Source organism: Triticum urartu, chromosome 7A, assembly GCF_056163025.1.
Source record: "Triticum urartu cultivar PI428250 chromosome 7A, HENAU_Tu73, whole genome shotgun sequence".
Classification (NCBI taxonomy): domain Eukaryota; kingdom Viridiplantae; phylum Streptophyta; class Magnoliopsida; order Poales; family Poaceae; genus Triticum; species Triticum urartu.
In genome coordinates this window covers 212,963,479-213,034,857 of record NC_141879.1, presented here as the reverse complement: position 1 = coordinate 213,034,857, position 71,379 = coordinate 212,963,479, and the positions used below count along the sequence as shown (strand labels likewise).

General features: G+C 45.5%; 4 protein-coding genes across 6 annotated transcripts; 3 read left to right on the top strand and 1 right to left on the bottom strand.

The window, feature by feature from the left end:
- The first annotated feature begins 37,815 nt into the window (after window positions 1–37,815).
- LOC125521056 (acyl-coenzyme A oxidase 2, peroxisomal) lies at window positions 37,816–42,822 on the top strand. Its single transcript, XM_048686117.2, has 7 exons — window positions 37,816–38,386; window positions 39,740–39,855; window positions 40,020–40,903; window positions 41,189–41,368; window positions 41,446–41,612; window positions 42,075–42,198; window positions 42,307–42,822. Exons 1-7 carry the CDS (start codon window positions 37,923–37,925, stop codon window positions 42,460–42,462), a joined length of 2,091 nt encoding a protein of 696 aa, XP_048542074.2. The 5' UTR covers window positions 37,816–37,922; the 3' UTR covers window positions 42,463–42,822.
- A 132-nt stretch (window positions 42,823–42,954) lies between these two features.
- LOC125521059 (uncharacterized) lies at window positions 42,955–47,476 on the bottom strand. Of its 3 annotated transcripts, none has more exons than XM_048686119.2 (8): window positions 47,013–47,476; window positions 46,816–46,896; window positions 46,677–46,736; window positions 46,122–46,165; window positions 45,922–45,964; window positions 44,733–44,804; window positions 44,559–44,660; window positions 42,955–44,478 (listed from the first exon to the last, which is right to left on the bottom strand). In XM_048686119.2, exons 1-8 carry the CDS (start codon window positions 47,340–47,342, stop codon window positions 44,353–44,355), a joined length of 858 nt encoding a protein of 285 aa, XP_048542076.2. In that variant the 5' UTR covers window positions 47,343–47,476; the 3' UTR covers window positions 42,955–44,352. The 3 variants fall into 3 exon arrangements, with proteins under 3 accessions (XP_048542076.2, XP_087393173.1, XP_087393172.1); XM_087537047.1 differs by having other exon boundaries at window positions 44,559–44,649; XM_087537046.1 differs by having other exon boundaries at window positions 42,955–44,649.
- A 23-nt stretch (window positions 47,477–47,499) lies between these two features.
- Window positions 47,500–50,933, top strand: LOC125521057 (RNA-binding (RRM/RBD/RNP motifs) family protein). Its single transcript, XM_048686118.2, has 3 exons — window positions 47,500–47,958; window positions 49,701–49,902; window positions 50,398–50,933. Exons 1-3 carry the CDS (start codon window positions 47,535–47,537, stop codon window positions 50,558–50,560), a joined length of 789 nt encoding a protein of 262 aa, XP_048542075.1. The 5' UTR covers window positions 47,500–47,534; the 3' UTR covers window positions 50,561–50,933.
- An 11,616-nt stretch (window positions 50,934–62,549) lies between these two features.
- On the top strand, window positions 62,550–63,788 carry LOC147959054 (uncharacterized). The gene is made up of 3 exons (XM_087537110.1): window positions 62,550–62,849; window positions 62,938–63,036; window positions 63,120–63,788. The coding sequence occupies exons 1-3, from the start codon at window positions 62,835–62,837 to the stop codon at window positions 63,333–63,335; spliced, it is 330 nt and encodes a 109-aa protein (XP_087393236.1). The 5' UTR covers window positions 62,550–62,834; the 3' UTR covers window positions 63,336–63,788.
- Window positions 63,789–71,379: the final 7,591 nt, after the last annotated feature.

Below are 71,379 nucleotides of genomic sequence, written 5' to 3'. Positions count from 1 at the left end.
TTCTCATTCTGGCTACTCGTCTTTTCTACTCTCTTTTAGGATGGCAGATGCAAGGAACAAGTTCACACAGCCGGATGAAGATACACCCTTTGGACGTCACCTGAAGGAAGTCACTAAGTACCTGAACATCGGAGTACCAAGCTTCACCGGAACCTACAACGCCACTTGTCACATCCCTGTGTTAGTCAAGCATTAGGATTGGTTGGACATGTGCATCATGTTTAAATTTATTTTAAATTTGAAATGGGGATGACAGAACCCCCAGCAACCCCCCTGGAACAACTAGGGTTTACTAAAAAACTTTTTCAATGAACCTGAAATGCCCTTCTAAAAAGCCCACCCTTTTTGTTTTGGGTTAAAACCTTTGACAAAAATGGTGCACATTTTTCTAGGACATCTTAAGGTCATTGGATTAATTCTTATAGTATTTGCATTTGGGCATTTAAATGCTATAAAATATTTTAAATGCTCAAATAATCATAAACTAAAATGTTTGCTGTTGGATATATTCTAAGCAGTAGCCATGATTAATTTTATGATTTTTGGAAATGCCCGGGCATTTTTAATAAAGCCCTGAAGTTACAGAAATAATAGAATAAATGAAAAACAGAAAAGGAGAGAGAGAGAGAGCAGAGACTTACCTGTCGCCCTGGCCTGGCCCAGCTCGGCCCAGTCCACTGGCTCGCGCCAGTCATCCTCCTCCTCTCGCCAGGAGGACGAGAGGCGCGTGGTCGGCGCCCGCAGCCACACGCCGGCCACCTCCTGCTTCTGCCGACGCCCCGGACGCGTCTACGAGTGCCACGCAGACCCCCTGGACCCCTCGACCGCTCCACTCTCCCCCTTGTCTCGCCTCTCTCGCTCTCTCCCCCGAAGCAGGGCGCAGCCGTCGCCGCCGACAAGCACCACCGCAGCCACCGCCGTCCACTCGTTGCCTCGTCGTGCCAAGAAGTTCCGCCGTCGTCCACTGCTTTGCCTCGACCCATCCCCGAGCGCTCGCTCGCCCCGGAGACGCTGCACCGAGCTCGTCTTCAACCTCGGTCGCCGGAGATCCCCCTCGCCGCCCCGCTCGCTCCAGCTCTTCCCCGAGCTCGCCGTTCGCTCCCCTGCAACCGTAGTGAGCTACTGACCTTCTCCCCCTCTCCGTTCTAGCTCTCATGCACCGTACGCGCCGCCTCGAGTTCGCCCGCACGCGCCACCGCGGAGCTCATCGTCGACGAGGCTCCAGCCATGCCACTTAGTCCACTAACCTCACCACGTTTCCAGGAGTGTAACGCACCTTACCACGCGCCTCGCCGTGCCCCGCAGCCTCGGTTCCGAGCTCACCCGAGCTCCGGCCGCCGCCAAAATCGTCGCTGGCGACGTTTCCGGCCACCCCAGCTCCACCCACTGCCACCACTCGACGCGGCTCACTCCCCGCACCACGTAGATGGTCTCTGCCGTCCTTTTGGTCGCCGGAGTGCAAAACCCGCGCTGCTCCACCGCGTCTGGCCTCGCCGGCGGCTAAACACCGGTGAGTTGACCCTGTTTGACCCCGTGTGGGCCCAGGTTGACCTCCCCTGAGTCTCTGACACGTGGGACCGCCCAGCTAATTAATTTAGATTAGCACTAATCAAAAATTAGTTAGTTAATTAACTACTGACACGCGGGTCCCACTGGTCAGGTTTGACCTAGACCGGCCCATTGACCCCTGGCGTCACTCTGACGCAATGCTGACGCAGTAAATCCTTTTCTGGATTTATTCTTTAGTAGGAAATTCCTGAAATAGCCAAAACTTCTAAAAATCATAGAAAATCAACCATAGCTCCAAATCAAACAATTTATATATGAAAAATGATCGGAAAAATCCAATCTATCCATCTGTAATGGTTTCATGCATGACAAAACAAGATAACTTGCTGTTTAAGCAAAATAAGATAATGCACTAATAAGGCTATGTTAAATGAACTAAAATTTGAATCTTTGATTCAAATGAGTTCATTCCTTTCTGTTTTAGCATTGCATTAGGCAGGACACATCATTTTGCCATGTCATAGCATGCATCATATTGTTGCATATTGTCATGTGTTGATTATGTTTTGTGCGTCCTTCGTGGTAGGTTCTTCCTCCAAGGATATCTCCGAGTATCCAACTGAAGGGCAGTACCCTACTGCCACTCCATCAGGAAAGCAACCCATTGATCATTCCGATACAAACCCATGTTCTCGCTTCTGCTCTTGTTTACTGCATTAAGACAACGCGATTCAAACTGTTGTGTGCTACGGTAGTTGAACCCTTATCCTCTGCATGACCTATCATTGCCACAGTAACTAGATGAAACCCACTAGCATGTGTAGGAGTTGATTGAGCCATGTATGTGTTTCCTACCTTGCTATGCCTGCTATGCTTAGAGTTGTGTCAGGTCTGGTTCATCTGGGTGATGGGCTAGAGTGAAATGATTATGTCGGTAATGTGAGGGATGTGTTGAACATGATTTGGTAAAGGTATCGATGAGAGGCCATGTAGGAGTACATGGTGGGTTGTTTCATTGAGGCCGTCCCTAAGAACTGAGTTCTGTATGTGTGATTTTAAGAATCAGCTACTACCATGCATTGGGATCCTTAATTGACCCTCTCCGCTTCTTAATCACCCTAGTACTCTGTTCAGGAGTTGCAATTAGTTTCTGGTGTTTGTAGGTTATGTGTTGGCGGCCGTGCGTACCGCTGACCCTAGGGGTGGGCTATGTTGCGGTAGATAGACCGTGGCACGGTGTACCGAGTCACCCGTTTGGTGTCTCGGAAACCCTGTTCACATCATTCGGGGCCGTATGTGGAAACCTCGGCCGGACTCCCTGCGGATGGAACCTGGATAGGCGATAAACCTGGACTAGAGGCTTGAGTGTTTAGGTAGGCCATGGCCGACACCCTCGTTGGGCTTCCGCTTGAAGGTTGTCGAGTACATGTCGTGTAAACGGCGGTAAGTGGTGAAAGCATGTATGAAGAAGTACACCCCTGCAGGGTATAAAACTATTCGAATAGCCGCGTCTGCGTAAAGGACTACTTGGTTGCCTATACAGTTCATAGACAAGTTAATGGATACTACTAAAAGACTCAAGATAAGTGTGAGTACCGAGGATGGCCCTCTCGTAGGATGACGAGGGAGGATACCCGGTGAGGTATTGTGTTGGTGAGTAGTGAACTCGTGTGCGAAAAACTATTTTACTAGTGGAGTCTCGTAGGATAGCTTAGCCAAGAGTCAAAGCTGGCTTGCTGCAATAACTCCACCACCTTCTTGAGAATGAGCATGTATAGTAGGTTCTGATGTAAGACTTGTTGAGTACCTTTGTACTCATGTTTGCTTAATTACTGTTTTCAGACAACAACACCGCCCCCTCCAATGGGTTTTATGTAGATCTCAATGTCGATGAGTGACTTGCCACCCAGGTGGTGATCATGGCCATGGAGGGCCCCATGTAGATAGACAGGCTTCGAGAAGCCTTTTTGCTTTCTAGTGTCTGTACTCAGACTATTTGCTTCCGCATGTGCTTGTATGCTTGTATGACTTGAGTGTCGGGTCATGTGACCCCTACCTGTATGAGCATGTTATGTATGGCTCTTTGGAGCCTTTAAATAAAGTACTTGAGTTGTAGAGTTTTGTTGTGATGCCATGTTGTATGTACTCATATCGGGCATATTGTGTGTATGATTGAAATGCTTGGTATGAGTGGGATCCGACAATCTAGTTGTTTATCCTTGGCAGCCTCTCATATGGGGAAATGTAGTCAAGTGCTTCCTGAGCGATAGTAGTCCGCTACAGCCCGGTTCACCAGAGTCCTGCTAGCCCAGCACTACTGCTCTGGACACTTGACTGGCCGGCATGTGTTTCACTTCGTTCCTATGTCTGTCCCTTCGGGGAAATGTCACGCGGTGACTTCCGGAGTCCTGCCTAGCCTGCTACAGCCCGGGTTCCCCAGAGTCCTGTTAGCCCAGTGCTACAGCCCAGATTCACACGCTGATGACCGACATGCTCGATGTGAATCACGTATGCCTGTCTCCATAGGTCTGTGCCGCTTTGGGTTCACGACTAGCCATGTCAGCCCGGGTTCTCTGTCATATGGATGCTAGCGACACTATCATATACGTGAGCCAAAAGGCGCAAACGGTCCCGGGCCATGGTAAGGCGACACCCGTGGGAATACCGTGCGTGAGGCCGCAATGTGATATGAGGTGTTACCGGCTAGACCGATGTGACTTGGAATCAGGGTCCTGACAGCGTTGGCATCAGAGCCGGACTGCCTGTAGGTTCGTTGATCCAAACTGGTCGATGTCGAGTCTAGAAATGCTTTAGCTATATGTAGGGGAATTGATTGTGGGAGGGAACGTAAGGCTCTTTTACTCCTTTACCTTATGCCCTCTGATCTGAGTCATTCTCTTCTCATTCAACATGGGTTAAGGACTAGGCTCTCTTCTTCTATCAGGTTCACGTGTTACTAATCCGTAGTAGCTTATAGGATTGATGTTACAAGCCTCAGCACAGTTTCTACTACTTTTAGTATGTTGCCAGTTGAATCAGAACCTTGATATGATGTTGTTGAGTGGTATTGCAAACTGTTGTGGATGTCTCAAATCCGTTTCTGAGCATTTACAGCTGTTATGCTGTCCAATTTTCCCTAGAAATTCTAATGTCTTTGCATTATGGTTGTGCTTTCAGATGGCCACTCATGCTCAAAACCAAGTGGTTCGCCTGATCCGGTGCCTCGATGTGCCCGGTCATACTGCTATGTTAGTCCGGGTTATGATCGAGATGGATTACCGTTGGTATCCCGAATACACTGTCGAAGAGCAATTCCGAGACTTCAACCAGAGCCAGTACCTCTGTACCGTCAGGATATATCCCTCTTATCCTGGAGCCACTGAGCCCCTTCACTGTTCCTATGGACTCGGGGTTACTGTTGAGATGGTTTTGCAGGATGCTTCCTATTCCATGATGACCATCATGCGAGTCCGGACTGGCCTGCTTCGGAACACCGACTTCCGTTATATGCCAGCTTCACTTCCGGGAGCGCAAGGGTATCTCCAGGCTATCTATGCTGACCCCACACATGAGGAGTCACTACTCCGCACCACTGCCGAGATGCTCGAGGATAAGGACCGCGAAAATCGGGCCTTGCGTATGGAGCTTTTTAACTCTCGTGTTGATCACTGGGCCACTTTGACTCGGTTTGCACCGGCGGTACAGGCAGGATACATGGATCTGAGAGATCTGTACCCTGTACGGTCTGGATTGCCAGATTGTATGGAGTGGCGCGATGTAGGAGGCATCACCCCTCCCCATGGTCCCCGTCTGCCACCACCTGTGGGACGAAGGCCACATCCGAGTCCCTTTGCTCCGTAGGCTCCGCAGGACCGTCTGTTCCCAGATGATCATGTTCCACTTCCAGGTTTTGGTGGCGACTTCTATGAGGATTACTACGGAGCCTCGGAGCAGGGGGAAGCCAGTGCAGCTAGGGGTGAAAATCTACCTCACCCGCCTTCTCTGGCCGAAGTGATGCTGGAGGCGGAAAGAAACAAGCGTGAGACTAACCGCTTGTTGGAGTGGATTGAGCAGAACACTGCACGCCATCAGCGAAATGACTTGGTGTCAATCAATGACTTCATCAAGCTGTACCCACCAAGGTTTAACCATTCCGTCGAGCCCCTCGACGCGGATGACTGGCTTCGCAGCATCACCCACAAGCTACGTTCTGCCAACATAGCCGAAGCTGACAAGGTTACTTATGCTGCCTGTCACCTCGAAGGCCCTGCTAGCCTTTGGTGGGAAAACTTTGAAGCTATGCGCCTGGTCGGCCAAATCACTACTTGGGCTGAATTCAGTGAGGCTTTCTGTGAGCATCACATTCCAGAAGGTCTCATAGATCGCAAGAGGGAAGAGTTCTGCAATTTCACCCAAGGAAGACTGACTGTGGATGCATATAGTCGTGAATTTGGGAATCTGGCATGATATGCTCCTGAAGAAGTATCTACCGACGCCAAGAAGCAGGCAAGGTTCCGCAAGGGACTTAGCCCTGAGCTTCGCCACGATCTTCGTCTGCACGAGTGCACCTCCTTTCAGAAGTTGGTCAATAAAGCCATCAGTGCTGAGATAGGCCAGTCTGACTATGACGCTTCACACAAGCACTCCCGTGATTTTGGCTCTTCATCCGGCTCTGGATCTGAGAAGCGTCGGGTGTGGATTCCAAGCACGGCACTGCCACCCAGGTTCATTCTGAGGCCATCCTTTGAGGCGCCTCGTCCCAACCAGCAGTTTGCACTGCCCAAGCCCTATGATGGCCCCGCTGCTAATGCTGCTCCACGCCCCAATGTTGTGACCTGTTTCAAGTGTGGAGAGCCGGGTCACTATAGTCGAGAGTGTCCCCAGAACAACAACCCCAATCAGTCTGGAAAGTCCGTTGGCCATGGTAAGCCAGCGGGAAAGACATTCTACGCCAAGCCGGTCACCACTCCACGTGGCCATGTCAACTATGTCTCAGCCGAGGAGGCTCATGAGGATCCTAACGTCGTCCTTGGTACACTCCTTGTTAATTGCCATCCGGCGTCTGTTCTTTTCGATACTGGAGCATCTCATTCATTCATATCCGAGAACTATGCTCGATTGCATAACACGACATTCTGTGACATGCCCACTTCCATGGTAATTCAAACTCCGGGTTCCAAATGGCAAACTTCTAGAGTAAGCCATGGGAACGAAATTCTTGTCGATAGACTTGTCTTCCTTGCATCCTTAATAGCTCTCAAGTCCTCGGACATAAACATCATCTTGGGTATGGACTGGATGTCAGCTCATTATGCTAAGATTGATTGTGCCACTAGAACCGTTCAACTTACTCACCCATCGGGCAAGACAGTCAATGTCTTAACTTGAGTGGCCAAGCGCCAGCTTTACTCCCTAAATGCCAACCCCCTTCCAGACCTTGAGGATATTCCGGTAGTTCGGGACTTTCCGGATGTCTTTCCAGAAGAACTGCCAGGTGTTCCACCTGATAGGGATGTCGAGTTTGTGATAGACCTTGTTCCAAGAACCGTTCCAATTTCTAGGAGACCCTATAAGATGGCACCCTTAGAACCAGCCGAGCTTAAGAACCAACTCGATGAGTCCTTGAAAAAGGGTTTCATCTGTCCTAGTTCCTCTCCTTGGGCTTGCCCCGTCCTCTTCGTCAAAAAGAAGGATGGAACAGATCGGATGGTTGTAGATTACCGACCTATCAACTTGGTCACTATCAAGAACAAGTATCCGCTTCCCAGGATCAACGATCTGTATGATCAGCTCGCTGGATCCTCAGTCTTTTCCAAGATGGATTTGAGGTTGGGCTACCATCAAATCAAAATCAGAAACGGGGACATCCCCAAAACGGCCTTTGTTACTCGTTATGGCCAATACGAGTACACCGTTATGTCCTTCAGTTTAACCAATGCCCCAGCCACCTTCTCTCGGTTAATGAACTCAGTCTTCATGGAGTATTTGGATAAATTCGCCGTAGTTTATCTTGATGACATACTCATCTACTCCAAGAATGAAGAGGAACATGCCAAACATCTAAGGCTGGTATTGACGAAACTTCGAGAGCATCGGCTTTATGCCAAATTCTCCAAGTGTGAATTTTGGTTGCCAGAAGTGACCTATCTAGGCCATGTAATCTCTGGTAAGGGTATTGCTGTCAATCCCGAGCAAGTTCAAGCCGTCCTTGATTGGACTCCACCTGAGACGGTCAAGCAAGTTCGGAGCTTCCTTGGCTTAGCGAGCTATTGCCGCTGCTTCGTCGAGAATTTCTCCAAGGTTGCTAAACCTCTAACTGAACTCCTCAAGAAAGATAAAAAGTTCGAGTGGACCCCATAGTGCGAGTTCAGCTTTCAGGAACTGAAAAGACGCCTGACATCTGCTCCCGTACTGGTACCACCAGATTTCTCCAAGGACTTTATTATCTATTCCGACGCCTCCCGACAAGGACTAGGTTGCATACTCATGCAAGATCGTCAGGTAATTGCCTATGCTTCACGGCAATTACACCCACATGAGGAAAACTATCCCACACATGATCTAGAGCTTGCAGCTGTAGTCCATGCACTCAAAAACCTGGCGACATTACCTCCTCGGTAATCGTTGCGAGATCTTCACCGATCACCAAAGTTTGAAATATATCTTCACCCAACCGGATTTGAATCTCAGCCAAAGATGTTGGGTCGAGTTGATCTTGGATTACGACTTAGGAATAACTTACACCCCGAGCAAAGCCAATGTCATGGCTGATGCGTTAAGTCGTAAATCTTATTGTAACAACCTGATGTTACAACAAAGTCAACCACTTCTCCATGAGGAATTTCGTAAGCTTAATCTTCACATTGTTCCTCAAGGATTCCTATCCACCCTGGTGGCGAAGCCTAACCTTATGGATCAGATCATAACCGCCCAGCGGTATGATAAGGGCATATCCCGGATTAAGGAAAACATCGCTAGAGGAGTTGCTAAATGTTTTTCCATGGATGAGCGAGGTGTTGTATTCTTCGAGAACCGCTTGGTGGTTCCCAGGAAACAACAATTACGGCAATTGATCCTTAAGGAAGCTCATGAATCCCCTCTCACCATTCATCCCGGTAGTACTAAAATGTATCAAGACCTACGCCAGAGATTTTGGTGGACTAGGATGAAGAGAGAAATTGCTCAATACATTGCTAGTTGCGACGTCTGTCGTCGTGTTAAAGAGGAGCATCAACGGCCTGCTGGCACCCTTCAACCTTTGGCTATTCCTGAGTGGAAATGGGATAAAATCAGTATGGATTTCATTAATGGGTTTCCCAGGACCAAGAGAGGGAATAATGCCATCTTCGTCGTGATCGACCGTCTTTCCAAAGTAGCCCATTTCCTACCTTTTCGTGAGAGTATCACCGCTAGCCAGCTAGCTGATTTATACATCTCCCGAATAGTGTCTCTTCATGGTGTCCCATTGGAAATTAACTTAGACCGTGGGAGTCTCTTCACCTCTCGATTTTGGGAAAGTTTACAAAATGCTATGGGAACTCGTCTCTCTTTTAGCACCGCCTTCCATCCCCAATCAACTGGTCAAGTAGAGCGAGTCAATCAAATTCTGGAAGATATGCTCCGAGCTTCTGTCATCTCATTCGGAATGGGTTGGGAGAAATGCCTTCCATTCGCGGAGTTTGCTTATAACAATAGTTATCAAGCTAGCTTGGGCAAAGCTCCTTTCGAAGTTCTCTATGGACGGAAATGTCGAACGCCTCTTAACTGGTCAGCAACCGGGGAAAGACAACTCTTTGGCCCGGATATGATTCGGGAAGCAGAAGAGCAGGTTCGCGTTATTCGTGAGAAATTGAAAACAGCCCAATCTCATCAAAAGAGCCAATATGATCGTAAACATAAGCTCATGACTTATGAAGTCGGCGAGAAGGCTTACCTTCGGGTTACTCCGTTAAAGGGAACCCATCGTTTCGGTATCAAAGGCAAATTGGCTCCTCGTTACATTGGACCCTTTCGCATTCTTGCCAAACGAGGAGAAGTTGCCTACCAATTGGAACTACCTTCGCATATTTCCAGAGTTCACGATGTCTTCCACGTTTCTCAACTCAGATGTTGCTTCGCGGATCCTATCCGTGGAGTGGACCATGAAACGCTTGATCTACAAGATAACCTCTCATATCGGGAATATCCCGTTCGTATCCTTGATCAAGCCGAGCGTACCACTCGACGCCATAATATCAAGTTCCTCAAGGTTCAATGGTCACACCATTCCGAGAAAGAAGCCACTTGGGAAAGGGAGGATCGTCTTTGACTCGAGTACCCCACCTTCTTCCCGGAGAATCCTAAATCTCGGGACGAGATTCTTTTGAGTGGGAGTGAGTTGTCACATCCATGTGTTAGTCAAGCATTAGGATTGGTTGGACATGTGCATCATGTTTAAATTTATTTTAAATTTGAAATGGGGATGACAGAACCCCCAGCACCCCCCCTGGAACAACTAGGGTTTACTAAAAACTTTTTCAATGAACCTGAAATGCCCTTCTAAAAAGCCTACCTTTTTGTTTTGGGTTAAAACCTTTGACAAAAATGGTGCACATTTTTCTAGGACATCTTAAGGTCATTGGATTAATTCTTATAGTATTTGCATTTGGGCATTTAAATGCTATAAAATATTTTAAATGCTCAAATAATCATAAACTAAAATGTTTGCTGTTGGATATATTCTAAGCAGTAGCCATGATTAATTTTATGATTTTTGGAAATGCTGTGGCATTTTTAATAAAGCCTTGAAGTTACAGAAATTATAGAATAAATGAAAAACAGAAAAGGAGAGAGAGAGAGAGAGAGAGCAGAGACTTACCTGTTGCCCTGGCCTGGCCCAGCTCGGCCCAGTCCACTGGCTCGCGCCAGTCATCCTCCTCCTCTCGCCAGGAGAACGAGAGGCGCGTGGCCGGCGCCCGCAGCCACACGCCGGCCACCTCCTGCTTCTGCCGACGCCCCGGACGCGTCTACCAGTGCCACGCAGACCCCCTGGACCCCTTGACCGCTCCACTCTCCCCCCTGTCTCGCCTCTCTTGCTCTCTCCCCCGAAGCAGGGCGCAGCCGTCGCCGCCGACAAGCACCACCGCAGCCACCGCCGTCCACTCGTTGCCTCGCCGTGCCAAGAAGTTCCGCTGTCGTCCACTGCTTCGCCTCGACCCATCCCCGAGCGCTCAATCGCCCCAGAGACGCTGCACCGAGCTCGCTTCAACCTCGGTCGCCGGAGATCCCCCTCGCCGCCCCGCTCGCTCCAGCTCTTCCCCGAGCTCGCCGTTCGCTCCCGTGCAACCGCAGTGAGCTACTGACCTTCTCCCCCTCTCCGTTCTAGCTCTCGTGCACTGTACGCGCCACCTCGAGTTCGCCCGCACGCGCCGCTGCGGAGCTCGTTGTCGACGAGGCTCCGGCCATGCCACGGCCATGCCACTTAGTCCACTAACCTCACCACGTTTCCAGGAGCCTAACGCACCTTACCACGTGCCTCACTATGCCCCGCAGCCTCGGTTCTGAGCTCACCCGAGCTCCGACCGCCGCCAAACTCGTCGCCGGCGACGTTTCCGACCACCCCAGCTCCACCCACTGCCACCACTCGACGCGGCTCACTCCCCGCACCACGTAGATGGTCTCCGCCGTCCTTTTGGTCGCCGGAGTACAAAACCCGCGCTGCTCCGCCGCGTCTGGCCTCGCCGGCGGCTAAACACCGGCGAGTTGACCCTATTTGACCCCGTGTGGGCCCAGGTTGACCTCCCCTGAGTCTCTGACACGTGGGACCGCCCAGCTAATTAACTTAGATTAGCACTAATCACAAATTAGTTAGTTAATTAACTACTGACACGCGGGTCCCACTGGTCAGGTTTGACCTGGACCGGCCCGTTGACCCCTGACGTCACTCTGACGCAATGCTGACGCAATAAATCCTTTTCTGGATTTATTCTTTAATAGGAAATTCCAGAAAATAGTCAAAACTTCTAAAAATCATAGAAAATCAACCATAGCTCCAAATCAAACAATTTATATATGAAAAATGATCAGAAAAATTCAGTCTATCCATCTGTAATGGTTTCATGCATGACAAAACAAGATAACCTTGTTGTTTAAGCAAAATAAGATAATGCACTAATAAGGCTATGTTAAATGAACTAACATTTGAATCTTTGATTCAAATGAGTTCATTCCTTTCTGTTTTAGCATTGCATTAGGCAGGACACATCATTTTGCCATGTCATAGCATGCATCATATTGTTGCATATTGTCATGTGTTGATTATGTTCTGTGCGTCCTTCGTGGTAGGTTCTTCCTCCAAGGATATCTCCGAGTATCCAACCGAAGGGCAGTACCCTACTACCACTCCATCAGGAAAGCAACCCATTGATCATTCCGATACAAACCCATGTTCTCGCTTCTGCTCTTGTTTACTGCATTAAGACAACGCGATTCAAACTGCTGTGTGCTACGGTAGTTGAACCCTTATCCTCTGCATGACCTGTCATTGCCACAGTAACTAGATGAAACCCACTAGCATGTGTAGGAGTTGATTGAGCCATGTATGTGTTTCCTACCTTGCTATGCCTGCTATGCTTAGAGTTGTGTCAGGTCTGGTTCATCTGGGTGATGGGCTAGAGTGAAATGATTATGTCGGTAATGTGAGGGATGTGTTGAACATGATTTGGTAATGGTATCGATGAGAGGCCATGTAGGAGTACATGGTGGGTTGTTTCATTGAGGCCGTCCCTAAGAACTGAGTCCTGTATGTGTGATTTTAAGAATCAGCTACTACCATGCATTGGGATCCTTAATTGACCCTATCGGCTTCTTAATCACCCTAGTACTCTGTTCAGGAGTTGCAATTAGTTTCTGGTGTTTGTAGGTTATGTGTTGGCGGCCGTGCGTACCGCTGACCCTAGGGGTGGGCTATGTTGTGGTAGATAGACCGTGGCACGGTGTACCGAGTCACCCGTTTGGTGTCTCGGGAATCCTGTTCACATCGTTCAGGGCCGTATGTGGAAACCTCGGCCGGACTCCGTGCGGATGAAACCTGGATAGGCGATAAACCTGGACTAGAGGCTTGAGTGTTTAGGTAGGCCGTGGCCGACACCCTCGTTGGGCTTCCGCTTGAAGGTTGCCGAGTACATGTCGTGTAAACGGCGGTAAGTGGTGAAAACATGTATGAAGAAGTACACCCCTGCAGGGTATAAAACTATTCGAATAGCCGCGTCTGCGTAAAGGACTACTTGGTTGCCTATACAGTTCATAGACAAGTTAATGGATACTACTAAAATACTCAAGATAAGTGTGAGTACCGAGGATGGCCCTCTCGTAGGATGACGAGGGAGGATCCCCGGTGAGGTATTGTGTTGGTGAGTAGTGAACTCGTGTGCGAAAAACTATTTTACTAGTGGAGTCTCGTAGGATAGCTTAGCCAAGAGTCAAAGCTGGCTTGCTGCAATAACTCCACCACCTTCTTGAGAATGAGCATGTATAGTAGGTTCTGATGTAAGACTTGCTGAGTACCTTTGTACTCATGTTTGCTTAATTACTGTTTTCAGACAACAACACCGCCCCCTCCAATGGGTTTTATGTAGATCTCAATGTCGATGAGTGACTTGCCACCCAGGTGGTGATCATGGCCATGGAGGGCCCCATGTAGATAGACAGGCTTCGAGAAGCCTTTTTGCTTTCTAGTGTCTGTACTCAGACTATTTGCTTCCGCATGTGCTTGTATGCTTGTATGACTTGAGTGTCGGGTCATGTGACCCCTACCTGTATGAGCATGTTATGTATGGCTCTTTGGAGCCTTTAAATAAAGTACTTGAGTTGTAGAGTTTTGTTGTGATGCCATGTTGTATGTACTCATATCGGGCATATTGTGTGTATGATTGAAATGCTTGGTATGAGTGGGATCCGACAATCTAGTTGTTTATCCTTGGCAGCCTCACATATGGGGAAATGTAGTCTAGTGCTTCCTGAGCGATAGTAGTCCGCTACAGCCCGGTTCACCAGAGTCCTGCTAGCCCAGCACTACTGCTCTGGACACTTGACTGGCCGACATGTGTTTCACTTCGTTCCTATGTCTGTCCCTTCGGGGAAATGTCACACGGTGACTTCCGGAGTCCTGCCTAGCCTGCTACAGCCCGGGTTCCCCGGAGTCCTGTTAGCCCAGTGCTACAGCCCGGATTCACACGCTGATGACCGACATGCTCGATGTGATTCACGTATGCCTGTCTCCATAGGTCTGTTCCGCTTTGGGTTCACGACTAGCCATGTCGGCCCGGGTTCTCTGTCATATGGATGCTAGCGAAACTATCATATACGTGAGCCAAAAGGCGCAAACGGTCCCGGGCCATGGTAAGGCGATACCCGTGGGAATACCGTGCGTGAGGCCGCAATGTGATATGAGGTGTTACCGGCTAGATCGATGTGACTTGGAATCGGGGTCCTGACACCACTTTACCTGAAGAGGAGCGCTAGATGATTCAAATTCAAGTTCCAGGAAGGACGTTCATGCCAGTCACCGAGCCCATAGAGTTTTCCTTTGATGCACCGACATGGAGTCTAGGAAGGAGCATGGCAGCTCACATCGCCATGGGACGCATTGGAGAAGTTTACCGCAATGATCTCAAGGATACTATCTACCAGATTTGTGGGCGCCGAGATAAGCACTGGGTGATGATCAGCACCAAGAAGGATAGATCAATTGCAGCTTTTATCCAGGAGTTGAACCAGCAGATTCGACGTCAGGAGAACCAGATTTGCATCGACATGATAGATCTGAAGAAGGCAAGAACAACAATCAAGGAACTGGAGGAAGAACTCAAGGCTATGCATGAAGATTATGAAGAGGAAATCGAAGTACTAGTGGAGAAGAATGACGACCTAATCAAGAAGATCGGAATATTTATGGGAGGCCCTACACCAGTAGAAGAAGATGAAGAACCCAAGGAGATTCGCCCTGAAGACTACATCATCATCGACGACACCGACTCGTATCCAGATGATAGTGATGATGACTATGTTGATGAAGCTGGAGTAGATATCATGGAGTCTACAACCGAAGAATATTTCTAATAGACCACCTCATCAGTAGTAGTAGTCCACCATGTAAATATAGTAGTCCAAGCACTTTTGCGATAGTTAGATCGATTGTATACCCTTGTTTGATTGAATGAAGTGAATTGTTTGTTTTGCCTCATGTGCATATGGGTAGTGTTTTATCTCTAGACCCCCTCTATTCTTAATCTCATCTTTTCTAAACCCATCAGATGCCTCCGAGACGTGACCCCGGATTTACCTTCCCACCGGAGCTCACTCAGTTGATCCAGCAGCAGAACACTTTGATGCAGTTGCTAGTCCAGAATCAGAATCAAGGGAGCAACAACAACAACCCACCACCACCACCACTTGTCGACCACTTAGCCCGTTTTCTTAGGCTGAATCCGTCGGTGTTCTCTAGTAGCACCGAGCCGATAGTAGCAGATGATTGGCTCCGCAAGACAACTAGGGAGTTGACCACGGCAGGATGCACAGATGCGGAAAAGGTGAAGTTTGCCGCACATCAGCTTGAAGGACCCGCAGCATCATGGTGGGTGAATTTCACAGCCACTTTCCCTATCGACACTATCACATGGGATCAGTTTCAGCAAGCTTTCCGTACTGCCCATGTTTCAGCGGGAGCTATGGCCATGAAGAAGCATGAGTTTCGCAACTTGCGCCAAGGAGGATGGACAGTTGGCCAGTATGTGGAGGACTTTAGTAAGCTAGCACGTTATGCCCCAGATGACGTTGCTACGGATGCAGCTAAATAGGAGAAGTTTCTGGAAGGAATGAATGATGAGTTGAGCATGCAGTTGATGGTAGCAACCTTCAACAACTACCAGGAGTTGGTAGATCGTGCTCTTATGATTGAAGGGAAGCAACAGCAGATTGAGAACCGCAAGAGGAAGTATGGACAAGGGAAGTACAATTCTGGAGCTCGGCAGAAGCCACGTTTTACCCCTAGACCGGGAGGACATTTTCAACATACCCATGGATGAGGTAGCTCACACAATCATAATGGCCCCAAGAATGGTAATGGGAATGGAGGAAGCAACGGCCAGAACCGTACCAACCCATCAACCCCAGCCAAGAGAGACCTGAGCCAAGTCACTTGTTTTAAGTGCTAGAAGACCGGACATTATGCCAATGAATGTCCTGAATCCCAGAATGGAAATGGCAATGGAAGCTCTGGGAAGAAGCCAAACCCTTTCAATAGGGGACAGGTGAACCACGTTAACGTGGAGGAGGTTGAAGAGCAGCCGGATGCAGTAATCGGTAAGTTTTTGGTTAAGTCATTTACTGCACTCGTTCTTTTTGATACTGGTGCATCGTATTCATACATCTCAAGGGGATTTGTGGATAAGTATAAACTGCCAACCCAAGCCCTTAGGTCACCCATGTTAGTAACCTCGCCTGGAGCAGAGTATATGGCTAGTCTATGGTGTGATCGGTTACCATTAAGGATTGGTAACTATGTATTTCCCTCAGACCTAATAGTATTGGAATCCCAAGGATTGGATGTGATATTAGGCATGGATTGGTTATCGAAGTATGAAGGGAACATTGAATGCGCCAGTAAGTCAATTTTGCTTACAACGCCAGAAGGAAGAAGGATCAAGTATGTATCCCGGCATGTGCCGAAGAGGACTCAAGTAAATTCCCTAATAGGAGTTGTGCAGGAGGAAGTACCAGTGGTAAAGGATTTCCCTGACGTATTTCCATAGGAGTTGCCAGGCATGCCACCGGATAGAGATATTGAGTTTTTGATTGAGCTTTTGCCAGGCACAGGGCCAATATCTAAGAGACCATATAGGATGCCCGCAAAGGATGTGGAAGAGATTAAGAAGCAGATTAAAGAGTTATTGGATAAGGGTTATATTTGCCCAAGTTCTTCACCTTGGGGATCGCTGGTACTTCTAGTGGAGAAGAAGGATGGATCGTTAAGGATGGTTGTTGATTATCGAGGATTGAATGAAGTAACCATCAAGAACAAGTACCCACTACCGATGATCAATGATCTGTTTGATCGATTGCAAGGAGCTAAGGTATTTTCCAAGATCGGTTTGCGATCAGGATACCACCAGTTGAAGATTCGAGAACAGGATATACCTAAAACAGCTTTTACCACCAGGTACGGGTTGTACGAGTATACCGTTATGTCATTTGGTCTGACTAATGCACCCGCATATTTTATGAACATGATGAACAAAGTATTTATGGAGTTCTTGGACAAGTTCATCGTAGTGTTCATTGATGATATCCTAGTTTACTCGAAGAATGAAGAGGAGCATAAGGAGCATTTGCGTTTGGTACTTGGAAAGCTCAGATAACATCAGTTATATGCCAAGTTTAGCAAATGTGAGTTTTGGTTGAAGGAAGTTGGATTTCTCGGACACGTTATATCTGGAGAAGGTATAGCAGTAGATCCCACCAAGGTTGACACTGTGACAAATTGGTAAGCCCCAACAACAGTTGGAGAGATCCGGAGTTTTCTTGGACTCGCAGGATACTACCGGAGATTCATTGAAAAAAATTCGAAGATTGCGAAACCTATGACGGAGTTGTTGAAGAAGTATACCAAGTTCAAATGGACTGAAGAGTGTGAGGCTAGTTTCCAGGAATTGAAGAAACATTTGGTTACATCACCAATGTTGATTTTGCCAGATCAGACCAAGGATTATGAGGTGTACTGCGACGCTTCACGTCGAGGACTTGGAGCAGTGCTTATGCAGGAAGGAAGAGTTGTTTCATATGCCTCACAACAACTTAAACATCATGAGTTGAATTATGCCACGCATGATTTGGAGTTAGCAGCCGTAGTGCATGCGTTGAAGACATTTTCTCATTGGAAACCATTGTGAGGTGTACACGGATCACAAGAGTTTGAAGTATATCTTCACGCAGAAGGAGTTAAATCTCAGGCAGAGGAGATGGTTGGAGCTTATCAAGGATTATGATATGAGATTGCATTATCATCCCGGAAAGGCTAACGTAGTAGCTAACGCATTGAGCCGTAAAAGCCATGTCAACACTCTAATGACGGGAGAGTTACCAAGAGAGTTAGCCAAGAATCTTCGTGAGCTATGTTTGGAAATAGTTCCGAGAGGCTATGTAGCAGCATTGGAGATTCAGTCTACTTTGATGGATAAGATAAGAGAAGCTCAAAGGACTGACAAGGAGATCACTTCTATTAAGGAGAAAATGATCAAAGGAAAAGCTAAAGGATTTCGTGAGGATGAGCACGATACCTTATGGTTTGAAGACCGTGTTTATGTGCCCAATGACCCAGAGATCAGGAAGTTGATTCTGCAAGAGGCCGATGATTCACCATATTCGATTCACCCAGGAAATACCAAGATGTATCTGGATTTGAAGGATACTTTCTGGTGGACCGGAATGAAGAAGGATATTGCGGAGTATGTAGCAGTTTGTGATGTATGTCAGAGAGTAAAGGCAGAGCATCAGAAGCCAGCCGGATTGCTACAGCCATTGCCAATACCCGAATGGAAGTGGGATAAGCTAGGCATGGATTTTATTACGGGATTGCCCAGAACTCGTTCAGGCTATGACTTTATTTGGGTAGTAGTCGACCGTTTGACAAAGGTAGCTCATTTAATCCCAGTGAAGACTACCTATACTAGTGCCAAGTTGGCAAAGATATACATGACCAGGATCGTATGTCTGCATGGAGTTCCAAGGAGCATTGTATCAGATAGAGGAACCCAGTTTACCTCAAAGTTCTGGAATCAGTTGCATGAAACTTTGGGTACCAGGCTAGAATTCAGTACATCTTTCCATCCGCAGACAGATGGACAGACCGAGAGAGTCAATAAGATTTTGGAGGATATGCTGAGAGCTTGTGCGCTAGATTACGGATCTAGTTGGGACGACAATTTTCCATATGCAGAGTTCTCTTACAACAACAGTTATCAATCCAGTTTGAAGATGGCCCCTTTCGAAGCCTTGTACGGAAGGAGGTGCAGAACCCCGTTGTCATGGGATGAAGTTGGAGACCAACAGTTGTTTGGACCGGATCTGATTAAGGCATCTGAACAGAAGGTGAAATTGATTCGCGATAGGCCCAAGGTAGCCCAGTACAGGCAGAAGAGCTACGCAGATTCTAAACGCAAGGAGACAGTTTACGAAGTCAGAGACCGAGGTTATCTTCGAGTATCTCCACTTCGAGTTAAGCGCTTTGGAGTTAAGGGAAAGTTAGCGCCACGTTTTGTACGACCATACAAGGTCTTGGAGCGTATGGGAGAAGTAGCTTATAAGTTGGAATTACCCGAAGGATTGTTAGGAGTTCACGACGTGTTCCACGTTTCCCAGTTAAAGAAGTGCCACGCGGACATGGCTGATATACCGCTGAGAGATACAGTGCCGCTGGAAGCGATTCAGTTGGACAATGACTTGACCTATGAGGAGAAACCAGTTAAGATTCTTGAGTATGCCAGCCGAGTAACCCGCAGCAAGGTTATCAAGTTTTGCAAAGTTCAGTGGAGCCACCACACGGAAGATGAAGCCACCTGGGAGCGAGAGGAAGATTTGCTGAAGGACCACCCTCACCTATTTTCTAGCCAACCCGAATCTCGAGGGCAAGATTCATCTTAAGGGGGGTAGGTTTGTAACATCCCAAATTTTCAATTTGGAATGTTATACAATAGATCATCACTGCATATCATATTTATTTGCATTTTGGGTTGATCCTAGAAATCCTACGCAACTCAAGGACCCTCGGAGAGAGTTGGGGATTTCAGTATTTTCATATTTGAGTTTTCTCAAATTTTAAAAATAGGATCATTTGATTTTTATTTATTTTATCTTCAATTATATCTATTATAAAATATGAGAGAGGGAACAAAATGACTTTCCCAAAATAAAGAAATATTGAGGATTTAAATAAAAAAACAAATAAGGTTTTATTCTGGAGTTTTTCGCGGTTTATTTTGAATTTAGGAAAAATTGCACGTTTTCAAAAAAATTGCATTTAGGGCCAAGAAAATGTTCATCCTGTTCTAAATATTTTATTTAGACGGTGAAAATTTGTTTTGGCAATTTTAGATTTTTATTTATTTTTCTAGAATTTTTCTTAGTTTCGGCGAAATTGTTTTTTTATAAAAAAAACCGCGCCCGACTGGGCCAAAGGCCCAGCCGAGCCAGGCCGGCCCGCCAGGCCACCGCCTCCCTCGCCGAGCTGCCGCCGGACTCGGGGAGACCGAGTTGGGCACGCCTCCGCCGCCGACCCCCTCCCCAAGCAAGGCCGCCCCCCTCCCACTTAAATAGCCACCCCGGGGCCCCCTGGGAGCCCCGAGTCGCCGCGCCGCCCCGCCCACGCAGCCCACCGCCGCCGCACGCTGCCAGCCGCCGCTGCTGCTGCCACCCCGACACCGCTGCTGCCCATCGCCACCGCCCGGAGCCCCGCCGGACCGAGCCGAGGTAGCTGCCCCGCCGCCCGGTTTTTTGAGAAAAACCGATTCGGTTTTTTTTTGAAAACCCTAGTTTTTTTAATATATCGGTTTTTTATCCGGTTTATTTATTTAGCGAGCGTTCGCTCGTCCGTTCGTTTTAACGAACGCGTTCATCTTTTAGTTCCAGAAAACGAACGTTCGTTCGTTATTCTGTTCGTCATTTTTCTTTTTCTCGGATTATTCCGCGATTATTTCTGATCGCGATTTCTGATCCGATTTTCGTTCTAGTTTAACTTTTCGCTCGTTTATCGGAATCAGGCGATTCAAGCGCCGGAGTGCGCCGCTTGCTACTTCGAATCGCTAGGTTTTGCGGATCATCAGCAAGGCAAGTAACACTTTGATCATACCTCCTACTACCCAGTTTTTATTGCATTAGATCAATCCTCACACCATTGCATGATTAGGATCTAATTAAATTGTGGGTTTGGGAAGTAGATGAGGTAGTGCCTATTACCTGTTTTATTATCAAACCTTTGGGAGTTACTTCTACGTTTGCTTATGTTGCTATGCTATGCTAGTAGACGTGGATTGGGTGAGTGTATCCATGACAGATGTGAGATTGTTAAATTAATGGTTTACTTAAGGTGGCAACCTAAACACACATCTGGGTGGATTGAGGCACCTGGGCATTCCATCGATTGCCTGTTTTTCTTTTGGACCACCACCCAGGCTCAAAGGGATCATGAGATTATTCATACTAGAAACTTTTGTGTGCAGCCACAAGCTACTATGGGCTCTAGCATAGTTGACTAAGTTGTTGGAACTCCTATAGTGGTAGACTAGCATATGTAGGGGATGTAGGTTGGTACGGTCTACCCGTTCATAAGGTGCAAGCGCTTCTGAAAGACTATGTCGCGGTCATCTGTTTCTCAAACATGATGTAGTGCGAGAATCCCAACGGAGGAGATCGAGTCTTGTGGGGAAAAGTGCGCAAACCTCTGCAGAGTGTATAAACTAATCATGGTTAGCCGTATCCCCGGTTATGGACATCTTAAGTATCTAGTACTTGGATTATCATGTGAATCTCATCGTGTTACTCTAAATTAATTTTGTTGGGTTTTAATGATGATGCTTAATTGGGATTGAGAGGGTGTCTACACTCTCAATGTTTAACAACTACCATGATAGTTAAATAAAATTTATTCCTTTGCAGTAGGGAAAAATTGGCTTTACGCAAAACTGTAACCATAGAGCTTTCCACCAGCCAAATATGCATGTAGTATAGCTTTATTCTTTCTTTGCTCTCTATGTGTTACATTGCCAGCATATTCCATGTGTTGACCCATTTCGGGCTGCAACGTTCATGTTGCAGACTTTTCAGACAACGAGTAAGGTGCCTTTAGGTCGTGGTTCTATACTGACTGATGCCGTTGGAGTTGATGGACTCACTTATCTTCCAAGCCTTCCGCTGTTATCGTTATTAGATGGCCTTAAGCCATATTTATTGTAATAAGTTCTCTTTTGAGACATTCGATGTAATAAGTGTGTGATTGCTACTCTGTTATAAATCCTTCAAGTACTGTGTGGTGCCAGAATTACCGATCCAGGGATGACACCGGAGCACAGAGATTGGACTGTTTGAGGTCTGGTCGCTACAGAATCATATTGGATGGCCCAGATGACGCTACTGGGCCTAATTCGGATAGGGCGTAACGGGCCTTGGGTTAGCGGGCTGTAAATGGGCTATATACGAACAGGCTGTTAACAGGCTTTCCATGGGCCGGCCCGCTAGCTTTTGACCAATTCAAACGGGCCGGCCTTTTCACAGGAATGGGCCACTGTTGGGTCATGCCACGTGTCGACGTATCATAGGCGCCTTCTGACCAGTGAGTGGATGACATTTGTCCCAACAATGAGCCAACATGTGTTTCCTCTAGCCAATGATGATTTTACACGTGGAAAATCCCCATTGGTCGGGGCCGTTAACGGGTTATTGGATCCAAAACCCGACCCGATAGCTTAACGGCGTTCCGTTACGGTGGATGCCAAGTGTCGGTCACCCTTGACGAAAGCACTTCTGTGACGCGCGATTTATCTTCATGGAAGTGGACACTTCTGTGATGATAATTTTGGTAATTTCATGGAACACTTCTACGACAGCACAGGTATGACTATCTTGATTCTGTCATAAATTTGTCATGGATGTACATGCATGACAAAAAACGCGACCTACTGTGACAGACACGTATCATCACGGAAGTGTATTTTTTGTAGTGACAGAATCATCACCAAGATTAGATGTCATATCAAAATGATTAAACATTGGTTCTTTTACATCAATAGTTAATTCAATGGGTGCACTCAAAATTGTTGGTATTTCAGTTGTTTGATCACACAACGCATTCATGACAGTAACAAGATTCTCTAAAATAGGTGGTGTGCTCAAATCAACAGGTAACTCAACACATGATGCATTCAAGTTAACTAGGCATGCATCATTCTTATGTGAAGTGATATCATCAATACTTTTACTGTTACCTTGTCGCAAAGACGTAGATGATGTAGGTATGGACAATGACAATGTACCATACACTTGAGATGATGTCATGATACATCTCCAACGTATCTATAATTTTTGATTGCTCCATGCTATATTATCTACTGTTTTGGACATTATTGGGCTTTATTATCCACTTTTATATTATTTTTGGAACTAACCTATTAACCGGAGGCCCAGCCCAGAATTGCTGTTTTTTTGCCTGTTTTAGGGTTTCGAAGAAAAGGAATATCAAACGGAGTCCAAATGGAATGAAACCTTCGGGAACGTGATTTTCTCAACGAACAAGACCTAGGAGACTTGGACCCTACATCAAGACACAAAAGAGGAGGGGCCACGAGGTAGGGGGCGCGCCTACCCCCCAGGTGCGCCCTCCACCCTCGTGGGCCCCTGTTGCTCCACCGATGTACTCCTTCCTCCTATATATACCTACATAAACGATCAGATACGGAGCCAAAAACCTAATTCCACCGCCACAACTTTATGTATCCACAAGATCCCATATTGGGGCCTGTTCCAGAGCTCCGCCGGAGGGGGCATCGATCACGGGGGGCTTCTACATCAACACCATAGCCCTTCCGATGAAGTGTGAGTAGTTTACCTCAGACCTACGGGTCCATAGTTATTAGCTAGATGGCTTCTTCTCTCTTTTTGGATCTCAATACAATGTTCTCCCCCTCTCTTCTGGAGAACTATTCGATGTAATCTTCTTTTTGCGGTGTGTTTGTTGAGACCGATGAATTGTGGGTTTATGATCAAGTCTATCTATGAACAATATTTGAATCTTCTCTGAATTGTTTTATGTATGATTGGTTATCTTTGCAAGTCTCTTCGAATTATCAGTTTGGTTTGGCCTACTAGATTGATCTTTCTTACAACGGGAGAAGTGCTTAGCTTTGGGTTCAATCTTGCGGTGTCCTTTCCCAGTGATAGTAGGGGCATCAAGGCATGTATTGTATTGTTGCCATCGAGGATAACAAGATGGGGTTTTCATCATATTTCATGAGTCTATCCCTCTACATCATGTCATCTTGCTTAAGGCGTTACTCTGTTTTTAACTTAATACTCTAGATGCATGCTGGATAGCGGTCGATGAGTGGAGTAATAGTAGTAGATGCAGGCAGGAGTCGGTCTACTTGTCTCGGACGTGATGCCCATATACATGATCATACCTAGATATTCTCATAACTATGCTCAATTCTGTCAATTGCTCAACAGTAATTTGTTCACCCACCGTAGAATACTTATGCTCTCGAGAGAAGCCACTAGTGAAACCTATGGCCTCCGGGTCTATCTTTATCATATTAATCTCCTACTGCTTAGTTATTTCCTTTGCTTTTTACTTTGCCTTTATTTTACTTTGCATCTTTATCACAAAAATACCAAAAATATTATTTTATCATATCTATCAGATCTCACTCTCGTAAGTGGCCGTGTAGGGATTGACAACCCCTATTCGCGTTGGTTGTGAGGATTTATTTGTTTTGTGCAGGTACGAGGGGCTCGCAGCCTCCTACTGGATTGATACCTTGGTTCTCAAAAACTGAGGGAAATACTTACGCTACTTTGCTGCATCATCCCTTCCTCTTTGGGGAAAACCAACGCAGTGCTCAAGAGGTAGCATGTCACACTCACAATCTGAGGTGGGGCTGCTCTAGTAGGTGCAACGGTGGAGGAACCAACCGACGGTGGTGAGCATGAACTAGAATAGTAGTTGTTGTAGTCACCCAATGCATCCTCCTGTATCTGTCTCTCAAAGGTACAAGCACAAACATACATACCAGTAATGCAACGAGGAATATACAGAAATATTGCCTGAATATCATGGTTCAAACCACCAAAAAATCTATTCATTGTATCATCCTCAGATTCTTCTATGTCACAATGATGCATATAAGATTTGAACTCTTGGTAGTAAGCATGAACAGTGTTGTTGCCTTGTTTAAATTGTTGAAATATGCGAAGCAATTCACGACGATAGTAAGGAGGGAAAAATTGTTGTCTCATTACATATTTCAAACCTTTCCAAGTTGTGGGTTGGTTATCAATGTTTTTCTTACAATGCACACTCCACCAAACAGAAGCAAAACCAGTAAATGCTCTAGTGGCTGCTCGCACTCGCTCAAGTTCAGAAAAGTCATGGTGACTAAAAACTTGTTCTACTTCAAGCTCCCAAGCTAGATAAATAGTAGGATTAAATCTACCCTCAAATGACGATAAAAAGATAACCTGACCATGTGCTTGTGTGTGTTGTCCAACTCTCGTGATGGTGAAGATGTGTCCGTTGTCCAATAACTTCTATCTCCGGAACCTGTCATGATTAGTAGAAACAAGAAACAAAATTCGAGAATAATGTTCCTATGAACTACTAGGATGTGGTTGTAAAGTGCTCACAGTAAAGCAAATATCAATATCTTACAAGTTCTTACCATGCGGCAGGTGGTGACAGGTAACCAGCGGTGTCAAATAACTCCGAAGATTGTGTAAAGCGATTGCCAGGGGAACGTACGTATACACGGTGTAGAAATATGTGAAGCTGGGTTGGCTATATATGGTAGCAAAAAATTAGCAATAATCAATTCAGAGATGCAATGTTGAACAAACGCTCAACGACGGTACTATGCTAGTCCTAGGCTAGGCGGGACTAGAGACACGAGCCTAGAACACTAATGAGGTCACGTCGAAGTACACAAAGTTGCAATGGCTAACTTTTAACTAAACAAAACCCAAGGAAAAAGCTACTAGATGGATATACTTATATAGGAGCAAGGGGTGGCGGCCAAGGAGGTGGGAGGATGTCCCAAGGCATCCTAAAACTAAGCCTATGTCGTAAAAGGCTCATGGGCCCAAGTGGAGGTGATGCAACACCTTTGGACTTGTTGTTTGACTCGGATTCTACTGCAGCGTCAGATTTTTTCGTTGATATCTCAATGCTCCGGACGAATTTGAAGGTGAATCCAATTGGGTTGGAAAGAGTGATACGTCTCCGTCGTATCTAATTTTCCAAACACTTTTGCCCTTGTTTTGGACTCTAACTTGCATGATTTGAATGGAACTAACCCGGACTAATGCTATTTTCAGCAGAATTGCCATGGTTTTATTTATGTGCAGAAACAAAAGTTCTCAGAATGACCTGAAACTCCACGGAGATTATTTTTGGAAATAATAAAAAATACTGGCAAAGAATCAAGGCCAGGGGGCCCACACCCTAGCCACGAGAGTGGGCGGCGTGCCTCCCTGCCTCATGGCCCCCCTGGAGTTCCACCGACCTCAACTCCAACTCCATATATTCGTGTTCGGGGACAAAAAAACAATGAGAAGGATTCATCGCGTTTTACGATATGGAGCCACCGCAAAGCCCTAAACTCTCTCGGGAGGGCTGATCTGGAGTCCGTTCGGGGCTCCGGAGAGGGGAATCCATCGCCGTCGTCATCATCAACCATCCTCCATCACCAATTTCATGATGCTCACCGTCGTGCGTGAGTAATTCCATCGTAGGCTTGTTGGACGGTGATGGCTTGGATGAGATTTATCATGTAATCGAGTTAGTTTTGTTAGGGTTTGATCCCTAGTATCCACTATCTTCTGAGATTGATGTTGCTATGACTTTGCTATGCTTAATGCTTGTCACTAGAGCCCGAGTGCCATGATTTTAGATCTGAACCTATTATGTTTTCATGAATATATGTGAGTTCTTGATCCTATCTTGCAAGTCTATAGTCACCTACTATGTGTTATGATCCGGCAACCCCGAAGTGACAATAATAGGGACCACTCCCGGTGATGACCATAGTTTGAGGAGTTCATGTATTCACCATGTGTTAATGCTTTGGTCCGGTACTCTATTAAAAGGAGGCCTTAATATCCCTTAGTTTCTGCTAGGACCCCGCTGCCACGGGAGGGTAGGACAAAAGATGTCATGCAAGTTCTTTTCCATAAGCACGTATGACTATATTCGGAATACATGCCTACATTACATTGATGAATTGGAGCTAGTTCTGTGTCACCCTATGTTATGACTTTTACATGATGAACCACATCCGGCATAATTCTCCATCACTGATCCAATGCCTACGAGCTTTCCATATATTGTTCTTCGCTTATTTACTTTTCCGTTGCTATTGTAATCATCACTACAAAATACCAAAAACATTACTTTTGCTACCGTTACTTTTGCTATCGTTACCACTAGTATCATATTACTTTGCTACTAAACACTTTGCTGCAGATATTAAGTTTCCAGGTGTGGTTGAATTGACAACTCAGCTGCTAATACTTGAGAATATTCTTTGGCTCCCCTTGTGTCGAATCAATAAATTTGGGTTGAATACTCTACCCTCGAAAACTGTTGCGATCCCCTATACTTGTGGGTTATCAAGACTATTTTCTGGCGCCGTTGCCGGGGAGCATAGCTCTATTCTTTGAGTCACTTGGGATTTATATCTGCTAGTCACTATGAAGAACTTGAAAGACGCGAAAACAAAAATTTATCCCTCAACTACGAGGGGAGGTAAGGAACTGCCATCTAGCTCTGCACTTGATTCACCTTCTGTTTTGAGTAAGCTTGCGACACCTAAACCTGCTTCTGTTATTAATTCTGATATGTTGCATATTATTGATGATGCCACTTCTGTTATGCATGATACTTATGATGAAACTACTTCTATGCTTGATACTATTGTGCCACTTGCTAGGGCTAGAGAGAATGAAATTATTGAAACTGATAATATTGATGAAAGTGACGATGAAGGCTCTGCTAATAAATATGAATTGCCTGTTCTGCCTGAGGGCTATGTTATGGATGAAGAAACTAAAAGAGACTTTCTTGCATGCAATGATAGAAGTGATCTTAAGAAATTATTAGCTAAGCTTAAACAAAAAACTCTGAATGCTAGAATGAAATATGATCCTGCTTATGCTACTTCACCTATCTTTGTTACTGATAAGGATTACGAATTCTCTATTGATCCTGATATAATTACTTTGGTTGAATCTGATTCTTTTTATGGCTATGAATCTGAAACTGTTGTGGCACATCTTACTAAGTTAAATGATATAGCCACCATGTTCACTAATGATGAGAGAACTCGCTACTTTTATATCCTTAAAATATTTCCGTTCTCATTAAAGGGTGATGCTAAGATATGGTTTAATTCTCTTGATCCTAGTTGTGTGCATAGTCCCCAGGATATGATTTATTACTTCTCTGCTAAATATTTCCCTGCTCATAAGAAACAAGCTGCTTTAAGGGATATATATAATTTTGTGCAAATTGAAGAAGAGAGTCTCCCACAAGCTTGGGGGAGGCTTCTCCAATTACTTAATGCTTTGCCTGATCATCCTCTTAAGAAAAATGAAATACTTGATATCTTTTATAATGGACTAACCGATGCTTCCAGAGATCACCTGGATAGTTGTGATGGTTCTGTTTTCAGGGAAAGAACACCGGATGAAGCTAAAATTCTATTGAATAATATGTTGACAAATGAAAATAATTGGACACTTCCCGAGCCAGCTCCTGAGCCTATTCCTAAACCAACTCCGAAGAAAAGAGGTGTTCTATTTCTCAGTCCTGAAGATATGCTAGAGGCAAAGAAATCCATGAAAGAAAAGGGTATTAAAGCTGAAGATGTTAAGAATTTACCTCCTATTGAAGACATACATGGTCTTAATTTACCGCCTGTTGAAGAAATATATGGTTTTAATCCACCACCTATTGAAGAAACACATGGTCTTGATAACCCAGCACAGGTAGTAAAGGTAAATTCTCTCTATAGATATGATAAAGCTGAAATCCCTCCTACTAAGTTTGCTAGCCAATGTTTGGATGAGTTTGATAACTTTATGGTTAAGCAAGAATACTTCAATGCTTATTTTGGTAGACAAATTAAACAAAATGCTTATATGATTGAACACTTGGGTGATTATATGTCTAGAGTTAAAGGTGAACTTAAACTCATTAGTAAACATGCTTCTATGGTTACCACTCAAGTAGAACAAGTACTTAAAGCTCAGAATGATTTGCTCAATGAATTAAATGGTAAGAAAAATGTTAATGCTGTTAGAGTTATGACTAGAGGTGGTAAAATGACCCAGGAACCTTTGTATCCTGAGGGCCATCCTAAGAGAATTGAGCAAGATTCTCAGAGAAATGATATTGATGCACCTAGTCCTTCTAAGAGGAAGAAAAAGAAAAATGATAGCACTTTGCATGCTTCTAGTGAACCTATTATTGACACACCTGAGAATCCCAATGATATCTCTATTTTTGATGCTGAAACACAATCTGGTAATGAACATGAAACTAGTGATAATGTTAATGATAATGTTCATGTTGATGCTCAACCTAGCAATGATAATGATGTAGAAGCTGAACCTGCTGTTGATCTTGATAACCCACAATCAAAGAATCAACGTTATGATAAAAGAGACTTTGTTGCTAGGAAACACGGTAAGGAAAGAGAGCCTTGGGTTCAGAAACCCATGCATTTTCCTCCTAAGCCATCCAAGAAAAAGGATGATGAGGATTTTGAGCGCTTTGCTGAAATGATTAGACCTATCTTTTTGCGTATGCGTTTGATTGATATGCTTAAAATGAATCCTTATGCTAAGTACATGAAAGATATTGTTACTAATAAAAGAAAGATACCGGAAGCTGAAATTTCCACCATGCTTGCTAATTATATTTTTAAGGGTGGAATACCTAAGAAACTAGGAGATCCAAGAGTACCAACTATACCATGCTCCATTAAAAGAAACTATGTTAAAACTGCTTTATGTGATCTTAGAGCCAGTGTTAGTGTTATGCCTCTCTCTTTATATCGTAGACTTGATTTGAGTAAGTTGACACCTACTGAAATATCTTTGCAAATGGCTGATAAATCAACTGCTATACCTGTCGGTATTTGTGAGGATGTGCCTGTTGTAGTTGCAAACGTTACTATTTTAATGGACTTTGTTATTCTTGATATTCCCGAGGACGATAGTATGTCTATTATTCTTGGAAGACCCTTTTTGAATACTGCAGGGGCTGTTATTGATTGCAACAAAGGCAATTCTACTTTTCATGTTAATGGTAATGAGCATACGGTCCACTTTCTGAGGAAACAACCTCAAGTCCATAGTATCAATTCTATTGGAAAAATTCCATCGATTATTTTTGGAGGTTTTGAATTTCCTCTTCCTACTGTCAAGAAGAAATATGATATTCTTATTATTGGGGATGTGCATATCCCCGTTGAGGTAACATAGTGTCATTCGAAATTTCTCTGGTTTCATGTTACTCGAAATGAGTTTGTTAACAAGACTTGATCAACCTTGTTAGTGGATTCCTTTTGATGAGCATGAGATGGATGAAGTTAGAAAGCACAACCTTCTGTACCCTCCTTTTACTTTCTGTTATTTAGTTGAAATAAAGTAAAAATAGTATTTTCTGTCAGCCTTTTGAATTATCCGTGCAATTAAAAATACCCCGAAAATAAAAGTTCTCCAAATGCCCTGAAATTTAAATATGATTTTTTCTGAAATATTTGAGAATATTTGGCACTGAGAACACAGCGGGGGGAGCTGACACCTGGCCACGAGGGTCTAGGGCGCGCCCACCCCCTGGGCGCGCCCCCTGCCTCATGGGCCCACGGTGGCTCCCCTCCACTTATTCCTGCACCCACACACTTCTTCCTCCTAAAAAATCACCATCCGCCCCAAGTACGAGTTCTAGCTCATTTTGTTGCGATTTTCGATCTCCTTGCTCAAAGCACCTCTCACAAAACTGCTTTGGGGGATTGTTCCTTGGTATGTGACTCCTCCATTGGTCCAATTAGTTTTTGTTCTAGTACTTTATTCATTGCAAATTTGTGCTGCCTAGGTGACCGTGTTCTTGAGCTTGCATGTCAAATTTATATGGTTCCAAGTAGTTCTAATGCATGATATAGGTCCTAGGCACTTGTAGGAGTAGTTGCTATCAATTTTGTTGAGCTTGGTTCACTTTTATTTGAAGTTACTAAAAATTTCAGATTTTTTTCAGAAAATAATGAAGAGATTTTTGAGGGGCTCATCGAGCCGAAGCTCGAAGGAAAAGCAAAATGAAGAAGCAGAGAGGCCCAAATATAATCTGCCTCGCACCGCGGAGGTTCGGCCATGTGAATGGCCTTCCGATGATTTCTTGAGAGCAGTCGGGATTTATGATAATTTTTATGAATTGGCTAAGAATGCAGGCCTCACCGACTTCCTCCGCGACCAACGCGAAAAGTATCTCTTACTCATCAATAGTTTTGTGCAAAACTTCTACTATTATCCTAGGGAATCACCTCCTTCAGTAGAGTTTCATTTATATGATGTGGTTAAGAAGATTTCCCTATATGAATTTTGCAGGGTTTGCAAAATACCTTTCGAGGGTAGCTTAGAGAAACCACATCGTAGAGATGTGGACGGGTTCACTGACACTATTACTATAGGGGAAACTAGGAAAGTTTCCGATGCAAGAATCACTAGCATACATTTTCCTGTTTTACGCTACTTTGCAATATTTGCTAGTCATTGCTTAATTGGTCGCGGAAACTGTGGAAACCTTAGTGTTCCTGATATTATTATTTTGTTCCATGGTTTATTCCGTGACGACTCTGTTAGTATGGGCAGTATTATTGCCAAACGGTTAAGTCTGAACCGTACAAAGGGCCCCATCTTTGGAGGTGTCTATGCTTCACGCCTTGTTGCATACTATAACATACCTATTAGGTATTATGAAAAGGAAGAAAATTTGCCACCTACTGTTTATTTAGATTATAAGAGTATGGTAGCACATGATTTTATTGTTAAGAATAGGGAAAATGAGCTTAAATACAAATTGTTCTTTGATAAACATCATCCTGAGACTATTACCCTGCCTGCTCCTTCCTTGTTTGATTTATCTGCAGGCAAGTACCTTGTTCCGTTGGAGGCCATTCACGCCTACCGGAACCCTACATCAGCTGCAGAGCCAGAGCCGGAACCACAATTTGATCCTCCACGACAGTCTGATTACCAGTGGGATCCGGAGGTGATTGCCAGCCAGTGGCAATCTGAGTATCCATCACAGTATGACCCCAGTTACAACTTTGGATATCCGCCAGGCCATCCGTGGCATTAGACCAACTTAGGCCAAAAGCCTAAGCTTGGGGGAGTACGTATTTCTCACTGACATTACATTCATGTTCACACACTCATTGCTAGATGTCGGTGCTCATACTCTTTCACTGTAATATCCATGCTAGTTTATTTCTTTTTTTATGCTTTCTTTTTGTGTGTTTGATAAACCTTAATAAAAACCAAAAAAATCGTTGTAGCTTTTAGCTAGTTTTAATTTCCATGCTTGTAGTAGTAATTAAAAAGAAAATCCAAAAAGACTCCATGTTCTTCTTTTGCTTGTTGGGAGCTTTCCCGTGTAAATAGTTTTATTTCTTTTCTTTTCTTTGGGGTCGATAGGAGAAGACCATGATTAAATTGTTGAAGTGACTTCTATATGCATTATTGTTGATTTAACCAAGTGTCCATATTGTCTTGTCTTCTCCTGTTTATTGAATGCTTGCAGATTCCAGCTTAGTCCAATGCACGTGCACTGTTATTATTATTCACCTCATTTGGTCGTGCAAGTGAAAGGCAATTATGACGATATATGATGGACTGATTGAGATGAGAGAAGCTGGTATGAACTCGACCTCTCTTGTTTTTGTAAATATGATTAGTTCATCGTTCCTGATTCAGCCTATTATGAATGAACATGTTTGCAATGACAATTAGAGATTATAGTTGTTTGTGCCATGCTTAATTAGCTACGAGCTTATAATGGTTTAACTTGCGTGCCAACATGCTATTAAAATGGTTGTGATGTGGTATGATAGGGTGGTATCCTCTTTTGAACGATTCGAGTGGCTTGACTTGGAACATGTTCACGCATGTAGTTGAAACAAAATCAACATAACCTCTACGATATTTATGTTCATGGTGCATTATATCCTACTCATGCTTGCATTCGGTGTTGATTAATTTTAATGCATGTTCATGACTGTTGTCGCTCTCTAGCTGGTCGCTTCCCAGACTTCTTCTAGCCTTCACCTGTACTAAGCGGGAATACTGCTTGTGCATCCAATCCCACAAACCCCAAAGTTATTCCATATGAGTCCACCATACCTACCTATATACGGTATCTACCTGCCGTTCCAAGTAAATTTGTATGTGCCAAACTCTAAACCTTCAAATAAACATTCTGTTTTATATGCTCGAATAGCTCATGTATCAACTAGGGTTGTCTGTATCTTGCATGTTAGGCGGGTTATTCTCAAGAGGAGTGGACTCCGCTCCTCACTCACGAGAAAATGGCTGGTCACCGGGATGCCCAGTCCCATGCTTTATGCAAATCAAATCAAAATAATTGCAAACAAAACTCCCCCAGGACTGTTGTTAGTTGGAGGCACTCGTTGTTTCGAGCAAGCCATGGATTGATGCTTGTTGGTGGAGGGGGAGTATAAACTTTACCATTCTGTTTGGGAACCGCCTATAATGTGTGTAGCATGGAAGATATCGCCATCTCTTGGTTGTTATGTTGACAATGAAAGTATGCCGCTCAAAATATTATTTATCGCTGCTTTAAAATCGAGCTCTGTCACCTCTACAAATCCCTGCTTCCCTCTGCGAAGGGCCTATCTATTTACTTTTATGTTGAGTCATCATCCTCTTATTAAAAAACACCGGTTGGAGAGCACCGCTGTCATTTGCATTCATTACTGTTAGTTTACATTGAGTATGACTTGACTTAATCTCTTTCATCATGAATTACAATGTCTAGTCAGTCCTTGATCTTTAAAGGTGCTCTGCATTTATGTTTTGCGGTCTCAGAAAGGGCTAGCGAGATACCATCCTGTTATATCGTATCATGATTGTTTTGAGAAAGTGTTGTCATCCGAGATTTATTATTATTGCTCGCTAGTTGATTATGCCATTGATATGAGTAAACATGAGACCCAAATGTTATTGTGAATACGGTTAGTTCATAATCTTTGCTGAAAACTTGAATGCTGACTTTACATATTTACAATAACAAGAGGAAACGGAGTTTGTAAAAGTTTTTCTTTATCACTTTCAGTTTGTCAACTGAATTGCTTGAGGACAAGCAAAGGTTTAAGCTTGGGGGAGTTGATACGTCTCCGTCGTATCTACTTTCCAAACACTTTTGCTCTTGTTTTGGACTCTAACTTGCATGATTTGAATGGAACTAACCTGGACCGACGCTGTTTTCAGCAGAATTGCCATGGTGTTATTTATGTGCAGAAACAAAAGTTCTCGGAATGACCTGAAACTCCACGGAGATTATTTTTAGAAATAATAAAAAATACTGGCAAAGAATCAAGGCCAGGGGCCCACACCCTAGCCACGAGGGTGGGGGCGCGCCTGCCCCCCCTGGGCGCGCCCCCTGCCTCGTGGGCCCCCTAGAGCTCCACCGACCTCAACTCCAACTCCATATATTCGTGTTCAGGGAGAAAAAAAATCAAGGAGAAGGATTCATCGCGTTTTACTATACGGAGCCGCCGCCAAGCCCTAAACTCTCTCGGGAGGGCTGAGGCTCCGGAGAGGGGAATCCGTCGTCGTCATCATCATCAACCATCCTCCATCACCAATTTCATGATGCTCACCGCCGTGCGTGAGTAATTCCATCATAGGCTTGCTGGACGGTGATGGCTTGGATGAGATTTATCATGTAATCGAGTTAGTTTTGTTAGGGTTTGATCCCTAGTATCCACTATGTTCTGAGATTGATATTGATATGACTTTGCTATGCTTAATGCTTGTCACTAGGGCCCGAGTGCCATGATTTCAGATCTGAACCTATTATGTTTTCATGAATATATGTGAGTTCTTGATCCTATCTTGCAAGTCTATAGTCACCTACTATGTGTTATGATCCGGCAACCCCGAAGTGACAATAATCGGGACCACTCCCGGTGATGACCATAGTTTGAGGAGTTCATGTATTCACCATGTGTTAATGCTTTGGTCCGGTACTCTATTAAAAGGAGGCCTTAATATCCCTTAGTTTCCGCTAGGACCCCGCTGCCACGGGAGGGTAGGACAAAAGATGCCATGCAAGTTCTTTTTCATAAGCATGTATGACTATATTCGGAATACATGCCTACATTACATTGATGAATTGGATCTAGTTCTGTGTCACCCTATGTTATGACTGTTACATGATGAACCACATCCGGCATAATTCTCCATCACCGATCCAATGCCTACGATCTTTCCATATATTGTTCTTCGCTTATTTACTTTTCTGTTGCTATTGTTATCATCACTACAAAATACCAAAAACATTACTTTTGCTACCATTACTTTTGCTATCGTTACCACTACTATCATATTACTTTGCTACTAAATACTTTGCTGCAGATATTAAGTTTACAGGTGTGGTTGAATTGACAACTCAGCTGCTAATACTTGAGAATATTCTTTGGCTCCCCTTGTGTCGAATCAATAAATTTGGGTTGAATACTCTAACCTTAAAAACTGTTGCGATCCCCTATACTTGTGGGTTATCAAAGAGCACGAAATCTACTTTCCAACAAAAAAAGAATCACCCAATTTGGAGTCCGTATGAAAAAGTTGTTGGCGTTTTGAGTCAGGTATGTCTGTGCAGTCCGAATCTGAATCCAGAACGTGAGAGACTTGGACTCTATCTTCTCTTGGCCCAAAAGTGACGTGAGAGAACTTTTTGAACAGAACCTAAACTTCTCCTTTTCCCTTATCTTCATATGGGGATTGTACAAATGTCCCATACACCTGCTATTAGACAAAACACAAAAGTGTATGAAGTATTTTTGTTCTGGATAACATAAATAGATTATTGAATAGTTTGCACTAAAAATCACCTGACAAATATGCATGTATGCAATATTTTTGGTCGTATCCAAGATAGTTATGTCCTCATCAGGGGGCGTGCGGCCTGCCCTGGCTGCCTCTCTCTCTCTCCACTAAAGCCCATTAGGGCCCATATACTCCCCGGGGGGTTCCGGTAACCCCCCGGTACTCTGGTATATGCCCGAACTCACTCGGGACCTTTTCGATGTCCAAACATAGGCTTCCAATATATCGATCTTTATGTATCGACCATTTCGAGACTCCTCGTCATGCTCGTGATCACATCCGGGACTCCAAACAACCTTCGGCTCATCAAAACACATAAACTCATAATATCGATCGTCAATGAGCGTTAAGCGTGCAGACCCTACGGGTTTGAGAACTATGTATACATGACTGAGACACGTCTCCGGTCAATAACCAATAGGGGAACCTGGATGTTCATATTGGCTCCCACATATTCTATGAAGATCTTTATCGGTCAAAGCGCATAACGATATACGTTGTTCCCTTTGTCATCGGTATGTTACTTGCCTGAGACTCGATCTTCGGTATCTCAATACCTAGTTCAATCTCGTTACCGGCAAATCTCTTTACTCGTTCCGTAATGCATCATCCCGTAACTAACTCATTAGTGACATTGCTTGCAAGGCTTATATTGATGTGCATTACCGAGAGGGCCCAGAGATACCTCTCCGACAATCGGAGTGACAAATCCTAATCTCGATCTATGCCAACTCAACAAACACCATCAGAGACACCTGTAGAGCACCTTTATAATCATCCAGTTACGTTGTGACGTTTGGTAGCACACAAAGTCATAGGAACATGTATAAGTTATGGAGAAAGCAATAGCAACAAACTAAAAAATCATCGTGCTAAGCTAACGGAATGAGTCAAGTCAATCACATTATTCTCTAATGATGTGATCCCGTTAATCAAGTGACAACTCATGTCTATGGCTAGGAAACTTAACCATCTTTGATTCAACGAGCTAGTTAAGTAGAGGCATACTAGTGACACTCTGTTTGTCTATGTATTCACACATGTACTAAGTTTCCGGTTAATACAATTCTAGCATGAATAATAAACATTTATCATGATATAAGGAAATATAAATAACAATTTTATTATTGCCTCCAGGGCATATTTCCTTCAGAAGATATATCTGATCTTACTAACTAAATCACGGTGGAGAGGAAGAAAAAGCTGATGATGATCCGACGATTCTTGCAGCTAGGTTATACCTCCCTGCCATGAGAATTATTCAACTGATTGAGGGTCAAAGTGGACGACCCCTCTACAGTATCCACGTGTTCCAAGTTAGCGATCCCGCAACACTTTGTCATCCAAAACAAAATCAGACAAGATAAAACTAGATGAAGAAGAGCCTAGCGGCGATCCATCTAGTTCTCAACTAGATGGAGAAGAGATGGGCGTGGTGGCTATGCGCGAGAGGGGTGCCTCCAAGGGGACTTGTGTGTCACTAGTTGACTTATGGAAAGGCAACCCCCTCCTTGGTTCGAACAACCTAGGGGGAGGAGGGGTCCTCATAAGTTTCCACCCCCCCCCACCTTGGCCCAATGCGGCTTCCCGCCCGAGCCTAATAGGATGGCACCACTAATGAGCCTTTAGGGCCCATGTGGTTGTCTCCGCTGCTGTCGATAGAGAGGTCGTGACCGTCCCTTCCGTCACCGGCGGAGCGCCCGCTGCCATCGGACTCCATGGGTGGGAGCGAGTGCGGGTGGCAAGGAGGAAGCGGCTGAGGAGCAATTTGTGTGTGTGTGGGGGGGGGGGGGGGGGCTACCGGTTAGAGCATGCACAATGGTGCTATCTTAGAGTGCCACATAAGATAAATGTTGAGAAGGGGGAGAGAGAGAAATCATAGGAAAAGTGTTGTCTTCGCTTATTTAAAAGATTATCTCTTAACATAATATGTCTCACTATATTTTTAGAAATTACTAGTTATTAAACACAAGGATAAGAGATAACCCATTGTAGACGTCCTTCTATTATCATATCTAAATTACATGCAAAACTTAAGATAACACTGTTTTATTAACCACTGTACATGTTCTTAGTGTTTTGCTATCGTCGTTTAATAGCGTGTGACGAGCGTCATCTTCATCAAGGCAACGCGACACCTGATAGTGGGACCCAACGTTCTATTTTTTTCTCAAACGTCTATAATCGACCTATCAATCGTTTTTGGCAAACTGCCAGCACAATTATGATGAGTTTTGCAAAAAGAGAATGTAACATGGTGTTTTTTATTTTATTCAGCGTTCGTAAATATGATGATTTTGTGCACTTTACTCGTAGGGAGAGAAGGGGATTGGTGGATTGGGGCGGAAGGAAGGGGTCCGTGGGGGCCTGCCAAGCAAGGCCGAGAGCAACGTCCTAACGCAACGTCCCCAACAACCTCGGCTTCGCTCTCCCACTCCCGCCCCGCCCCGCCCCGCACACGTTCCATCCAACACGTCGCCGCCGTCGCCATGGCCACCATGTCCCGCTCCGGCTACGGCTCCGACGACGAAGACTCCACGCCGGCGATGCGCCGCCTCCGCCGCCTCTCCCTCCACCTCCTACAGCCCTCCGATCGGCCCGCCCCCGAGGGGGCTAATGCCCTGGCCCCCGCCGCGTGCGCGGGGAAGCGGCGGGCGGGGGGCCTGGACGTGGACGCGGCAGCCCTCACCGCCTACCTGCGGGGGCGGCACCTGGCGACGCAGGAGCGGTTATACAGGTTCTTCGTCGAGCGGCCGGAGCTCCACACGCCCGTCGAGCTGCCCATGGCCGCCCACCGCGAGCTCTGCTTCCGGCAGATGACGGCGCTCGTTCGCGAGGCCGGGGTGCGGCCGCTCAGCCTCATGGCAGACGACCCCGACGAGTACTTCGCCGTCATGGAGGCCGTCGGCGGGCTCGACATCTCCCTCGCCGTCAAGTTCGGCGTACAGTACAGGTTGGTTCGCTTTGCTTTTTTCACCGCGCGTGGCAGTTAATTTACTGGCAATTGAGTGATCCCCTCACAAATAAACTGGTAAAGAACACAACTCGATCCTGAATTTCTCCCATATGTTCCATATACATATTGGGATTGTTAGTTGGTGGTTAACCAGAGGGTTCCATCTGAAAAAAAAGGTTAACCAGAGGGCTTACATAATTGCTTGATGTCACGAGGCGAACTGCGAACTCATGTATGGATCAGTTGGTAATTTGAATGTCGGTATCAGTAACTAAATCGTTTTGTTTTACTCTTTTGAATGTGAATAACACAAATCATACTGATCTTTACCATACTGATTATCCCATTCACGAGGATTCTAACTTGGAGCATGGTGAATGTGATTTATGAGTGTGGGCTTGGATCTGTTGATAACTTAATGCCCCAACCTACTTCATGGATCTGTTGATAGCTTAACTGCAACCTACTTCATGTACGGTGGGTTGCAATTGCACTCCTTTTGGGGGCAGGCACTTATGAGTGTGACAAGGACTCTGAAAACAGAGCTTCAGTACGAGTGCACATGGGTTCATATTTTGTGGTGGCTTGATAGTAGATGATAGCTTTTTGCTGCCGTAGCATGGGCCTAATTAATTGTTGTGGCGAAAGAAGAAGCATTATTTCTTGATTAAGATGCTTGGTTTGTTACAACTTTGGTTATGGTTAGTTTTTTTTGAACCGAAAGGGGTTGCCCCCCTGCCCCAACTTTTTATTGAAAAAGCAAAGGCAACCAACGGACAGAGTTTACAGCTCTCGGCTCCAGCCAGAAGTAGCCACAGCAGAATTATTACAGATTCAAACATCAAACAGTTTTAAAAATCCACTAGAGAACTACGGAATGGCCCCTACAGGAACTACAAGCACCGAGGCACTGAACTCCCTACAGGCGCATCATCATGCCAGGCAATTCTAAGCAACTCCCCGCGATGATGGTTAGTTCATGAGCCATTTGATTGCCTACAGGGATGATTGCTTGCACAGTTTATTATTGTGAAATGTCAAGCATTTCATGTACCCATTTTTTGTAGTCGTGACGATTCTGTTTCGAGTATTGGGATTATTTAGGGTATACATGCATCTGGAGTTCGGTTGGTGGTTCATTTCATACAACCTCAAACACTGCACCTTTATCATTCTGGAATTCATGCAAAATGCCCTCAGCGGTATGTCGGATTATTTTCTTTGATGATCTTAGCAGGACAATAACACATCATTTGACATTTGTAATTATTATTTACTGGTTTTACGTCCTGCCTTTTCCTTGTGTACCTGTTGTTATAAATCGACTAACTTGCCTGCTTGTCAACGCAGTCTTTGGGGTGGTTCTATAATAAATTTGGGAACCAAGAAGCACAGGGAAAAGTACTTTGACAAAATCGATAATTTGGATTATCCAGGCTGTTTTGCTATGACAGAACTGCATCATGGTTAGATTATCTATTCAATTATTCCATCAGTATTGCTGATTTCTTGTTTGGTACTTTGATTGATTTGCAATTTAACTGTCTATTGGGACTTTTCCAACACCTAGAACACTGTTTACAATTGTTTGAAAAGATTCCCTTCATTTATGTTTGTTGCTTTTTGACAGGATCCAATGTTCAAGCCCTACAGACCACTGCTACATTTGATTCAGTTACTGATGAGTTCATTATTGATACACCAAACAATGGAGCCATTAAGTGGTGGATTGGCAACTCAGCTCTTCATGGAAAATTCGCTACTGTTTTTGCGAGGTTAATTCTACCGCTTCAAGGAAAAGGAGGGGAACCTGCTGACATGGGAATTCATGCATTTATTGTCCCAATTCGGGACCTTGAAACCCATGCTGTTCTTCCTGGAATTGAGATCAATGATTGTGGGCACAAGATAGGCCTAAATGGTGTAGATAATGGTGCCCTGAGATTCCGTTCCGTTAGGATACCCCGTGACAATCTTCTGAACCGATTCGGTGATGTGGCGCGAGATGGAAAATACACAAGCAGTCTCCCCACAATTAATAAAAGATTTGCAGCAACCCTTGGTGAGCTTGTCGGGGGACGAGTTAGTCTTGCATATAGTTCTGTGGGAATACTCAAAGTTGCAGTAACCATTGCTGTTAGATATGCTTTACTGCGTCAACAATTTGGTCCACCTAAGCAGCCTGAAATCAGTGTGCTGGATTACCAATCTCACCAGCACAAACTAATGCCTATGTTGGCATCAGCATATGCATTTCATTTTGCCAGGCAGTATTTGGTAGATAAGTACTCGGAAATGAAGAAAACCAATGACGAGGATATTAGCGCTGATGTCCATGTACTTTCATCTGGGTTGAAGTCCTACATAACTTCATACACAGCAAAATCTATTAGCATATGCCGAGAATCTTGTGGTGGCCATGGGTATGCTGCTGTAAATCGTTTTGGTGGTCTGCGGAATGACCATGATATATTTCAAACATTTGAAGGAGACAATACAGTTCTGCTGCAGCAGGTACCAATCGGAATCCTTTACAAAGCTTATTTTTGCAATATTTGGTGGGCATGTTCACTGATAGTTGAAAGGCTAGTACTCCCTCTGTAAAGAAATATAAGATCATTTAGATCACTACTTTAGTGACCTAAACGATCTTATATTTCTTTACAGAGGGAGTATATACTAAGAACTCACACTTGATTACATATTGGGGGTAGAAGTTTGGGTGAGTAATTTCATGTGATATGAAGTTACTTATACCTCAAATATTGTACTGTACCTCTTATCACAATGCTATTGTAGGTTGCTGGCGATCTCCTGAAGCAATATCAGCAAAAATTTAAGGGAGGAACACTCTCAGTCACCTGGAACTACTTGAGAGACTCCATGAGCACCTACTTGTCTCAGCCTAACCCCGTTACTGCTCGGTGGGAAGGGGAAGACCATCTAAGGGATCCTAAATTTCAGCTGGATGCATTCAGAGTGAGTCTTATCTTCATAATAATATCAGTAGCAATTGGATAGAAGTCCTGCACTGATTGCATAAACCCTCTTCTCAGTACCGAACATCTAGACTACTGCATAGTGTTGCTGCTCGACTCCAGAAGCACATGAAGACACTTGGAGGTTTTGGTGCATGGAACAGATGTTTAAACCATCTGCTCACGCTCGCGGAATCACACGTTGAGGCTGTCATCCTCGCAAGGTTTATAGAAGCAGTGAAGAGGTATAGTTCTGTGTCCTCAGTTACATTGTTCTTACCATCATTGCTTACTAGCTAGCTTGACACATTAGTTTTGCTAGTAAGATTTTGTTGAATACTTACAATGAAGATTTGGTTGGTTGAGATCAGCGAAAGCATTGAAAAACCCTCCTGTCTCCCTGACTCCAATTTACCACCCGTCGATCATGAATTCATGATTATTTGTGCTTGGGTTGTAGAATTATCCCTTGAAAAGTCCTCCTGTCGCCCTTTGTATAGTATAGTTCTCTTGCAACTTCTGGTACCGAGGACTACTTTTTGTGTTTGAGCCCTTATCCTCATTCTGTTGTTTAGCTGAACCACGAACGGAAATTAAGGTGAACTATCAAAGCCTACTCTCACCATTGAGATGTTGTGTTCGTAACCCTTTTGACTTTATCCAGTGAGGTTAATGCGACAAAAATGACTTTTGGTGTGTCTATGCAGCTGCCCTGATGCAAAAACACGTGAAGTACTGAAGCTGGTGTGCGACCTTTATGCGCTCGATAGGATCTGGAAAGACATCGGGACATATCGGAATGTAGACTATGTCGCGCCAAACAAAGCCAAGGTTTGTATATGCTTGTCATCAACCCCATAGTACAAAATTGCAATGTCAGTCCTTGGCTTGAGACCAGAACCAGGACCTGATGCTACTATGCTCCCTGTATGCTTGCAGGCTATCCACAAACTGGTAGACTACCTCAGTTACCAAGTGAGGCTTGTTGCTCGAGAACTCGTCGACGCCTTTGATCTTCCAGATGAAGTCATCCGTGCGCCAATCGGCATGCAATCGGAGGCCTACGCTCAGTATACGCAGTGTGTCGGCTTCTAGACAAACAAACAAACAACATAGGCCTACCATATTCTACTGCAAGCCCAGACCGTTAGTCAAGAAGTTATATATAAACAGACTTCTATTACCTCTGTCCCAAAAAGCTTGTCTTAGATTTATCTAGATATGGATGTATCTAACACTAAAACATGTCTAGATAAATCCGTATCTTGACAAATCTAAGACAAGCTTTTTGGGACGGAGGGAGTGTCATATATCCAACATAGTAAATCGAGTGTATAATAAGATAAGTAATAGACATGAGATGTGTATAAGTGATAATATTGTGAACAATTTTTGTCAGCTGTGTTTTGGCAGCAACTCTTTGAATAAAGCTCGTTGCACGTGAGAAATTCTGTAGCTACAATGTCTGATCAATAATCTGTCTTCAGTCACGTGACAAACATGATGATGTGGCTAATCGGTTGGTTGAGAACATCATCAGGGATCGAACTATCTATCCTCACGGCATTATGCTGAACTATAACAGTACATTTTGCCGTGGCTGAAAAGAGACCGCATGATTCCTGATGAATTACCTTTTATGCCACTGTGAAAAGGCTTTGATGTGATCAGGGAAATGCCAGGGATGAATAAGGAAGCTGAAATGCCTAGCACTGAAGCATAATTGCAGCAATAATACTTGGTCATACATATGTATTGTACTCTGAAAACTGATGAACTATAGCCCAGATCATGTGAAACTGGAGCTATTTACAGATCACTAATACATCCAGCCTCCAGTTTTCTTGTTCGACGGGACAGATAAATCATAAAGAACTTTTGAGAACTAGAGTACAAAAGAGACAAACTTATAATAATGTTACAAAAGAAAGGAACATATCACTTCATCTTTTCAGTCTGAATCTGAATTGGAAGATCTAACCCTCCTATTCTTTGACATGTCAGTCTCATCAGAGTGATCTAATTGAGCATATATGGGCATTTCATATGACAACTAAAATACGTGTCCAAATAAGTTGAATTCAAATTTGAACTATTTCATTCAAAACTTTTTGTTTGGATTGTAATATTTATCTCTCTTTCAATTTTTGAAGAATTGTGCTATTTATCTTCAATTATTTTCAATACCCCGGGCATATGAAAAAAGACTGAGCGGGAGACATTTGATTCCTACGGTTGGATGGCCGGCGCCCCACCTGCTGTCTGTGGACATTTGGTGCCGTCCGTTTGGTGATCCGCGGTGGAGTTGCCCTAAACTCACCGTACCTCTTTGGCGCTTGCAAGAAAGACATCATATATAAACCATGTCGCTAAGCATTATTCCTCGCGTGGAAGGCATGTAAAAGGACAGAGAACAAGGCATTGTCTTCACAAAGAGTTCGTGAGAGTCAATGCTCTAGATTCGACATTAATGTATGCAGAGAGAACTTAAAAACATGGTGTAGTAATACCCGAACATTTTAAATTACACAGTTAACAGGAAAAGGTTAATGGAATGCCAGAAATCAAACTTGAGAAAGTTTGAGTTTGGACAAAATGAATAGGACCTACATTTTGAGATGCAGGGAGTAATCCCTCAAAAACTTAAAATATATAGTTAATGGAAAAGGTTAAGAGAATGCAAAAAATTGAACTTTTTCTTAAAAAGAAAGACGTGACTGGGACAATATACCAAGTCTCACAAGTTTAGAACACTTGCCGATCAGTCAATTGCACCAATAACGAATCGCAATCACCAAAAATCTTGTCGGGAAAATCACAGTCATGCACCAGGAAGCCGGATAATAATGATCATGATCATATTACAAAGGCCACAATTGCCATGCCGGCATGCTGCTGGTGATGGGGGAGCATTTGTAACACCAAAATGCTGCAAGTTCAGTCAGGGCGCTAACCTCACAAATGAGTATGGTGGCATTCTACCCATCAACTAAAAGTTGCTTTACCCAGCCATCGTGGAGGTCTCAGCGATGGCTTGATTCCAAGCTTGGTCAGGAAGATTGTGTAAATTATATGCAGTATGAAGACAAAGAATCCACAATTAAGTAGAAGCTGCAAAAGACAGGGAAGTTACTTTCTGAACTGGCTCATGCTATAAGTTTGATTTGGTAGGTTAAAAATCACCGAATTACCAGTGTCCCAAAGATTACATATATTGCATCCATGGATGGAATTGTGTTCACACCAGCCGCTGCCAGAATATACGTTAAGGAGGCATGTACACTAACGGTTATCTGAAATGATTAGTAGTTCATGAATCAAATTGAAGAATATTTCTCAACTGAAGAATCACTGAATAGACATACCAATTGAAGAATATTTTCTCGTATTAGGAATGATGACACTAACACATATCCACAAGCTCCCACCGCACGGATCTGCAAAGCAAAGTTCAGCTGAAATTCAATTTGAGGACTAAAAATAAGGGTAGCACAAATGTCAGCTGGAAGTGGTCCGTCATGCACGGCAACGCGCCTTAGACAGGGCAGCGTGCCACCAGTATGCCAGCTATGTACCGGGTGGTATGAGAGGAGGGGGTGTGGGTGGGGTGGGATGCTAAGCTTTGAAAAGTGGGGGCCAGTGGGGCGGTGTAGCATGTGTTGGGCTGTTGCCTATATTAGCCCGTTCTTTATGCAGAAACGACTAAGTCTGAATTGAGGAATAAAGCTCTAAATTCTCCTCACACTCCCCACTTGTTCTCATTCTGCTTCTTCCTCAAGTCAGGCGAACAAAGAGAGAGACCTCACATCGGCAATCACATCGGAAAGGGGTTGTTACATGATCACTGGGTGAAATTCTGATATGGATCTATTTTAAGTCAATCTAGATCTTAGTATCTACTCCCTCCGTCCCATAATGTGAGACATTTTTGCAAGCTAGCTTGCAAAAACGTCTCACATTATGGGACGGAGGGAGTATTTCTTACTGAATGATCTTGAATTTTGTTATTAGCAAAACAGGCTGCTTATTTATTTCTACCCAATGATTCTGAATTCAGATATTATGTGGGTCTATGAACTACCCCTATTCTCCTCACGGACATCATGTAAAGTTAAGAAGAAACACCAACTGGCAATGCGTTGCTAGCCAGAAGAGATATCAACTGCAGTTTGCTATTTCATATGTTAAGAATAACATAAGCATGCTTGATACTGGTTATAATTTGCTTGGTAATTTTGTGATAAGGACTATCACAAATGTAACCTATTGTGCAAGCAAAGAAAATTCTTCTAAAGGATATCTAACAGGTGTACAAGAAAGAACACAGAGATTTGCAACTATTAAAATCATGAACTAGACAATCTGATTCGTATTTTCAAATAGACTACATAGTTATTTCAAACATTAGGAAAATATCAATGGTCTAACTCTATGTAGAATCTTTCACAAGGTAATGTTGTCGAGTTCCGATCCAAAGCTATGAGACTCTGTAATCCATATGTCATCAGCAATACATCTATAGATATGAAATACCAATTGAGAGAAGATACTTACAATTGAGCAGATTATGATGGAAGCAAACCAATCGGTCTCCAACCTGATGACAGAGGATGGGAAAAATGTTACATTACTCGAAGTCAATAAAAATCAAGTGGAAGCTACAGCTGCATATATGCATCTCTGATGCAAAGCTATCATTAACTTTTAATGACATATATGCCAACAGTGAAAGCGAAAGCTTCACCTTTTCTCACCTCCACATAGTACCCATGGCTAGACCAACTACACCATGCATAAGCTGCAGGAAAACAAGCCCAAGAAATGTATAAGTGTCCAGAGTCATAACGAATGAACGAAGGGTTCTTTTAATCTTTCAAGTCCCAAAGAAGACACAGAACTAAAATTGAACAATATATACGGAGAAGCTAAGGGAAAGAAAAAGGTAAATTACCAACAACACCAAAACTTAAGTACAAAAATTAAAAAAGGAATACTGTTGTTTGATGATTAATGAATGTTAACCGTTACTGTTGCAGCTTGCCATCTCTACTTATAGAAATTTTTTCACTCGGAATTTGATTTCTTGGGTGCTAAGATACACTGATTTTTTTGTTCCAGGATATGGAGCTATTGTTCGTTTTAATGACAATGAATGATGTTGAAGCCCCGGATTCAACACTCGGTTGCAGCACCAACATCGGTTAGTTTCAAGGTAAATATGTGAGTTGCCAACTTTAAATGTTCTGAACCAAACACATGCCATTGGCACAACTATGATATGAACCATATGCCACAAAAGAGATGCTTACCAGATAAGTCGATGCTTTGACAGGGCCTGACAATGTGAAGAGCAGTAAAACAGTAGCCACCTGATGAGGCAATGCCATCAACTAAACTAAAGTACATGAAAGCTATATAATACCAAGTGAAGCATTTGACAAGACTCACCATGGTTTTCCTGCCAGCTTCTAACCCCCACCTCAAGGAGGAGATGACTATCGGCAATGGGAAAAAACAGCTGAAGTAATTCTGCATCAGCAAAAGAAGACAGCAGCTTCATGCATCAACAGTCGAATGAATGAATTTATAGAAAGACAAATGAAACAGAGCAGCATTGCACATCGGAGTGAGAGAAGGGTGCGGACCTCGATGGCGAGGGAGTTGCTGAGGAAGTAGGCGAGGCCAGCAACGGATGCGAACATGGCGCACTCGACGAGCTGCCGTGTCTTGGTGAGTGCATTGTCCAGGCCCGCGTCCTCCTTGTCCTCATCCACGCCCCGTTGCTCCTCTCCGGAGGCGGCTCGGCGGACGGCGGCCTGGAGCGGAGGGGTTCGGGTTCGGAGCGCGGTGACGGTGGATGGGAAGGGGAGCTCTGGGAGCGGAGAAGCGGCCAGCCGGCGGGGGAGGGCGGGGTGGGATGCCGGCGGAGACGCCCGAGAGAAGTGTGGGCAAGGACGGAGGCGAAGGCGAAGCATAATAAGAATCAGGCGGAGGCGGAGGCGGCGAGGTGCCCGGAAACTGGCCGGCGGGGAGGCGGCAGGCGCGTGGGGGCGAGGCGGAGGCGGCGGCTGCGATTCAGTTGAGATAAGGATCGGACGGTGCCGATTAAGTCTCGCGGTGATAAGAGGAAACCGCCGTAGCCGGTCCGGCCTGAACACAAAAACGAAATGCCACTGCTGCAGCTGCCGACCGCGTGTGGCGCCGCTGCGGCGTCGGCGTCGGCGCCGGGCCCCTTCTTGCTCTCACGGCCGCCGCCCTCGCGGCTGCGCGCGTCGCACGTCCTCTTCGCCTTCCCTCGCCTGAGGAAATACGGCCGCCGGAGCCGCGAGCCGGTACCCACCACCCTCGACGACGACGACGAGGAGGAGGCGGATGAGGACGACGACGACGACATGGAGGAGGCGGTTGACGAGGACATCTTCCTCAAGAACCGGCCCAAGCCGGCCGGTTTCGGCGTGGGGAAGACCTACACCACCGACGTCGAAGAGCAGCTTCTCCGGGAGATGGGCATCGGCGGCGCCGGGCGCAAGAGCAAATCGGCTCCGCCCAAGAGCAGCAAAACCAACGGCTCGGCCACAGAAACCGCCGCAGGTTAGCTTCCTCTGCCTTCTCATCAGCTATTCAGCTCACTGCGTTGCGGCATTTGTTGCTTCAGCATAAAACTGGTACTGCAATGTTCTACAGGAATATTAGTAAATTATACATCACGTCAAAAGTCAAATCGCTAAAGATCGTTTCACCCCATGGGCAACTTCCCATTTGAAATCATGAAGGAAAGAAATCTTATGTATGGTAGTTACTACTCCCTCCGCTCACAAATACTAGAAGATATTTCAAAATGGACTACATACAGAAATGAAACGAGGGAACGAACACACAAAAATGTGTCTCTATAGATCCGATTCAGGAAAAAGTTAGAAAATCTTATACTAACTCTGAACGAACTGCAAAAAAAAAACCGTCTTATCTTTAGTTACAAAGGTAGTATCAACTGCAAAAATGATCTATCTTATACCAATAATGGTCGATGTTATTCAATTTGAACTGCAAAAACGTCTTATATTTAGTTATAGAGGTAGTATTTGTGAAAGGAGAGAGTAGTTACTTACAAGGGCTAAAAATGCAGTCAAGTAGTTAAATAAAATGTGAGGGAAATTCTCAGATTGTTGAGAAATGCTCAATTCTTACAAGCAGCAAGCTGGTAATTCTCAGATTTTCGGTTGCTCCGTCGTTCCGTTCTAACACTGACCATTACTGGTGTCTTATGACGTTACGTCATATACACATGATCTCTCTTTACTCACTAAGTCCAACTTCGAAGGCCAGTGACAAAAACCAATGTTCAGGATATCTGGTACCATACCGGTCGGGTGCTGAGTAGGGATTAATCGGCGAATCAACCATTTAACTGAATTTATCGGTAACCAATTTATAGGGAGGTTAACTAGGGTCAAATCTATATATCCTAGGCTATATAACAACATGCAATGTACTAAGTGTCTAAATATGGAATCCTGGGCTATAAACAACATGCAATGTACTAAGTGTCTAAATATGCAATCCTGGGTTACATAGCAACAAGGAAAACTGTTGCCTTAATGTTCTGATGATGTTGCAGCCGATCTGGAAGGCCATAAACCTGCACATCGAAAAGTAGGGAGGGAGCAGGCCAGTTTTGGGCTAAAAAATGCCTAGCAGTTAATTGGCCCAGCCAATAATTCGGCCTGACAGCTGATAAATCGGCTTGTCAGACAAATTAACTGGACCTACCAGTTAAAATGGCTCAAAATAGCGCTTCTCGTATTGGGAGGGGTCTGAATAGCAGCTAACTGACCGATATTGGAACAGTTAACTGACCGATATTTGGAACAGTGACAAAAACATGTTCAGAAACTACCTCATGGAATTTCAGCAGCCTCAAAGTGAATGTCGATATGATGCAATTTATGTTTTGCTCTCAATGTAATTTATCTACTCGCCTTAAGTGCCTGTTCGGGAGTACTCCAACTGCCAGCTTCTCCAACTCTACCGTTGGAGTTTGGCCGAATGGTCTAACTCCATGGAGTTGGGATGGAGGAGCTGGCTGCCCGCTACGTGTATTTTCGAAGGAGTTGAAAAGCTACTCATTTATTTCTCTTAAAATTGGAGAAGCTAGAGTTGAGGAAAACTAGCTCAGATTGCCACCTTAGTAGATAAATCAGCTTTGCATTTTGGAAACCTTTTGAAATTATTGGCACTTCATTTTGTGATTTAGCAGTTGTGGAAGGTTTTGGAGAAATTCTTGTTGAACATAAGCCGGATCTTATTGATGAATTTCCTGTACGTTGTCACAGATTGCAGTAATGATGGCGTTCATGTTCGTATTTGGAACCTCCCGAAAAAGAAGAACATACATAAGGACCTGAACCTAGCTTTCAAAGGGTTTCCTGGCCTGGTAACTATAAACCCAGCAAACTCTGGAACTAAGAAGACCCGTGATCCTATTTGTAAGGGTTTTGCATTTGTCAAACTGGAGTCAGTGGACGCTGCGACGAGGTAATTTATTTTCTTCACTCTTTTGACATTCTTGTACAATTATTTGTTTCTTCACAAATTCCTTTTTGATATCCATCAAAATTCCATGTGTGATTACTTTATTGCTTGGTACTTATAGAATCCAAAAAACAATGCTGTTAGCTCATTGTTGAATCTCCCCAGTACAGTGTTTAGAAAACACCTAAACCATGTGCCCTCCCATCTCATCAATGAAGAAAGGTTTGCTGATGTTGCTCACTGTTAGCTGAATCTGCTGTCATCCAACATTGCTGAAATAACTGAACTACAGCACTACCTTGGACATTCTTGTTCATCTTCTCCATGTCCTTGCTCCTGGAATGCATCAATTTCACTCTTCTTCTGCCAGCAGGCACAACGACATGATATATGTACTTGAAAGTACCATGCCGATTTTCTGTGCAATTTCGCTCAGCCTCTTTCTTTGTACCATTTGGTTTCGAATTATTCAAAACATGTCATACTTTGTGTCTGCAGGTTTGTTGAACTGTACTCTCGTAAAGCTGTGTCGTTCGGCAAGGTTGAGAAGCCAATCAAGTGCTGTATTGTTGAAGGGCACATCTCTACGGATCCTTCAGGTCCAGCATCCAGCAGTCAGCCACCAGGGTCGAACCCACAACGGTTGGTAGCCGTAAGATGAGCAGCACAGTTGATCTGTCATCAATCCAGTTGCCACTCGGTACTTCAACAGACGGAGAATTCCGGGAAGAAGGTTCGCTACATAGATATTGGCATGCTTCGCTCAAGATTGCGAAGACACGGACCGTTTGGTCGGAATTCCCGATTTTGTAGATGATATCAAGCATTGACATTAGCAGGAAGCCCTTTCTCCAATGGGTTTATTTAGAAGATAGGCAGGGATTAGACTCAGGTATGCAGTGGTTTTTTTTAGTTAAATTCACGTGAATGTATTGTGTCTAAATTAGGTCCACTGTTTCGGAGAAGGATTTGAATCTAAATCCGCGGCGTCGTTATAAATCCCCAGATTAAAGTTGCTTCAAAGTTGATTGCGATACGTGGTCCGGATGACAAAGGGGTGATGTTTGTGGGCTAAACCTTGAGCTGTTTTATCAATCAATGTGTGTTACTGAAAACTACCAAGTAGAGCATGGCAAATGTGCGTGCTACCTAAATTGTTGGTGTTCTCTGAAGGAACAACTTAGCAAGCGCACCAAGGCACTGCATGCGTCTACATTACCGCATTCTTCTCTACCAAGGAGGCACGCACATACATAATTGAAGGAATACTCAGAAAACAAAAATAGTAATTAAATAAAGAGTAAAAAAAATGAAAATATTTTAAATAAACTTGACCTTTCATTGTACTTGTTAAAAAATCAACAAAAGAAAAACCCCGTTGACTTTAGGGAAAAAACACTTTTTTGGCCAAAAAAGTGTGAAGAATGACCTGTATATAGCAATAAAAAAATTCCCTGAGTCAATGATGGTTTTAATTCGCAGATAATTATGTACTAGTGCAAAAGAAAGTCAAGTTTATAACACCCCCCCCCCCCCCACACACACACACAGAAAAAAACTTCTATTTTTTACTTTTATTTATTTTTCCATATAGGGTGTATAAACACCTAGGAACCAAAGGGCATTTTCCATGCTATGTCTCTGTTTGGAGCAAATTGCCAAATTTTATGAAATATATAGAGTAATATTGAACTATGTATTTAGCCGGTGATAGACATTTTTTATAGGGTATATGCTATAGAAAGACGCATGAGTTTCTCATAAAAGAGAAGCCCAAGAGGGCGTAAATAGCAGTTAGGATGTAGGCTAAGAGGCTAGAGTTTAGGATGTGTTTGCTAGCATGCATAACCTTTTTTTGGAACGTAGACGCTAGTCGCGTCCGGCTTTAAATTAATAAAGCCAGAAAGGCAGCATCCAAGGGTTACACAGAACACACATCACACAGCAGTCTTAAAAGGCCACATCAGCCACGCACAACACATCACAAAGTTCTTAAGGTAGGACCCGACCCACTCTAACTCAAAAGCTAGACCCCAAAAGAAAACAGAAGGCGCTTCAATTCGCTTGCCGCAGTCTTGGGATACTTGTAGCGATCTGTTCCATTGTGCTCCTCATGAGGTCGACATCACATTGTTTCCCCAGCGGCGCCCAGCTCTGTAAAAATAAATGGCATTTGAAAATAACGTCAGTCGGATTAGCCGGAAACTTATGTTCCATGGTCATCTTGTTACGCACTGTCCAAAGGGTCCAAAGCAATGCACCCACACAAGTCCACACAATCCTGGCTTTGGCACCGCTCTGCGCGTGCAATATAGTTAACAGCTCAGTCCCCGATCTAGGATTCCAATTCTGTTGGAATACCTGGCGCACCGCGCTCCAGGCAAAACGAGCCAGTGCGCATTGGAACATGGCATGGTTCGCATCCTCCAGCGACTCACATACCACACACGTCCCGTCCGAGGGCCCGTTGCGTTTAGCTACGTTATCAGCCATCGGTAACCTATTGCGGAACAATTGCCAAAGGAAAATCTTAATCTTTAGCGGCACCCTAGCCTTCCAAAGGTTCCTAGCAATATCTACAGCGGGACCCTCCGTCAACCTATTGTACAGGGACTTCACCGAGAATTTACGAGACGCCGCCAGGTCCCAAGAGACCACATCCTCATCCGTATTCAAAGTAGTGTGTCCCACTTGCGCCTGAAGCAAGTCCCAACTTGCTATTTCCGCCGCGTTTAGCTGTCTCGGAAAGTGAATTGCAGGTGGCGTTGAGCGTAAAGCGTCTCCCACCAAAATTAGCGGGTCCGCCGCCACCTGGTATAACAGCGGGAACTCCTGCCAAAGCGGCCTGTCACCCAACCAACGATCCAACCAGAACCTGATAGACCTGCCGCTATTCACCTCGAATCTCGCCCCTAGTGAGAAGGCCGGCCTAACCGCTTGGAGCCCATTCCAAAACGGCGAGCCCGATTCCTTGGCAGTGAACACATTCCCGTCCGGGAAGTATTTTGCCCGAAGGAGGTCCGCCCATAGACCGCCTTCATTAGAAGCTAATTTCCACCACCATTTGGTAAGCAAGGCCACATTCATAAGTTTGGAATTAGTGATCCCTAACCCACCATACTTCTTAGGACGACACACCGCTGCCCATTTCAACATATGGTATTTCTTTTTAAGCCCCACTCCCTCCCAAAAGAATTTGGATCGTGGGGTATCAAACTTCCCATGCACCCCATCTGCCAACAAGAACATGCCCATCGTAAACAGAGGGAGGGAGGACAAACTAGAGTTGGTGAGAATCAATCTAGCCGCAGAAGACATAAAACGTCCCCGCCATGGACTAACCCTATTGGCGACTTTACCATACAACGGTTCCCATTCGGAGATGGCAAGCTTTTTATGCAAGATCGGGAGCCCCAGGTACTTAATTGGAAAACTCCCTAGTTTACAATTAAGGAGGTTAGCTATCTTGGCCCGATCGTGTTGGTCCATTCCCATTATAAAAACCTCACTTTTGAGGAAATTAATCTTGAGCCCCGACATCATTTCAAAGGCGAGGAGGAGAAACTTGATAGTTGCAATGCTGTGTTCATCGGGTTGAAACAACAACATCGTATCATCCGCGTATTGCAGATGCGTCACCCCCCTGGAATGAGGTGTGGCACTAAGCCTTTCACATGACCCGCCCCTCGAGCCCTTGCCACCATCGCAGCAAGCGCGTCGGCCACGAAATTAAATATCAAAGGGGAGCTAGGATCTCCCTACCGGAGTCCCCTTTTGTTTCGAAAGAATTTGCCCATCTCCCCATTGATCGACACCGCTGTTTGCCCACAACTAATCAGGTGCATAATCCTATGAACAAAGCCTGCATCAAAACCCTTTTTGAGCAGCACCTCCCGCACGAACTCCCAGTTCACGCGGTCGTAGGCTTTCTCGAAATCTAGCTTGAGCAGAACCCCTTGCTCTTTTGTTCGTTTTAGCTCATGCACGATCTCCGCGAGTGCAACTGGTCCCTCCAATATGTTGCGCCCTTTGATGAACCCGGTCTGACACCTACTAATCACACGTTGAGCAATAGGTGTCAGCCGGACGGTGTAGGCTTTGGCACACAGCTTAAAAGGAACATTAATTAGCGTGATAGGCCTAAATAACTTGATGCAATCCGCGCCCTTAACTTTGGGGATGAGACTAATCACCCCAAAGTTTAAACGGGCCAGATCCACTTGGCCCAGCGCAAAGCCATTGACGATTGCGTGAAACACGTGTTTCAGGCTCGGCCAATTTTTTTTGAAAAACTCAACCGGCCACCCATTAGGACCCGGGGCCGTGCCTGCTTTCATGGAGGCAAGCGCACGGTCAATCTCCTCCGGGAGAAAATACAGGACTAGTCCTGCATTTTCTTCCTGAGAGACCCGCTCAGGAGGCTCCCACAAATCCTCCCGAAGACAGAGCCGCTTCTCCTCGGCCGTCCCTAACAGCCCTATGAAGAAGTCATAAATGTGCTTACTGATCTCCGCCTGGGTGACCAAGACCCTATCCCCATGATTAAGGCGAAGGATAGCACATTTATGCTTTCTTCCATTGGCGTACGCATGAAAGTAACCTGTATTTGCGTCGCCTTTGGTCACCCACTTGATGCCGCCCCTACGGCGCCAATACTCCTCTTCGGCTCTCAGGATGGAGAGCACTTGGTCTTCCAGCGCGTATCTCTGCGCCCACTCCTGCTTAGAGAAGGATCGCACGTCCGCCTCCGCGTCAAGCGTCGTGATTTGATCCATCAGCTTGGCGCGTTCCTTTTTGGATTCACTACCAAAATTGGCTCCCCAGCCCCTGAGGAACGCACGAAGCCTAGCCGCGGCTATCGACCAAAACTCGGTCGGGCCCCTTTGGGGGCCCATATGAGACACAATAGAATCCCACCTCTCGCGCACCATGCTCTTGAAGCCCTCTGCTTCAAACCATGCTGTTTCGAAAAAGAATCTACTACTACGACAAATCTGCTCCTCCCCTGAGGAAAAGATCAGCGGAATGTGGTCAGATCCGATCCTAGTCTCTGCCACTAACGAGCACATCGGGAAAAGCGCTTCCCACTCCGGGGTAAAGAATACACGATCAAGAACTGACCTAACCAGACGGAGCTGTTTGTTGGTCCACGTATATCTCGCCCCGGTCCGGGCAGCCTCACGTAACGAGGCCGCCGCAATTGCGTTGTTGAAAAGGGACACCCTAGCCCAGTCGACAATGCCGTTGTTCTTGTCCGAACCCGATCGGATCAAGTTAAAAATCCCCTCCCACAATGACCGGGAGGTTAGCTGCCCGTTTGGCCCCCACCATCGCCGAGACCTCATCTAGAAAACCTGCAGACTTCGAATGATCCGCAGGCCCATAGACACCAATAACCACCCAAACCAGGTTGGAAGCACGGTGCCTAATCGTGGCCATAATGCAAAATACACCAAATTCCCACAACATTACATCACATACATCACTTTTACAACCCATGAGAAGGCCACCCAAATGGCCCGAAGCAGGAACCCAATGCCAATCAAATCGCTGTAACGGGTCGATCGCAAGTAAATCACGGGAAGAAAAGTCAGCCTTGATGGTTTCCTGTAACGCAACCACGTCAATGCCCTCCTTGGCCATGTATTCCCTGAGCTGCGTGCGACGCCCTACGTGCCCACAGCCCCGAATATTCCAAAACAAAAACCGCATTACAGCACCCGATTACGAAGGCGAACTCCTCGCGAGCTCACCGCCTTTTGCACTCTCTTCCTAGCCGGCGCACGGCTGGAAGAGGGGATGTCAGAACCTTCCCTCGGCTCTGCCTCCCCTTCGGGCACCACCACTGCCAACTGACCCCCTAGGCAGTTGTTCTGTGCATCCGAGGCATGGCACTGCGCCGCCGCCTCGGCCAAGGCAGCTTGTGCCTCCTCGCGCGCACGCACTAACGGAATAATAGCAGTAGGGCTAGTCCCCAATTCAACCCCACTATCATGTAAAATCGAAGCAAGATGCTCATCCGAGAATGCGCTGAGTATTTTAAAAGATGGGAGGGGGTTACCTGACACGTCCAAGTTCTTGTCTGGCACACGCAGCTTCGCGCTCTCCATGGATGAGAGATCCCACAACGTGGCCTTCGCCCTGGTACCCGGCTCCCGCGTCGCCACCGGCGTGGCCTTGGAGAGCTTGGCCTTGAAGCCCACATCCCCCGCCGCCAACTCCGTCTCCAGCTCGCCATGCAGGGAAGCCGCCACGCTTGGGGTGGACTGGGCCACGGTCTTGGGCCCCGGCTTCCTACCCGCCGTCTTCTTGGGCGGCCTGCCCGTTCCCCCTGAGCCCCGCTTGCCCGAGGCTGGGGTGACACCATCCTTGGTCAGCTCAGCAGCCCCACCCTACACAGCCACCGGAGAGGAGGGGATGAGGTCCTCCCCCCCACCAGCCCCGCACCAGCATCAGCCCCGGACGCTAACGCCAGGGAGGGACGAGGCGCCGGAAACTGTAGCGGCAAGTTGGATCCATACTCATCAAAGGCTCCTGCCAGATCACGCGCCAGGTTCGGGCCACTCACGGCGGTATCCTGGGTCGCCACCACCATCGCCCGCCCTTCCATCGTGCCAAGTTTGTCCCACGTATCTGTGTCAATGGAAGTATCTTGCATGCTGTCTTCTAGATCCTCTTCTTGCCCTCCCATCACCACGTCCTGCCGCGACTGCCTAGCACTCTGCCCCGCCTCCGGCTTGCCTTTGGCAGCAGTAGGGGCCGCCGGGGCCGGATCACTGGCCTTGGGCGGAGGGGGTGGTTGGGACGCTCCGGATCCCCCAACACCAGACCCCGCTCCACCCGCGCCCCTACGCTGGTTCGGCCGCTCCACCTCAACCTTAATCTGATATTCTTCATGGTTAAACCACACTTCCACCGTGCCGCTCAGCTTCTCTCGTGCCTTACAAGCCAGTTTCATCCTCACCGGCCCCAACCGAATGAGAGACAATTCATCCACCACAATTGGCCGCCCCAACATCTTAAAGCCTTCCTTGACCCTCTCCTCCCTGCGGTGTTTTTGGGGGATGCCGTGGAGTTTAACCCACACTTCCGGCATGGTCATCGGTTGGATCACCTCATGGAGTCTGTCCCGCACCCTTGCGGTAATGTCATCGGAAGGGAGGAAAAGTTTTCCACTTGACTTGGCCATGTGCAGGAGATCTGCTGAGGGAAACACCACCAGGAAGTCATCATCGCCCACCTGCGTAACTTGCCAGTCCCAATCACTTGTGACGATGTTCTTGAGCTCTTGCTTCAGAATCCGCAGGTTGAGCTTGTCCGGATCCGCTGAGAGGATCGCCGCGTTTGCCACCTTCTGGTCGACCGGCCGCTCCTCCTCCGCATCTTCGGCAAATTCGAGACAGAAGAATCCCTCTCCCGAAATTGCACTCCCCATGATCTGCAGCTTGGCCGCCCTGCCACGCGACGGGCAATCAGTGGAAGCGTGGCCCTCCTCCTTGCATAGCACACACAGGGGTTTGAAAGTGCACTTGGATTGGAAGTGCCCAAGTCTGCCGCACTTGAAGCACTCCACGTCCGGCACGTCTTCCACCGGAATGGGCTCCCCCGCCGTTCCTTTCGCTGCAGGAGCGTCGCCCCCGCGCGCGGCTCGGCCGTCGCCCGCTGCTGCTGGGACAGGGGATCCCCATGCCCCCCGCCGCAGAAGGGGTGCTCCACCGCCTTGTGTTCCAGCTCCCGACGCCGCGGCGCGGCCTTCTTCCTCTTCTTCTTTTCTTGCTGCTGCTGGATCCACCATGGAGGAGGAGGACCCCAATCCCCTTCCCGACCATGTGGCTCCACCTGCCCGCCGCGCTCCTCCCGAGCCGCACGCGACTCCCTCTCGCCTCTGTCGTCTCCACGGCCACGCATCGCCCGCTTCGCCTTCTCGCGCAGCTCCCGCTCCCGCCTGCGCTCCGCCTCCAGATCCGCCGCCTCCATCGGTCTCTTCTCCACCCGCCGGTCCCCCATCATTGCCTCCGCAAAGGATCTAAGAAGGGGAGAGAGTGGAGAAGCTAGCTTGATGCGCCGAGCCAAGTGAGCCCAGCGCCGCACTTCTCTTATGGCTGCGGGAAACCCTAACCAGGGCTCCCGACTGCCCTTCGCGGCCCATTTATATCCCAGCGCAAGTCTAGTGGGCGGGCAAGATGGGCTGGGCCTCTCGCGCCCCTCTTCGGGCCGCATCGGGCCACCCACCAAGGCCACTTCCAAAGTGGGCGCCATAGCGGGCCCCGCCCCACCTAGGCCCACTCCGCCCCGCAGCCCAGATGCATAACCTTTTCATAACAGTTGTAATTGTTTGGTAGCATGTATGTGTTGACAGATGCTAAACTAAAATTTTGTTTGGTAGCATGCATCTCCTAAGATATGTTGTGTCAAGACTTTGTTGGTAGCATGTAACTAAGGTAAATGTGGTATTGGGACCATCAATAAGGGTGTGCGAGCTGTGCGACCGCAGAGGCCCCCCAAATCTTACCCTTGTAGTGGAGGAGAAGGACTCGGTAGGGAAATCTCCATGCCTTGATTTTTCGATTCACCCTTTATACATTGGTGGAACTGAAGAAAAGACTTGTAGCAGCGGCATGGAGACTTTCTTTGAAACTCCGATGGTCGGGGTGCAGAAGAAAGAAGGGAGGAAAAAGGCGTGAAGCGTTATTGGGCTCATGGAGTAATGGGCCTAATATTGTTTCGTAAGAATCGTGGCCTTAGTGGATTAGGTTGTATTGTTCTCTTTCTTTTTGCTAGGATGATATGTTGTAAACTTCAATGTTATATGAGAGAATTGATTCGATTATTAATCAAGATTTGATTTTCCACCTTGGAGAAGATTAAGTATGAACATGAACATGAAATTGAAATTGAAAGTTTCATTTCAGACATACTAGGAAGAGGATGTTTTTCAGTATAACATGAGGAGCCTCTGAATATTACCACTATCTTGGCATCAGTATTTATGTTGCTAAACATATTAAGAAATACATACATTTTGAAGCTATATAACAAAATGAAAATATGCTTGTGGTATCTGCTATTCCAGTTTTACGGTCTCGTTCTACTTTTTGCACCGGGTCCTCAAATTGGATTAGCAGATAATGCAGGCATAAATGAGAATATATTTATGGCAGATCCAGTGATAATAGTTGGTGTTGTAAGCATTGATATATTTTTCCTATATATACTTGGCCAAAAATTATAAAGCTAACATACACTGGATTTTGACATGCATGAAGTACGGTTTGTTGTTATGTGTTTTTTTAAGTTCTCGGGACCAAAGAGGCACTTGTTATTACTGCACGGTGGAAGCAAACAAATTGGTGCACAGTGCTTTACAGTCCATCTAGCGAGCAAGACCTTTTACGATCCATCGCCTGCTTTTCCTCAACCCATCTTGCCTTTCGCATCCCCTATTTCTTCCCATCACGAAAAGAGACCACCGCACCGTACGTACATCTCGGAGAAACCAAACCCACGATCCAAGCAAAGGCCAGGCCACACCGTCGTCAGCCAAGCCGATGGAGGGCAGCGTGGGCGCGGCAGGCAGCGTCCGTCCGTCCCCACCCCACCCACATCCTCATCCCCTGCGGTACAGAGTACAGTACAGTAGAGACCGACGTGTGAATGGATGCCAGCCAGCCAGCCAGCCCCGCCGAGCCGGGCCGGGCCGACACGCGACCCACCGGGCAACAGTTCTCGCGGAAGCGCCAAAGGTGTGCAGACACAGAGGAGCGGAAGGAAGGACGGCGCGCGCCCCTGTAGCCGTAGGTCACCACCCCAGCACCGTCCCCGTCCGTCCGCTGTTCCCGTCGGCAACGGCCGGGATGAAACGGGCGACGCGGACGTGGCTGCAGCGCCGCGGGTCGGGGCCGCGGGACAAGGGCGTGACGGGCACGGGCGCGCGCGCATGATTGGGGCGGCGAGAGAGATCTGTAGCGGCACGTGCGAGAACCGGCCATGTGCGGGCGCACGCCGTCGTCCTCCTCCTCCCCGTGACGGGCCCCACGCAAGAGGACAAAAGCGGGCCTCTGCCCTGCGCGCTCCGGCGCTCGCCGCCCGATCTGCCTCGCGGCGAGCAAAATTACTGTTCTGATAAAAAGGCTAACAAAATCCTTATTTGACTTTGTTTAAAAAAAAAATCGATTTTGACCTCTTTGGGTGACGCCAACATCCCTGACGTCTGGGTTGCGAAACAGACGCCAGGAACCCTGGCGTCTGGCCCCTGGCCCGCACTGCCCGTTGACCTGCTGACGTGGCAAAGGGGCCAGACACCAGGGACCCTGGCGTCTGGCCCTGGTAAATGGATAACCCCTGCGGGCCGAGCCCAACCACCCATCTCTTTTCCTCTCCTGGCGGCGCACGAACAGACGAACAGAGGGCTTCTCTCCTTCGCCCCTCTTCTCCCTCACACCAAATCCCCCCTTGATCTACTCCATCCTCCATCCAAATTTGTGGATCTGAGGCCCCCAAGCATCCTTGAGGTATTCTCCCCCATTCCCTCCAATTTATTTGGGTTGAGTCCTCTTCTTTTTTATGCATTATTCAACACTAGGTGATGTTAGATGAATAGATGGTTTCTTTGTTTTAGGAAATTGTTTGTAGTTGATAGATGATTTGGTAGGCAGTAGATGATGTGTAGTTGAACATGTAGGCAAAATCAATTCCGTTTTGTGCATATGTTGTCCATAGGACAAATTTTTTTGAACTAAGAGGAGTGATGAATACATGATTTTTGTATGTAAAATAGACTTGTTTGATAATTTGGTTTGATAGATGATGTGTGTATGTGGTATAACAATACATTTGAATTTAAATATGATGTCTCTATGTGTAGATAATCCTATTGTTGACATACTTTATTTGCAAAACACATGGTGAAATTTGGTACTCTAGATGCTATTTATTTGCATATGTGACACCATATTATTTGACAAATTTATTTGCTTGAGATGATGTTGGTATGTTTGAGAAGAATTATGTGTGCATATGAAGAAGAATAAAATGATGTGGTTATGTTTGAGAAGAATGGTGTGTTCATATGGCATAACTTGGAGAAGAAAATTGTATTGTTTGATATTGTTCATGTATTCATAGATGTTTGTGATTTGTTTTGTAGGATGGCGGATGGTGATGGACCTTCGTATGATGGATTAATCGATGAGTGGGATAAGGAGCATCGTGCTCGTGCCATTGAGAACGGACATGTAAGAAGCAAGACTTATCAATTTTCGTTGTTTCTCATTTGTGTTCTTGTATTGATTAAAACATCACTTTATTTGCAGCTTGTAGTTGCTATGCGCATGAGGGGACATTCGGCTGATGACTTTACTTACGACCCGCGGTACGAGCCTTATATTCGGAGATTGGGTCTTCTCCCATTCGTGTTGCAGTTTAAGCGACGCGCTCCGCCCGTGAACCACGCGGCGCTGACCGCACTTGTGGATCGTTGGAGGCCGGAGACTCACTCGTTCCACCTTCCATTTGGAGAGATGACGATGACCCTTGAGGACATGGCTATGATAAGCGGCCTTCCTATCAACGGACAAGATGTTACCGGTCGTGTCAGTGCCGTTAATTGGCGAGAACGGACTGGCATTTTAATTGGTGTTCAGCCCGACGCCCCTGAGGAAGGCAAGGCCGATACCGCGAGAGTGAGGCATTCTTGGCTAAAAGCGGTTAGAGGAAACACCAATCCGTGTCCTCAGGGTGCTAATGACGTGGTTGTGCAGCAGTACGCGCGGGCCTATCTTTGGTATGTGCTAACCAAGGTAGTCTTCTCAGATGCAACCGGGAACTCGGCCCTCTGGATGTTCCTGGAGCTACTCAATAACTGGGATACCCAGTATAGCTGGGGTTCGGCCGCACTAGCATATTTGTATCGTCAGGTAAGAGATATTTGCAACCATTTAACTTGCATTTGTCATGCGCCTCCATATCTAACATGTTTGTTTGATTGCAATTTGACTTGGCGTGTCGCAGGAAAGGAGATACATCCTCATTGTCTGGGTTTGTTTGGAGCCTATCCGTGTGGATGTGGGAGCGGATCCCGGTTGGACGGCTCGATATCAAGGACCCCAACATGGCAAACCCACGGGGTAATCCAGACGGGCTGCATGATGATGATCCATATCGGCGCCCTACGCTTGCTTACTATTGGGAACAAGTGACAGTGTACACAGGAAGCTCGCATGTGCGATACAAGTGCTATATGAACGAGCTAGACACCTTGACTGCTGAGCAGGTATAGAGAAGTTCGATGAGATGAAATTTAGTCAAGAATGAAACTTGTATCTAACAATGTATCTCTTTGTTTTGCAGGTACATTGGTTGCCTTATATGGAAGATCGTGACTATGATCTTAATGAGATGTGCACGCGTGATAGCCATCTTTGACGGGCGAGGTGCCCAATGATATGCTTCTTCGCAGTCGAGTGGCACTTTGTAGACCGTGTGGTGAGACAATTTGGAAGAAGACAAGGTATTCTAATTGAGGAGAGCAACAAGGAAATGCTATCTCTGCATCCGTGAGCAAGCATGCCTTGAGTATGTAGTAGAGCATTGAATAAGTCTATGTTTGCTAATGCTTTGTCCCGTGCATCATTTGTAGGTTTGATCGAAGGAACAATCAGGATATATCGGACTGGGCAAACAAACACCGTGCATGGATAGAAATTTGGAATCAAAGAGACACGTTAGTGCAATCAGAGAATAGACCTCACAATCAGTCAGCATATCAGAAGTATCAAGTGTGGTATGCGGATCGTTACCGGTTAAAGCTAAAGCCTGGTTGGACTCACGAGGAGTGGTCGGAGTTGGTGTCTGAAGACCCGGAGACTGCAGAAGGTTATCATACCTTCAACACGGCTGTGAGAGACACCAGAGGGGCTCACGTTGACTATGCGCCGATGCATGACGAAATGGTAGTCTGTTTGACCTATTCTAACAAACTTGCATGCATCATGTTGTCTTCTTTCAAATACATAAGTTTGGTGTGTTCATGAATTGCAGGGCAGATCGTTGCTTCTGTGCGTCAACGATGCCAATGTTGCACTGAGTCATCCACCTGGTGGTGTATTATCTGAGAGGACTCTTAGGAGCACGATGGAGGTGTGACCAATATATTATAAAAGTTTCTTTTCGCGAATTATTTATTTGTATCTCATATCATAGCATATTTTGTGTTGTTGCAGAAGTTCAAGAAGCGGTTCCATAAGATGGCAGCAATGCTTTCTTGCCATGGTGCTCAGTCCAGTGACGTGTATGCACCTGGTACCCGCGTCAGAGCTAATAGACGGCGTTATATCCAGAACGATGAGGACATGGAGGAGGAGGTCCATGAAGAGGAGCCATCACATCAAGAGAAGCCAACACAAGATGAGGAGCATGAGTATGATGCAACACATTAAGAGGATCATGAGTATGATGTTGATTCTCCACAACCATCACAGGTTACACAACCGACACAAGGCAATGCTCGCTCTAGGAAAGGCAAAGCCATAGCTAAGACACCAGGCAAGAAAGGTAGAAAGAAGACAGGGAACACACAATTCCATAGTCCGGAGTATCCTCATCAGCTGATCCCAACAGGAATGCAAAGATATAAGGCCAACATTGAGGCGGAGGAGGAGGCATACAACAAAGAGGAGGAGGAGGCTAGCGAAGAGGAGGAGCCTACACTTGCAGCACTCGTGAAGAGAGGAAGGAGGAAGTGAGCTTCTTGTTTGGAAGTGTATGAACTAGGTGGTGTTTGTATGCATGAACTTGGTGTTGTGGTAAAAACTTTTAAGGTTGTCTTGAATTTGGTGTCTTATGTATGCACTTGGTGTCTTATATATGCATGAATTTGTCGTGATGAAAAATCTGTGAATTTGTTGTCGTTTGTATGGAAGAATTTGTCGTGGTGAAAGTTCTGTGAAATGTGCTATCTTCTGTGTTTTATGAACCTGTCATATTATTATATATGTGCTATCTTCTTGTTGAAATAAGTACAAAATAATGTATAGGGTCCCAGACGCTAGGGTCCCTGGCGTCTGGTATGAAGTCAGGGGACCAGACGCCACGATCCCTGGCGTCTGGTTTGTAGTCAGGGGACCAGACGCCAAGGTCCCTGGCGTCTGGTGGTCGACTGGAAGCAGAGGCATGGGACAGCAGAAACAGGGCAGCCAGACGCTAGGGTCCATGGTGTCTGGCCCTGGTGTAGTAGTTTCTATCAAACACCTGTTGTATCGAATGACAATCATTAGTGTTCACATAGATATTTTGTTCTATCAAACACCTATAGTATCACATAATAGCAAATGACAAACATTAGTGTTCACATAATAGCAAATGACAAACATAGTTATCACATAATCTCAAATTACACAAATAGTCTCGAATGAGAAGTTCATCACATACAAAGTCTCGAATGACATAAGTAGTTCATAACCACGATGGTCCACGATAATTGAAACGACATGAACATCACATATAACTCGGTTTCCTGTAGCAATGCAAGTCAACAACCCTTTCCCATCCCCATTCTTGCAGCATTTCTTGAATCTTGTCATCATCAGTTATGTCAACCAATTTTCTTTCGCCGGGGCCATCTGACTGCTTCCTGCTGACATAGTACACAAAATCCTCATCCTTCAACCCTTGCTTCAACATGAATTTAGTCTTCAACCAATCGAAAGTGAGGTCCACTTCACTAACTTGCACAACACATGGAGACAAGCCTAGGACATGAACAACAGGGCTAAGCACCCACTGAGTACCCTTAGCCATCTACAACACACAAATCTCTTAGTATCTAACCTATGATACATTAAACCACGAGGAAAACAAACTAGGGTTTACACAAAACTATGATGCATTAAACCAACCAAAAGATGGGGGTGGAGTTGATTTACCTTCTAGTTTCGAAATACTGAAGATCCAACGGTGAAACCGGACCGATTCGTGAGAGATTTGAGGGGGGGTTAGGGTACTGGATGACAGTGAGTGGATGAGAGGGCTAGAGGTGAAAGTGAGTGGAGATGAAAGGAATGAGAGGGGTAGAGGTGGAGATGAATGGATGAGAGGGCTAGAGGTGGGCCCAAAGAATCTTATCCACTCGAAACTTGCTCTCTGGATAGGGAGCCAGACGCCAGGGTGCCTGGCGTGGCGTCTGGCTCTCTGAATCGGGCATCAGACAGATCAGACAAGTGTCTGGTCTCCTGCGCGACCAAAATGAGCCAGACGCCAGGGACCTTGGCGTCTGGTCTGGATATGGACCCAGACGCCAGGGTGCCTGGCGTCTGGCTCTCTGGATCGGGCATTAGACAGATCAGACAAGTGTCTGGTCTCCTGCGCGACCAAAACGAGCCAGACGCCAGGGACCTTAGCATCTGGTCTGGATATGGACCCAGACGCCAGGGTTCCTGGCGTCTGGCTTTCTGGATGATCAGACAGGTGTCTGGTCTCCTGCGCGACCAAAACGAGCCAGACGCCAGGCACCCTGGCGTCTGGTCTGTATATGGACCCAGACGCCAGGAACCTTGGCGTCTGGTCCTTGGCGTCTGGCTTTCTGGATGATCAGACAGCTGTCTGGTCTCCTGCATGACCAAAACAAGCCAGACACCAGGGACCTTGGCATCTGGTCTTGTCTGGTCTGGATATGGAGCCAGACGCCAGAGTTCCTGGCGTCTGGCTCTCTGGATAGGCAAAATGCTCTCTGGATATGGAGCCACACACTTTTAAACATTGAAAATCAAACAAAAATATGAACAAAGCATAGTTTGCATATAATTTTAAATAGGTCTCGAATAACAAGTTCACACATGATGTCTCAAATGACATAAGTAGTTCATGACCACATACGGTCTCAAATGACAAGTTCATACATTAAACAAAGTCTCGATATTCCATCATCGATGTCGGTGCCTTTCCATTTGTCTACTGAGTAGTACGGGGCCACTTTCCCTTCTTGTCACGTGCCTCGTCCTCCTCTTGTGCATGGCGAGCCCTTGCAAGTTTTCTTGCCCACTCTTCTTGACGAGCCTCCTTGAAAGTGCAACTATCCCTAGGTGGTTTTGGTAATTCATAACAACATATAGCTCATTGAGCTAATGCTATTCCAAGATGACTATTTCAGGAAAGCTCAATGATTGGCATGGCATGGATGTGAAAGTGGAACCCTCAAAATGCTAAGGACAAAGGATTGGCTCAAGCTCAAAAGCTCAAGACTCTTCATTTTATATTTTAGTGATCCAAGATCACATTGAGTCTTTAGGAAAAGCCAATACTATCAAGGAGGGATGAGGTGTTGCTTAATGAGCCAGTTGCTTCATGTGCTTAGTGATATGCTCCAAAATCCTCAGCTACTTTCCCACTTCCACAAATGACCTAAACCCTAAGCCAAACTCGGTCATACCGATTCTTTCTATCCGGCGCCACCGAGTTTCACTTGTCATAAGCCACTGCCAAACTCTAGCAATTTGGTTCTACCGATAGGGATCTCGGTCTCACCGAGATGGGATTGCAAACTCTCTGTTTTCCTTTCGTAACTTTTCGGTCTCACCGAAAGAGCGAATCGGTCCCACCGAGATTGCAATGTAAACTCTTTGTTTCCCTTTTGTAACTTTTCGATCTCACCGAAAGAGCAAATCGGTCCCACCGAGTTTGCCTGACCAACTCTCTGGTTAGCTTATTACCAAACTCGGTCTCACCGAGTTTGTGTAATCGGTCTCACCGAGATTACGTTATGCCCAAACCCTAACCATATCGGTCCTACCGAGTTGCATGTCAGTCCCACCGAAAATCTCTAACGGTCACTAGGTTTACCTTTTCGGTCCGACCGAGTTTGTTGATTCGGTCCCACCGAGATTGGAAAACTGTGTGTAACAGTTGGATTTTGTGTGGAGGCTATATATACCCCTCCACCTCATCTTCATTCATGGAGAGAGCCATCAGAACACATACACAATTCCAACTCATATGTTCTGAGAGAGAACCACCTACTCATGTGTTGAGACCAAGATATTCCATTCCTACCATATGAATCTTGATCTCTAGCCTTCCCCAAATTGCTTTCCACTCAAATCTTCTTTCCACAAAATCCAAATCCTATGAGAGAGAGTTGAATGTTGGGGAGACTATCATTTGAAGCACAAGAGCAAGGAGTTCATCATCAACACACCATTTGTTACTTCTTGGAGAGTGGTGTCTCCTAGATTGGCTAGGTGTCACTTGGGAGCCTCCGACAAGATTGTGGAGTTGAACCAAGGAGTTTGTAAGGGCAAGGAGATCGCCTACTTCGTGAAGATCTACCGCTAGTGAGGCAAGTCCTTCGTGGGCGATGGCCATGGTGGGATAGACAAGGTTACTTCTTCGTGGACCCTTTGTGGGTGGTTGCTTCTTCGTGGACCCTTCGTGGGTGGAGCCCTCCGTGGACTCGCGCAACCATTACCCTTCGTGGGTGGAGCCCTCCGTGGACTCGCGCAACCGTTACCCTTCGTGGGTTGAAGTCTCCATCAACGTGGATGTAGGATAGCACCACCTATCCGAACCATGGGAAAAACATCCATGTCTCCAATTGCGTTTGAATTCTCCAAACCCTTCCCTTTACATTCTTGCAAGTTGCATGCTTTACTTTCCGCTGCCAATATACTCTTTGCATGCTTGCTTGAATTGTGTGATGATTGCTTGACTTGTCCTACAATAGCTAAAATCTGCCAAGAACTAAAATTGGGAAAAGGTTAAGTTTTTATTTGGTCAAGTAGTCTAATCACCCCCCTCTAGACATACTTTCGATCCTACAAGTGGTATCAGAGCTTTGGTCTCCATTTGCTTTGATCTTCGTAGCTTTTGGTGGTCATAGCCTTGGTTTCACAACCTAGGAGAGTATGGCGTCTAGCGAGGGAAATTATCACCGTAGAGGTCCTTACTTTGATGGTACTAATTTTGCTAGTTGGAAGCATAAAATGAAAATGCATATTCTTGGACATAACCCCGCCGTTTGGGCTATTGTGTGTGTTGGTTTGCAAGGTGACTTCTTTGATGGGAAAGAACCAAACCGTGAAGCTACCGCGGATGAGTTAAAGATGTTGCAATACAATGCTCAAGCTTGTGATATTCTCTTCAACGGATTGTGCCCCGAAGAATTCAACAAAATCAGCCGTCTTGAGAATGCAAAGGAAATTTGGGACACTTTGATTGATATGCACGAAGGTACCGACTCCGTCAAGGAATCCAAGTTGGATGTGCTTCAAAGTCAACTTGACAAGTTCAAAATGAAGGATGGTGAAGGTGTCGCTGAAATGTACTCTAGGCTTGCTCTCATCACAAATGAGATTTCCGGCTTAGGAAGTGAAGAGATGACCGATAGATTCATCATCAAGAAGATTCTAAGAGCCTTCGATGGAAAATATGATACCGTGTGCACATTGATCCAAATGATGCCCAATTACAAAGATCTCAAGCCAACGGAGGTGATTGGAAGAATTGTTTCTCATGAGATGTCACTTAAGGATAAAGAGGAACTTCACAACAAATCAAGTGGTGCCTACAAAGCCTCATGTGAAGCCCCTACATCATCAAGTGAGAAACAAAACTTCAATGAAGAATTGAGCTTAATGGTGAAGAACTTCAACAAGTTCTACAAGAGTAGAAGCAAAGATAGAAGCTTCAAGTCAAGGTCCTACAATGACAAAAGATCTTCTAGTCGAGAGCGAAACTGCTACAGTTGTGGAAGACCCGGACACTATTCCAATGAGTGTACGGCTCCCTACAAGAGAAGAGAAGATTCTCCAAAAAGAAGAAGCAAAGAATCACCACCAAGAAAGAGAAGGAGTAAAGATGATCGTTATGAATGAAGATACTCACGGAGAAGCAAGGATTCAGAAAGGAAGGAAAAATCATCAAGGAGCTACACAAAACGAAGACATCAAGCTCATGTTGGTGAATGGGTATCCGGCTCCGACTCCGACAGCCACTCCGAGAGAAGTTATCACTCCGACTCCGAAGATACTCAAGATGAAGGTGTTGCCGGTCTAGCACTTGTGTCAACCAACTCCTACGACATATTTGACTCACCAAATGAAGGAATTGGAAGATGCTTCATGGCCAAAGGTCCTAAGGTAACACACCCCGAGTATGTTGATTTCAATAGTGATGAAGATGACTTGTTAGGTGATGATTTGCTTGTTGACAACTCTAGTGATGAATACTATGATGAAACGTCAATTAATCATGCTAATCAAGATAAAATGAATGACAATGATAAGGAGAAGATTGAGGCTCTAACTAAAGAACTAAACACTCTTAAGTTAGCTCATGAAACTATCTTCGAAGATCATCGAGAACTTTTAAGAGCTCATGAGAAATTACGCTTTGAAAAGCTCAATCTTGAGCAAGAGCATGAGTTCTTAAAAGCAATCAATGATGATCTCCGCAAGAAAAGTTCTTCTTACATTGCCAAGCGTTTACTCTTATCCACTTACATGCCTCAAGTCAAGTCTAGTAACAAGAACAAGAAAGATTCTTCCTCTAGCAGTAACAATGATCATGCTAAATCCAATATTGTTGCTTCTAGTAGTTCTCTTGATTCCACTAATGATTCTCTTAGCCAAGTTACACTTGAGCAAGAAAATAGCTTATTGAAGGGAATTATAGAGAAAGGAGTGTACAAAAGCCTTGCCGGGAGTAAGCAATTCGAAGAAATTGTGCGCAAGCACGGAATGCACCGGAAGAATCAAGGTGTTGGTTTTGAACGAAAGTTCAGTGCCAATGGAGTTGAGTGGGAAGAAGATCAATACCCCAAGAAAAAGTTTGTTCCTCAACAAGAGAAGTATGATACTTCTTTCAAGGGGACACAAGATCAAGATGATCTTCCACCACAAGACTACAAGCAAAAAGGCAAGGACAAGCTTCAAGAGGAAATTGATGCATTTGAAGAAGCTCCTAAGACCTTAGTCAAGTGGATTCCCAAGACTACTTCAAGTTCCACTTCATCAAGTACGACTACAACTCCAAGGATTCCCATCAAGATGGTGTGGATCCAAAAGAAGAACTAGAGAGTTCTTGAGGGTGACTCCGCCAACATACTTCACTCTTATCATTTTGGCAAGAACAAGTGCAATCAACTTCCACATCTTGCACTAGTTCAAGGAGTCACAAACCCTCTTGTTGGTAAGACAAGGGACAAGGTAACCTAAAAGTTTTCATGGACATCATCTTGTGTGTGCATCACTCTATGTCTATGGATATCCTTGTTTGTTCCTTGTGGGACTAACCCATGTAGGTATTGAAAGTGCAATTCACTCAAATGGATAGCTCCAAGTGCTCTACATCAACATTGAGCATCCACATCTTCAACATCTACATGAAGTTATCATCGACAAAACCCAAGGTTAGTTCATCCCTCTAAGGGGGGATATCACATCTAGGGGGAGCTTTACTCTAAGACTTGAGCTAAAGCAACTCTAAAGATGTGAACACAACAATGCTTTATGTAAAAGTGGTAACCCCACTTGAGCTTAAACGATGAGTATGACCTATGATCAAGTGTTCTCACTTGACTCCTAAGTCAATATACTCATATATAGATGACCTTGTCATCGCAAATTGCTTGATAGATGCTAGAATTGGTTGTGCATGCCTTGTCACATATTTCATTTGCCATCTTATTGTGTGAGCATGCTGGTTGCATATTTTACTCATTCGAGGACATCCACTTGTTATTTTGATTGTTTGGTTTTATTTCCTTTTGCCAAGTGGATGGACAAGAATGCCTAAGAACCTCCTCTAGCTATCTATGCTTTTCTCGTCTCAAACTCTATTCATGCTGCATCACAAAATTTGATCAAGTCAGATCCGAACCACTCTGTGTGAGGAGCGCTCGGAGTCCCCGATTTGTCATAGACTTAAACTTCCAAAACCTCTTTACGATTCTCGGTCTGACTGATACCCTACTTTCGGTCCTACCAAGATCATTAAGTTGATCTAGGTTTTCGATCTCGGTGCAACCGATTTGAACCATTCGGTCACATCGAGTTGCAACAACTGTATACAGTTTTGCATCTCGGTGCCACCGAGTTGTTCCACTCGGTCACACCGACAGGGTCGGGCTATATATAGTCACGGGCAAAAATTTGAAAATTTCTCCGAACCCCTTCGCCCGCGCGATAGCCTGCTCTGCCAACTTGGTCTCCGGATCGTCTCCTCGCTGCCAGCCGCCTCCAGTCGCTGGTCTCCGTCGCCGTCAACGGAAATTCAACCCCGCCGTTGCCGCTGTAGCGAGTCTCTGCTGAACTAGGGTATGGACTCGATCTTTGTGCTATTCCCCAATCTGATTCTTAGCACATTGTGATCATCATGATTCTTGCCATGTTTGTTAAACTTCTATCCAGTAAATGAACTCGTAGATTAGGTTTAATTCGAAAATTTTAGGGTTAGGTTTCCGCTGAAACCATCTCAGACCCACCGAGTTGA

Bases quoted from the DNA above. Each gene is read 5' to 3' on its own strand.
- LOC125521056 (XM_048686117.2), top strand. From the start codon at position 37,923: ATGGCCACCATGTCCCGCTCCGGCTACGGCTCCGACGACGAAGACTCC. The intron at 38,387-39,739 runs GTTGGTTCGCTT...TTGTCAACGCAG, and splicing joins AAGTTCGGCGTACAGTACAG to TCTTTGGGGTGGTTCTATAA. The intron at 42,199-42,306 runs GTTTGTATATGC...GTATGCTTGCAG, and splicing joins TCGCGCCAAACAAAGCCAAG to GCTATCCACAAACTGGTAGA.
- LOC125521059 (XM_048686119.2), bottom strand. From the start codon at position 47,342: ATGCTTCGCCTTCGCCTCCGTCCTTGCCCACACTTCTCTCGGGCGTCT. The intron at 46,166-46,676 runs GTAAGCATCTCT...GTTTTCCTGCAG, and splicing joins TCAAAGCATCGACTTATCTG to CTTATGCATGGTGTAGTTGG. The intron at 45,965-46,121 runs GTGAGAAAAGGT...CTCTGTCATCAG, and splicing joins GCCATGGGTACTATGTGGAG to GTTGGAGACCGATTGGTTTG.
- LOC147959054 (XM_087537110.1), top strand. The intron at 63,037-63,119 runs GTGTGACCAATA...GTGTTGTTGCAG, and splicing joins CTCTTAGGAGCACGATGGAG to AAGTTCAAGAAGCGGTTCCA.
- LOC125521057 (XM_048686118.2), top strand. From the start codon at position 47,535: ATGCCACTGCTGCAGCTGCCGACCGCGTGTGGCGCCGCTGCGGCGTCG. The intron at 47,959-49,700 runs GTTAGCTTCCTC...ACGTTGTCACAG, and splicing joins GGCCACAGAAACCGCCGCAG to ATTGCAGTAATGATGGCGTT. The intron at 49,903-50,397 runs GTAATTTATTTT...TTGTGTCTGCAG, and splicing joins TCAGTGGACGCTGCGACGAG to GTTTGTTGAACTGTACTCTC.